The sequence below is a fragment of the Chiloscyllium punctatum genome, chromosome 50 (genome assembly GCF_047496795.1).
Source record: "Chiloscyllium punctatum isolate Juve2018m chromosome 50, sChiPun1.3, whole genome shotgun sequence".
Lineage (NCBI taxonomy): Eukaryota > Metazoa > Chordata > Chondrichthyes > Orectolobiformes > Hemiscylliidae > Chiloscyllium > Chiloscyllium punctatum.
In genome coordinates, this window is record NC_092788.1 from 48,479,691 (window position 1) to 48,551,779 (window position 72,089).

Below are 72,089 nucleotides of genomic sequence, written 5' to 3' on the forward strand. Positions count from 1 at the left end.
CCCACACTCTGTCAATGTAACACACCCAGGGAAGAGCAGACTGACCTCATGCTGTCAATGTAACGCACCCAGGCAAGAGCAGACTGACCTCACTCTGTCAATGTAACACACCCTGGGAGGAGCAGACTGACACCATTCTGTCAATGTAACACACACAGGGAAGAGGGGACGGACCCCACTCTGTCAATGAAACTCACCCAGGGAAGAGAAGATTGACCCCCCTCTGTGAATGTGCCGCACCCAGGGAAGAGCAGAATGACCCCACTCTGTCAATTTAAAACACCCAGGGAAGAGCAGACTGACCCCACTCTGTCAGTATAACACACCCAGGGAAGAGCAGACTGACCCCACTCTGTCAATGGAACACACCCAGGGAAGAGCAGACTGACCCCACTCTGTCAATGTAAGACACACAGGGAAGAGTAGACAGACCCCACTCTGTCAATGTAACACACCCAGGGAAGATCAGACTGACCCAACTCTGACAATATAACACATTTTGGGAAGAACAGACTGACCCCACTCTGTCAATGCAACACACCCAGGGAAGAGCAGACTGACCCCACTCTATCATTGTAACAGACCATGGGAAGAGCAGACTGACCTCACTCTTTCAATGTAACACACCCAGGGAAGAGCAGACTGACCCCATTCTGTCAATGTAACACACACAGGGAAGAGCAGACTGACCCCACTCTGTCAATGTAACTCACCCAGGGAAGAGAAGATTGCCCCCCCTTTGTCAATGTAACACACCCAGGGGAGACGAGAGTGACCCCTCTATCTAAATGTAACTCACCTAGGGAAGAGCAGACTGACCCCACTCTGTCAAAGTAACACACTCAGGGAAGAGCAGACTGTCCCCACTCTGTCAAAGTAACACACTCAGGGAAGAGCAGACTGACCTCACTCTGTCAATGTAACACACCCAGGGAAGAGCAGACTGTCCCCACTCTGTCAAAGTAACACACTCGGGGAAGTGCAGACTGACCCCACTCTGTCAATGTAACACACCCAGGGAAGAGCAGACTGACCCCACTCTGTCAATGTACACACCCAGGGAAGAGCAGACTGAACCCACCCTGTCAATGTAACACACCCAGGGAAGAGCAGACACACCCCACTCTGTCAATGTAACATACTCAGGGAATAGCAGTCTGACCCCACTCTGTCAATGTATCACACCCAGGGGAGAGCAGACTGAACCAACCCTGTCAATGTAACTCACCCAGGGAAGAGCAGACTGACCGCACTCTTTCAAAGTAACACACCGCCGGAAGAGCAGACTGACCCCACTCTGTCAATGTAACACACCCAAGGAAGAGCAGTCTGACCCCACTCTGTCAATGTTACGCACCCAGGGAAGAGCAGACTGACCCCACTCTGTCAATATCACAGACCCAGGGAAGACCAGACTGACCCCACTCTGTCAATGTAACACACCCAGGGAAGAGCAGACTGAACCCACTCTGACAAAGTAACACACTCAGCGAAGAACAGAATGACCCCACTCTACCAATGTAACGCACCGAGGGAAGAGCAGACTGACCCTACTCAGTCAATGTAACAAACCCAGGGAAGAGCAGACTGATCCCACACTGTCAATGATACACACCCAGGGAAGAGCAGACTGACCCCACTTGTCAATGTGACACTCTCAGTGAAGAGCAGACTGACCGCACTCTGTCAATGTAACACACCAAGGAAAAAGCAGACTGACCCCACTCAGTCAATGTAACAGACCCAGGGAAGAGACGACTGACCCCACTCTGTCAATGTAACACACCCAGGGAAGAGCAGACTGACCTCACTCTGTCAATGTAACATACCCAGGGAAGAGCAGACGGACCCACACTCTGTCAATGTAACACACCCAGTGAAGAGCAGACGGACCCACACTCTGTCAATGTAACACACCCAGGGAAGAGCAGACTGACCCCACTCTGTCAATGTTACCCACCTAGGGAAGAGCAGACTGACCGCACCCGGTCAATGTAACAAACCCAGGGAAGAGCAGACTGACCTCACTCTGTCAATGTAACACACCCTGGGAGGAGCAGACTGACCCCACTCTTTGAATGTAACACACCCAAGGAAGAGCAGACTGACCTCATGCTGTCAATGTAACGCACCCAGGGAAGAGCTGACTGACCTCACTCTGTCAATGTAACACACCCTGGGAGGAGCAGACTGACCCCACTCTTTGAATGTAACACACCCAGGGAAGAGCAGACTGACCTCACCCGGTCAATGTGACACACGCAGGGAAGGGCAGACTGACCCCACTCTGTCAATGTAACACACCCAGGGAAGAGCAGACTGACACCATTCTGTCAATGTAACACACCCAGGGAAGAGCAGACTGACCCCACTCTGTCAATGTAACTCACCCAGTGAAGAGAAGATTGACCCCCCTCAGTCAATGTACCGCACCCAGGGAAGAGCAGAATGACCCCACTCTGTCAATTTAAAACACGCAGGGAAGAGCAGACTGACCCCACTCTGTCAGTATAACACACCCAGGGAAGAGCAGAGTGACCCCACTCTGTCAATGTAACACACCCAGGGAAGAGCAGACTGACCCCACTCTGTCAATGTAACTCACCCAGGGAAGAGAACATAGCCCCCCCTTTGTCAATGTAACACACCCAGGGGAGACCAGAGTGACCCCTATATCTCAATGTAACTCACCTAGGGAAGAGCAGACTGACCCCACTCTGTCAAAGTAACACACTCAAGGAAGAGCAGACTGTCCCCACTCTGTCAATGTAAGACACACAGGGAAGAGTAGACTGACCCCACTCTGTCAATGTAATACACCCAGGGTAGAGCAGACTGACACCACTCTGTCAATGTAAAACACCCAGGGAAGAGCAGACTGACCACTTTCTGTCAACGTTACACACCCAGGGAAGTTCAGACTGACCCAACTCTGTCAATGTAACGCATTCTGGGAAGAGCAGACTGACCCCACTCTGTCAATGCAACACACCCAGGGAAGAGCAGACTGACCCCACTCTATCATTGCAACACACCCAGGGAAGAGCAGACTGACCTCACTCTGTCAATGTAACACACCCAGGGAAGCGCTGACTGACCCCATTCTGTCAATGTAACACACACAGGGAAGAGCAGACTGACCCCACTCTGTCAATGTAACTCACCCAGTGAAGAGAAGATAGCCCCCCCTTTGTCAATGTAACACACCCAGGGGAGACCTGAGTGACCCTTATATCTCAATGTAACTCACCAAGGGAAGAGCAGACTGACCCCACTCTGTCAAAGTAACACACTCAGGGAAGAGCAGACTGTCCCCACTCTGTCAAAGTAACACACTCATGGAAGAGCAGACTGACCTCACTCTGTCAATGTAACTCACCCAGAGAAGAGCAGACTGTCCCCACTCTGTCAAAGTAACACACTCGGGGAAGTGCAGACTGACCCCACTCTGTCAATGTAACACACCCAGGGAAGAGCAGACTGACCCCACCCTGTCAATGTAACACACCCAGGGAAGAGCAGACTGACCCCACTCTGTCAATGTAACACACCCAGGGAAGAGCAGACTGAACCCATCCTGTCAATGTACCACACCCAGGGAAGAGCAGACTGACCCCACCCTGTCAATGTAACACACCCAGGGGAGACCTGAGTGACCCTTATATCTCAATGTAACTCACCTAGGGAAGAGCAGACACACCCCACTCTGTCAATGAAACATACTCAGGGAATAGCAGTCTGACCCCACTCTGTCAATGTATCCCACCAAGGGGAGAGTAGACTGAACCAACCCTGTCAATGTAACTCACCCAGGGAAGAGCAGAATGACCTCACTCTGTCAATGTAACACACCGCGGGAAGAGCAGACTGACTCCACTCTGTCAATGTAACACACCCAAGGAAGAGCAGCCTGACCCCACTCTGTCATTGTAACACAGCCAGGGAAGAGCAGGCTGACCCCTCTCTGTCAATGTAACTCACCCAGGGAACAGAAGATTGACCTCACTCGGTCAATGTAACATACCCAGGGAAGAGCAGACTAACCCCACTCTGTCAAAGTAACACACCCAGGGAAGAGCAGACTGACCCCACTCTGTCAATGTAACACACCCAGGGAAGAGCAGACTGACCCCACTCTGTCAATGTCACGCACCCAGGGAAGAGCAGACTGACCCCACTCTGTCAATGTAACACACCCAGGCAAGAGCAGATTTACCCCACTCTGTCAATGTAACAGACCCAGGGAAGAGCAGACTGACCGCACTCGGTCAATGTAACACACCCAGGGAAGAGCAGACTGAACCCACTCTGTCAATGTAACCCACCCAGGGAAGAACAGACTGACCCCACTCTGTCAATGTAAGACACCCAGGGGAGAGCAGACTTACCCCACTCTGTCAATGTAACACACCCAGGGAAGAGCAGACTGAACCCACTCTGTCAATGTAACACACCCAGGGAAGAGCAGATAGACCCCGTTCTGTCAATGTAACCCACCCAGGGAAGAACAGACTGACCCCACTCTTTCAATGTAACACACCCAGGGAAGAGCAGACTGAACCCACTCTGTCAATGTAACCCACCCAGTGAAGAGCAGACTGACCCCTCTCCCTCCATGTAACTCACCCAGGGAAGCGCAGACTGACCCCATTCTGTCAATGTAACCCACCCAGGGAAGAGCAGACTGACCACACTCAGTCAATGTAACCCACCCAGGGAAGAGCAGACTGACCCCACTCTGTCAATGTAACACACCCAGGGGAGAGCAGACTGACCCCTCTCCCTCCGTGTAACTCACCCAGGGAATAGCAGACTGACCCCACTCTTTCAATGTAACACACCCAGGGAACAGCACACTGACCACACTCTGTCAATGTAAAACTCCCAGGGGAGAGCAGACTGACCCCTCTCTCTCCATGTAACTCACCCAGGGAAGATAGACTGACCCCACTCTGTCAATGTAACACACCCAGGGAAAAGCAGACTAACCCCACTCTGTCAATGTAACACACCCAGGGAAGAGCAGACTGACCCCACTCTGTCAATACCACAGACCCTGGGAAGAGCAGACTGACCCCACTCTGACAATGTAACCCACCCAGGGAAGAGCAGACTGACCCCACTCTGTCAATGTAACACACCCAGGGAAGAGCAGACTGACCCCACTCTGTCAGTGTAACACATCCAGGGAACAGCAGACTGACCCCACTCTGTCAATGTAACACACCCAGGGAAGAGCGGACTGACCCCACTCTGTCAATGTAACTCACCCAGGGAAGAGCAGACTGACCCCATTCTGTCAATGTAACCCACCCAGGGAAGAGCAGACTGACCCCACCCTGTCATTATCACAGACCCAGGGAAGAGCAGACTCACCCAACTCTGTCAATGTAACACACCCAGGGGAGACCAGAGTGACCCCTCTATCTCACTGTAACTCACCTAGGGAAGAACAGACTGACCCCACTCTGTCAAAGTAACACACTCAGGGAAGAGCAGACTATTCCCACTCTGTCAAAGTAACACACTCAGGGAAGAGCAGACTGACCTCACTCTGTCAATGTAACACACCCAGGGAAGAGCAGACTGACCGCACTCGGTCAATGTAACCCACCCAGGGAAGAACAGACTGACCCCACTCTGTCAATGTAAGACACCCAGGGGAGAGCAGACTTACCCCACTCTGTCAATGTAACACACCCAGGGAAGAGCAGACTGAACCCACTCTGTCAATGTAACACACCCAGGGACGATCAGACAGACCCCGTTCTGTCAATGTAACCCACCCAGGGAAGAACAGACTGACCCCACTCTTTCAATGTAACACACCCAGGGAAGAGCAGACTGAACCCACTCTGTCAATGTAACCCACCCAGTGAAGAGCAGACTGACCCCTCTCCCTCCATGTAACTCACCCAGGGAAGCGCAGACTGACCCCATTCTGTCAATGTAACCCACCCAGGGAAGAGCAGACTGACCACACTCAGTCAATGTAACCCACCCAGGTAAGAGCAGACTGACCCCACTCTGTCAATGTAACACACCCAGGGGAGACCAGAGTGACCCCTCTATCACAATGTAACTCACCAAGGGAAGAGCAGACTGACCCCACTCTGTCAAAGTAACACACTCAGGGAAGAGCAGACTCTTCCTACTCTGTCAAAGTAACACACTCAGGGAAGAGCAAACTGACCTCACTCTGTCAATGAAACACACCCAGGGAAGAGCAGACTGTCCCCAAACTGTCAATGTAACACACCCAGGGAAGAGCAGACTGACCCCACTCTGTCAATGTAACACACCCAGGGAAGAGCAGACTGACCCCTCTCCCTCCGTGTAACTCACCCAGGGAATAGCAGACTGACCCCACTCTTTCAATGTAACACACCCAGGGAAGAGCACACTGACCACACTCTGTCAATGTAAAACTCCCAGGGGAGAGCAGACTGACCCCTCTCTCTCCATGTAACTCACCCAGGGAAGATAGACTGACCCCACTCTGTCAATGTAACACACCCAGGGAAAAGCAGACTGACCCCACTCTGTCAATGTAACACACCCAGGGAAGAGCAGACTGACCCCACTCTGTCAATATCACAGACCCTGGGAAGAGCAGACTGACCCACCTCTGTCAATGTAACACACCCAGGGAAGAGCAGACTGACCCTACACTGTCAATGCAATACACCCAGGGAAGAGCAGACTGACCCCACTCTGACAATGTAACCCACCCAGGGAAGAGCAGACTGACCTCACTCTGTCAATGTAACACACCCAGGGAAGAACAGACTGACCCCACTCTGTCAGTGTAACACACCCAGGGAACAGCAGACTGACCCCACTCTGTCAATGTAACACACCCAGGGAAGAGCGGACTGACCCCACTCTGTCAATGTAACTCACCCAGGGAAGAGCAGACTGACCCCATTCTGTCAATGTAACCCACCCAGGGAAGAGCAGACTGACCGCACTCAGTCAATGTAACCCACCCAGGGAAGAGCAGACTGACCCCACTCTGTCATTATCACAGACCCAGGGAAGAGCAGACTCACCCAACTCTGTCAATGTAACACACCCAGGGGAGACCAGAGTGACCCCTCTATCTCAATGTAACTCACCTAGGGAAGAACAGACTGACCCCACTCTGTCAAAGTAACACACTCAGGGAAGAGCAGACTATTCCCACTCTGTCAAAGTAACACACTCAGGGAAGAGCAGACTGACCTCACTCTGTCAATGTAACACACCCAGGGAAGAGCAGACTGACCGCACTCGGTCAATGTAAACCACCCAGGGAAGAACAGACTGACCCCACTCTGTCAATGTAAGACACCCAGGGGAGAGCAGACTTACACCACTCTGTCAATGTAACACACCCAGGGAAGAGCAGACTGAACCCACTCTGTCAAAGTAACACACCCAGGGAAGATCAGACAGACCCCGTTCTGTCAATGTAACCCACCCAGGGAAGAACAGACTGACCCCACTCTTTCAATGTAACACACCCAGGGAAGAGCAGACTGAACCCACTCTGTCAATGTAACCCACCCAGTGAAGAGCAGACTGACCCCTCTCCCTCCATGTAACTCACCCAGGGAAGCGCAGACTGACCCCATTCTGTCAATGTAACCCACCCAGGGAAGAGCAGACTGACCACACTCAGTCAATGTAACCCACCCAGGTAAGAGCAGACTGACCCCACTCTGTCAATGTAACACACACAGGGGAGACCAGAGTGACCCCTCTATCACAATGTAACTCACCAAGGGAAGAGCAGACTGACCCCACTCTGTCAAAGTAACACACTCAGGGAAGAGCAGACTCTTCCCACTCTGTCAAAGTAACACACTCAGGGAAGAGCAAACTGACCTCACTCTGTCAATGAAACACACCCAGGGAAGGGCAGACTGTCCCCACTCTGTCAATGTAAAACACCCAGGGAAGAGCAGACTGACCCCACTCTGTCAATGTAACACACCCAGGGAAGAGCAGACTGACCCCTCTCCCTCCGTGTAACTCACCCAGGGAATAGCAGACTGACCCCACTCTTTCAATGTAACACACCCAGGGAAGAGCACACTGACCACACTCTGTCAATGTAAAACTCCCAGGGAAGAGCAGACTGTCCCCTCTCTGTCATTATCACAGACCCAGGGAAGAGCAGACTCACCCAACTCTGTCAATGTAACACACCCAGGGGAGACCAGAGTGACCCCTCTATCTCAATGTAACTCACCTAGGGAAGAACAGACTGACCCCACTCTGTCAAAGTAACACACTCAGGGAAGAGCAGACTATTCCCACTCTGTCAAAGTAACACACTCGGGGAAGAGCAGACTGACCTCACTCTGTCAATGTAACACCCCCAGGGAAGAGCAGACTGTCCCCACTCTGTCAATGTAACACCCAGGGAAGAGCAGACTGACCCCACTCTGTCAATGTAACACACCCAGGGAAGAGCAGACTGACCCCATTCTGTCAATGTAACCCACCCAGGGAAGAGCAGACTGACCCCACTCTGTCATTATCACACACCCAGGGAAGAGCAGACTCACCCAACTCTGTCAATGTAACACACCCAGGGGAGACCAGAGTGACCCCTCTATTTCAATGTAACTCACCTAGGGAAGAACAGACTGACCCCACTCTGTCAAAGTAACACACTCAGGGAAGAGCAGACTATTCCCACTCTGTCAAAGTAACACACTCAGGGAAGAGCAGACTGACCTCACTCTGTCAATGTAACACACCCAGGGAAGAGCAGACTGACCGCACTCCGTCAATGTAACCCACCCAGGGAAGAACAGACTGACCCCACTCTGTCAATGTAAGACACCCAGGGGAGAGCAGACTTACCCCACTCTGTCAATGTAACACACCCAGGGAAGAGCAGACTGAACCCACTCTGTCAATGTAACACACCTAGGGAAGAGCAGACAGACCCCGTTCTGTCAATGTAACCCACCCAGGGAAGAACAGACTGACCCCACTCTTTCAATGTAACACACCCAGGGAAGAGCAGACTGAACACACTCTGTCAATGTAACCCACCCAGTGAAGAGCAGACTGACCCCTCTCCCTCCATGTAACTCACCCAGGGAAGCGCAGACTGACCCCATTCTGTCAATGTAACCCACCCAGGGAAGAGCAGACTGACCACACTCAGTCAATGTAACCCACACAGGTAAGAGCAGACTGACCCCACTCTGTCAATGTAACACACCCAGGGGAGACCAGAGTGACCCCTCTATCACAATGTAACTCACCAAGGGAAGAGCAGACTGACCCCACTCTGTCAAAGTAACACACTCAGGGAAGAGCAGACCCTTCCCACTCTGTCAAAGTAACACACTCAGGGAAGAGCAAACTGACCTCACTCTGTCAATGTAACACTTCCAGGGAAGAGCAGACTGACCCCACTCTGTCAATGTAACACACCCAGGGAAGAGCAGACTGACCCCTCTCCCTCCGTGTAACTCACCCAGGGAATAGCAGACTGACCCCACTCTTTCAATGTAACACACCCAGGGAAGAGCACACTGACCACACTCTGTCAATGTAAAACTCCCAGGGGAGAGCAGACTGACCCCTCTCTCTTCATGTAACTCACCCAGGGAAGATAGACTGACCCCACTCTGTCAATGTAACACACCCAGGGAAAAGCAGACTGACACCACTCTGTCAATGTAACACACCCAGGGAAGAGCAGACTGACCCCACTCTGTCAATATCACAGACCCTGGGAAGAGCAGACTGACCCCCCCCCCCGTCAATGTAACACACCCAGGGAAGAGCAGACTGACCCTACACTGTCAATGCAATACACCCAGGGAAGAGCAGACTGACCCCTCTCTCTCCATGTAACTCACGCAGGGAAGATAGACTGACCCCACTCTGTCAATGTAACACACCCAGGGAAAAGCAGACTGACCCCACTCTGTCAATGTAACACACCCAGGGAAGAGCAGACTGACCCCACTCTGTCAATATCACAGACCCTGGGAAGAGCAGACTTACCCCCCTCTGTCAATGTAACTCACCCAGGGAAGAGCAGACTGACCCCATTCTGTCAATGTAACCCACCCAGGGAAGAGCAGACTGACCGCACTCAGTCAATGTAACCCACCCAGGGAAGAGCAGACTGACCCCACTCTGTCATTATCACAGACCCAGGGAAGAGCAGACTCACCCAACTCTGTCAATGTAACACACCCAGGGGAGACCAGAGTGACCCCTCTATCTCAATGTAACTCACCTAGGGAAGAACAGACTGACCCCACTCTGTCAAAGTAACACACTCCGGGAAGAGCAGCCTGACCCCACTCTGTCATTGTAACACAGCCAGGGAAGAGCAGGCTGACCCCTCTCTGTCAATGTAACTCACCCAGGGAACAGAAGATTGACCTCACTCGGTCAATGTAACATACCCAGGGAAGAGCAGACTAACCCCACACTGTCAATTTAACACACCCAGGGAAGAGCAGACTGACGCCACTCTTTCAATGTAACACACCCAGGGAAGAGCCGACTGACCCCACTCCATCAATGTAACACACCCGGGGAAGAGCAGACTGACCCCACCCTGTCAATGTAACGCACCCAGGGAAGAGCAGACAGACCCCACTCTGTCAATGTAACACACCCAGGGAAGAGCAGACTGACCCCACTCTGTCAATGTAACACAACCAGGGAAGGGCAGACTGAACCCACTCAGTCAATGTAACACACCCAGGGAAGAGCAGACAGACCCCGTTCTGTCAATGTAACCCACCCAGGGAAGAACAAACTGACCCCACTCTGTCAATGTAACACACCCAGGGAAGAGCAGACTGATCCCACTCTGTCAATGTCACACACCCAGGGAAGAGCAGACTGACCCCTCTCCCTCCGTGTAACTCACCCAGGGAATAGCAGACTGACCCCACTCTTTCAATGTAACACACAAAGGGAAGAGCAGACTGACCCCACTCTGTCAATGTAACACACCAAGGGGAGAGCAGACTGAACCCTCTCTCTCCATGTAACTCACCCAGGGAAGATGGACTGACCCCACTCTGTCAATGTAACACACCCAGGGAAAAGCAGACTGACCCCACTCTGTCAATGTAGCACACCCAGGGAAGAGCAGACTGACCCCACTCTGTCAATATCACAGACCCTGGGAAGAGCAGACTGACTCCCCTCTGTCAATGAAACACACCCAGGGAAGAGCAGACTGACCCTACACTGTCAATGCAACACACCCAGGGAAGAGCAGACTGACCCCACTCTGACAATGTAACCCACCCAGGGAAGAGCACACTGACCCCACTCTGTCAATGTAACACACCCAGGGAAGAGCAGACTGACCCCACTCTGTCAATGTAACACCCCCAGGGAAGAGCGGACTGACCCCACTCTGTCAATGTAACCCACCCAGTGAAGAGCAGACTGACCCCTCTCCCTCCATGTAACTCACCCAGGGAAGAGCAGACTGACCCCATTCTGTCAATGTAACCCACCCAGGGAAGAGCAGACTGACCGCACTCAGTCAATGTAACCCACCCAGGGAAGAGCAGACTGACCCCACTCTGTCATTATCACAGACCCAGGGAAGAGCAGACTCTCCCAACTCTGTCAAGGTAACACACCCAGGGAAGAGCAGACTGACCCCATTCTGTCAATGTAACCCACCCAGGGAAGAGCAGACTGACCACACTCAGTCAATGTAACCCACCCAGGGAAGAGCAGACTGACCCCACTCTGTCATTATCACAGACCCAGGGAAGAGCAGACTGAACCCACCCTGTCAATGTAACACACCCAGGGAAGAGCAGACTGACCCCACCCTGTCAATGTAACACACCCTGGAAGAGCAGACACACCCCACTCTGTCAATGTAACATACTCAGGGAATAGCAGTCTGACCCCACTCTGTCAATGTATCACACCCAGGGGAGAGCATACTGAACCAACCCCGTCAATGTAACTCACACAGGGAAGAGCAGACTGACCTCACTCTGTCAATGTAACACACCGCGGGAAGAGCAGACTGACCCCACTCTCTCAATGTAACACACCCAAGGAAATGCAGCCTGACCCCACACTGTCATTGTAACACAGCCAGGGAAGAGCACGCTGACCCCTCTCTGTCAATGTAACTCACCCAGGGAACAGAAGATTGACCTCACTCTGTCAATGTAACATACCCAGGGAAGAGCAGACTAACCCCACTCTGTCAATGTAACACACCCAGGGAAGAGCAGACTGACCCCACTATGTCAATGTAACACACCCAGGGAAGAGCAGACTGACCGCACTCGGTCAATGTAACCCACCCAGGGAAGAACAGACTGACCCCACTCTGTCAATGTAAGACACCCAGGGGAGAGCAGACTTACCCCACTCTGTCAATGTAACACACCCAGGGAAGAGCAGACTGACCCCACTCTGTCATTGTAACACAGCCAGGGAAGAGCAGGCTGACCCCTCTCTGTCAATGTAACTCACCCAGGGAAAAGAAGATTGACCTCACTCGGTCAATGTAACACACCCAGGGAAGAGCAGACAGACCCCGTTCTGTCAATGTAACCCACCCAGGGAAGAACAGACTGACCCCACTCTGTCAATGTAACACACCCAGGGAAGAGCAGACTGACCCCACTCTGTCATTATCACAGACCCAGGGAAGAGCAGACTCACCCAACTCTGTCAATGTCACACACCCAGGGGAGACCAGACTGACCCCTCTATCTCAATGTAACTCACCTTGGGAAGAGCAGACTGACCCCATTCTGTCAAAGTTACACACTCAGGGAAGTGCAGACTGACCTCACTCTGTCAATGTAACAGACCCAGGGAAGAGCAGACTGTCCCCACTCTGTCAATGTAAAACACCCAGGGGAGAGCAGACTGACCCCTCTCTCTCCATGTAACTCACGCAGGGAAGATAGACTGACCCCACTCTGTCAATGTAACACACCCAGGGAAAAGCAGACTGACCCCACTCTGTCAATGTAACACACCCAGGGAAGAGCAGACTGACCCCACTCTGTCAATATCACAGACCCTGGGAAGAGCAGACTTACCCCCCTCTGTCAATGTAACACACCCAGGGAAGAGCAGACTGACCCTACACTGTCAATGCTACACACCCAGGGAAGAGCAGACTGACCCCACTCTGACAATGTAACCCACCCACGGAAGAGCAGACTGACCCCACTCTGTCATTATCACAGACCCAGGGAAGAGCAGACTCACCCAACTCTGCCAATGTAACACAGCCAGGGGAGACCAGAGTGACCCATTATCTCAATGCAACTCACCTAGGGAAGAACAGACTGACCCCACTCTGTTAAAGTAACACACTCCGGGAAGATCAGACTCTTCCCACTCTGTCAAAGTAACACACTCAGGGAAGAGCAGACTGACCTCACTCTGTCAATGTAACACACCCAGGGAAGAGCAGACTGTCCCCACTCTGTCAATGTAACACACCCAGGGAAGAGCAGACTGACCCCACTCTGTTAATGAAACACACCCAGGGAAGAGCAGACTGACCCCTCTCCCTCCGTGTAACTCACCCAGGGAAGAGCAGACTGACCCCACTCTTTCAATGTAACACACCCAGGGAAGAGCCGACTGACCCCACTCCATCAATGTAACACACCCGGGGAAGAGCAGACTGACCCCACCCTGTCAATGTAACGCACCCAGGGAAGAGCAGACAGACCCCACTCTGTCAATGTAACACACCCAGGGAAGAGCAGACTGACCCCACTCTGTCAATGTAACACAACCAGGGAAGGGCAGACTGACCCCACTCTGTCAATGTAACATACTCAGGGAATAGCAGTCTGACCCCACTCTATCAATGGATCACTCCCAGGGGAGAGCAGACTGACCCCACCCTGTCAATGTAACTCACCCAGGGAAGAGCAGACTGACTTCACTCTGTCAATGTAACACACCGGGGGAAGAGCAGACTGACCCCACTCTGTCAATGTAACACACCCAAGGAAGAGCAGTCTGACCCCACTCTGTCATTGTAACACAGCCAGGGAAGAGCAGACTGTCCCCTCTCTGTCAATGTAACTCACCCAGGGAACAGAAGATTGACCTCACTCGGTCAATGTAACATACCCAGGGAAGAGCAGACTAAACCCACTCTGTCAATGTAACACACCCAGGGAAGAGCAGACTGACCCCACTCTGTCAATGTAAAACAACCAGTGAAGAGCAGACTGACCCCACACTTTCAGTGTAACACATCCAGAGAAGAGCAGACTGACCCCACTAGGTCAATGTAACCCACCCAGGGAAGAGCAGACTGACCCCTCTCTGTCAATGTAACACACCCAGGGAAGAGCAGACTGACCCCACTCTGTCAATGTAACACACCCAGGGAAGAGCAGACTGACCCCATTCTGTCAATGTAACACACCCAGGGAAGAGCAGACTGACCCCACTCTGTCAATGTAACACACCCAGGGAAGAGCAGACTGACCCCACTCTGTCAATGTAACAAAGCCAGTGAAGAGCAGACTGAACCCACTCTGTCAAAGTAACACACCCAGGGAAGAGCAGACTGACCCCACTCTGTCAATGTAACACTCCCAGGGAAGAGCAGACTGACCCCACTCTGTCAATTTAAAACACCCAGGGAAGTGCACGCTGACCCCACTCTGTCAATGTAACACACCCAGGGAAGAGCAGACTGACCCCACTCTGTCAATGGAACACATGAAGGGAAGAGCAGACTGACCCCACCCTGTCAATGTAACACACTCAGGGAAGAGCAGACTGACCCCCCTCTGTCAATGAAACACACCCAGGGAAGAGTAGACTGACCCCACTCTGCCAATATAACCCAGCCAGGGAAGAGCAGACTGACCCCACTCTGTCAATGTAACACACCCAGGGAAGTGCAGACTGGCCCCACTCTGCCAATGTAACACACCCAGGTATGAGCAGACTGACCACTCTCTGTCAATGTAACACTCCCAGGGAAGAACTAACTGACACCACTCTGGCAATGTAACACAGCCAGGGAAGAGCAGACTGACTTCACTCGGTCAATATAACAGACACAGGGAAGAGCAGACTGACCACACTCTGTCATTGCAACACACCCAGGGAAGAGCAGACTGACCCCTTTCTCTCAACGTTATACACCCAGGGAAGATCAGACTAACCCAACTCTGTCAATGTAACACACCCTGGGAAGAGCAGACTGACCCCACTCTGTCAATGTAACACACCCAAGGAAGAGCAGACTGAGCCCAATCTGTCATTGTAAAACGCCCAGGGAAGAGCAGACTGACCTCACTCTGTCAATGTAACACACCCAGGGAAGAGCAGACTAACCCCACTCTGTCAATGTAACACACTCAGGGAAAGGCAGACGGACCCTGTTCTGTCAATGTAACACACCCAGGGAAGAGCATACTGACCCCACTCTGTCTATGTAACGCACCCAGGGAAGAGCAGACTGACCCCACTCTGTCAATGTCACTGACCCAGGGAAAGCAGACTGACCCCACTCTGTCAATGTAACACACCCAGGGAAGAGCAGACTGAACCCACTCTGCCAACGTAACACACTCAGGGAAGAACAGACTGACCCCACTCTGTCAATGTAACGCACACAGGGAAGAGCAGACTGACCCCACTCTGTCAATGTAACAAACCAAGGAAACAGCAGACTGATCCCACACTGTCAATGATACACACCCAGGGAAGAGCAGACTGACCCCACTCTGTCAATGTGACACTCTCAGTGAAGAGCAGACTGACCGCACTCTGTCAATGTAACACACCCAGGGAAGAGCAGACTGACCACACTCTGTCAATGTAACACACCCAGGGAAGAGCAGACTGACCCCACTCTGTCAATGTAACACACCCAGGGAAGAGCAGACTGAACCCACACTGTCAATGTAACACACCCAGGGAAGAGCAGACTGACCTCACTCTGTCAATGTAACACAGCCAGGGAAGAGCAGACAGACCCCACACTGTCAATGTAACACACCCAGGGAAGAGCAGACTGACCCCCACTCTGTCAATGTAACACACCCAGGGAAGAGCAGGATGACCCCACTCTGTCAATGTAACACACCCAGGGAAGATCAGACTGACCGCACCCGGTCAATGTAACACACCCAGGGAAGAACAGACTGACCTCACTCTGTCAATATTACACACCCAGGGAAGAGCAGACAGACCTCATGCTGTCAATGTAACGCACCCAGGGAAGAGCAGACTTACCCCACTCTGGCAATGTAACACACCCAGGGAAGAGCAGACTGACCTCACTCGGTCAATATAACAGACACTGGGAAGAGCAGACTGACCACACTCTGTCATTGCAACACACCCAGGGAAGTGCAGACTGCGTTCACTCTGTCAATGTAACACACCCAGGGAAGAGCAGACTGACCCCTTTCTCTCAACGTTATGCACCCAGGGAAGATCAGACTGACCCCACACTGTCAATGTAACAAACCCAGGGAAGAGCAGACTGACCCCACTCTGTCAATGTGACACTCTCAGTGAAGAGCAGACTGACCGCACTCTGTCAATGTAAAACACACAGGAAAGAGCAGACTGACCCCACTCTGTCAATGTAACACACCCAGGGAAGAGCCGACTGACCCCACTCTGTCGATGTAACACACCCAGGGAAGAGCAGACTGACCCCACACTGTCAAAGTAACACACCCAGGGAAGAGCAGACTGACCTCACTCTGTCAATGTAACACACCCAGGGAAGAGCAGACAGACCCCACACTGTCAATGTAACACACCCAGGGAAGAGCAGACTGACCCACACTCTGTCAATGTAACACACCCAGGGAAGAGCAGACTGACCTCATGCTGTCAATGTAACGCACCCAGGCAAGAGCAGACTGACCTCACTCTGTCAATGTAACACACCCTGGGAGGAGCAGACTGACACCATTCTGTCAATGTAACACACACTGGGAAGAGGGGACGGACCCCACTCTGTCAATGAAACTCACCCAGGGAAGAGAAGATTGACCCCCCTCTGTGAATGTGCCGCACCCAGGGAAGAGCAGAATGACCCCACTCTGTCAATTTAAAACACCCAGGGAAGAGCAGACTGACCCCACTCTGTCAGTATTACACACCCAGGGAAGAGCAGACTGACCCCACTCTGTCAATGGAACACACCCAGGGAAGAGCAGACTGACCCCACGCTGTCAATGTAAGACACACAGGGAAGAGTAGACAGACCCCACTCTGTCAATGTAACACACCCAGGGAAGATCAGACTGACCCAACTCTGACAATATAACACATTTTGGGAAGAACAGACTGACCCCACTCTGTCAATGCAACACACCCAGGGAAGAGCAGACTGACCCCACTCTATCATTGTAACAGACCATGGGAAGAGCAGACTGACCTCACTCTTTCAATGTAACACACCCAGGGAAGAGCAGACTGACCCCATTCTGTCAATGTAACACACACAGGGAAGAGCAGACTGACCCCACTCTGTCAATGTAACTCACCCAGGGAAGAGAAGATTGCCCCCCCTTTGTCAATGTAACACACCCAGGGGAGACGAGAGTGACCCCTCTATCTAAATGTAACTCACCTAGGGAAGAGCAGACTGACCCCACTCTGTCAAAGTAACACACTCAGGGAAGAGCAGACTGTCCCCACTCTGTCAAAGTAACACACTCAGGGAAGAGCAGACTGACCTCACTCTGTCAATGTAACACACCCAGGGAAGAGCAGACTGTCCCCACTCTGTCAAAGTAACACACTCGGGGAAGTGCAGACTGACCCCACTCTGTCAATGTAAGACACCCAGGGAAGAGCAGACTGACCCCACTCTGTCAATGTACACACCCAGGGAAGAGCAGACTGAACCCACCCTGTCAATGTAACACACCCAGGGAAGAGCAGACACACCCCACTCTGTCAATGTAACATACTCAGGGAATAGCAGTCTGACCCCACTCTGTCAATGTATCACACCCAGGGGAGAGCAGACTGAACCAACCCTGTCAATGTAACTCACCCAGGGAAGAGCAGACTGACCGCACTCTTTCAAAGTAACACACCGCCGGAAGAGCAGACTGACCCCACTCTGTCAATGTAACACACCCAAGGAAGAGCAGTCTGACCCCACTCTGTCAATGTTACGCACCCAGGGAAGAGCAGACTGACCCCACTCTGTCAATATCACAGACCCAGGGAAGACCAGACTGACCCCACTCTGTCAATGTAACACACCCAGGGAAGAGCAGACTGAACCCACTCTGACAAAGTAACACACTCAGCGAAGAACAGAATGACCCCACTCTACCAATGTAACGCACCGAGGGAAGAGCAGACTGACCCTACTCAGTCAATGTAACAAACCCAGGGAAGAGCAGACTGATCCCACACTGTCAATGATACACACCCAGGGAAGAGCAGACTGACCCCACTTGTCAATGTGACACTCTCAGTGAAGAGCAGACTGACCGCACTCTGTCAATGTAACACACCAAGGAAAAAGCAGACTGACCCCACTCAGTCAATGTAACAGACCCAGGGAAGAGACGACTGACCCCACTCTGTCAATGTAACACACCCAGGGAAGAGCAGACTGACCTCACTCTGTCAATGTAACATACCCAGGGAAGAGCAGACGGACCCACACTCTGTCAATGTAACACACCCAGTGAAGAGCAGACGGACCCACACTCTGTCAATGTAACACACCCAGGGAAGAGCAGACTGACCCCACTCTGTCAATGTTACCCACCTAGGGAAGAGCAGACTGACCGCACCCGGTCAATGTAACAAACCCAGGGAAGAGCAGACTGACCTCACTCTGTCAATGTAACACACCCTGGGAGGAGCAGACTGACCCCACTCTTTGAATGTAACACACCCAAGGAAGAGCAGACTGACCTCATGCTGTCAATGTAACGCACCCAGGGAAGAGCTGACTGACCTCACTCTGTCAATGTAACACACCCTGGGAGGAGCAGACTGACCCCACTCTTTGAATGTAACACACCCAGGGAAGAGCAGACTGACCTCACCCGGTCAATGTGACACACGCAGGGAAGGGCAGACTGACCCCACTCTGTCAATGTAACACACCCAGGGAAGAGCAGACTGACACCATTCTGTCAATGTAACACACCCAGGGAAGAGCAGACTGACCCCACTCTGTCAATGTAACTCACCCAGGGAAGAGAAGATTGACCCCCCTCAGTCAATGTACCGCACCCAGGGAAGAGCAGAATGACCCCACTCTGTCAATTTAAAACACGCAGGGAAGAGCAGACTGACCCCACTCTGTCAGTATAACACACCCAGGGAAGAGCAGAGTGACCCCACTCTGTCAATGTAACACACCCAGGGTAGAGCAGACTGACCCCACTCTGTAAATGTAAGACACACAGGGAAGAGTAGACTGACCCCACTCTGTCAATGTAACACACCCAGGGAAGAGCAGACTGACCCCACTCTGTCAATGTAAAACGCCCAGGGAAGAGCAGACTGACCCCTTTCTGTCAACGTTACACACCCAGGGAAGTTCAGACTGACCCAACTCTGTCAATGTAACACATTCTGGGAAGAGCAGACTGACCCCACTCTGTCAATGCAACACACCCAGGGAAGAGCAGACTGACCCCACTCTATCATTGTAACACACCCAGGGAAGAGAACACTGACCTCACTCTGTCAATGTAACACACCCAGGGAAGAGCAGACTGACCCCATTCTGTCAATGTAACACACACAGGGAAGAGCAGACTGACCCCACTCTGTCAATGTAACTCACCCAGGGAAGAGAACATAGCCCCCCCTTTGTCAATGTAACACACCCAGGGGAGACCAGAGTGACCCCTATATCTCAATGTAACTCACCTAGGGAAGAGCAGACTGACCCCACTCTGTCAAAGTAACACACTCAAGGAAGAGCAGACTGTCCCCACTCTGTCAATGTAAGACACACAGGGAAGAGTAGACTGACCCCACTCTGTCAATGTAATACACCCAGGGTAGAGCAGACTGACACCACTCTGTCAATGTAAAACACCCAGGGAAGAGCAGACTGACCACTTTCTGTCAACGTTACACACCCAGGGAAGTTCAGACTGACCCAACTCTGTCAATGTAACGCATTCTGGGAAGAGCAGACTGACCCCACTCTGTCAATGCAACACACCCAGGGAAGAGCAGACTGACCCCACTCTATCATTGCAACACACCCAGGGAAGAGCAGACTGACCTCACTCTGTCAATGTAACACACCCAGGGAAGCGCTGACTGACCCCATTCTGTCAATGTAACACACACAGGGAAGAGCAGACTGACCCCACTCTGTCAATGTAACTCACCCAGTGAAGAGAAGATAGCCCCCCCTTTGTCAATGTAACACACCCAGGGGAGACCTGAGTGACCCTTATATCTCAATGTAACTCACCAAGGGAAGAGCAGACTGACCCCACTCTGTCAAAGTAACACACTCAGGGAAGAGCAGACTGTCCCCACTCTGTCAAAGTAACACACTCATGGAAGAGCAGACTGACCTCACTCTGTCAATGTAACTCACCCAGAGAAGAGCAGACTGTCCCCACTCTGTCAAAGTAACACACTCGGGGAAGTGCAGACTGACCCCACTCTGTCAATGTAACACACCCAGGGAAGAGCAGACTGACCCCACCCTGTCAATGTAACACACCCAGGGAAAAGTAGACTGACCCCACTCTGTCAATGTAACACACCCAGGGAAGAGCAGACTGAACCCATCCTGTCAATGTACCACACCCAGGGAAGAGCAGACTGACCCCACCCTGTCAATGTAACACACCCAGGGGAGACCTGAGTGACCCTTATATCTCAATGTAACTCACCTAGGGAAGAGCAGACACACCCCACTCTGTCAATGTAACATACTCAGGGAATAGCAGTCTGACCCCACTCTGTCAATGTATCCCACCAAGGGGAGAGTAGACTGAACCAACCCTGTCAATGTAACTCACCCAGGGAAGAGCAGAATGACCTCACTCTGTCAATGTAACACACCGCGGGAAGAGCAGACTGACTCCACTCTGTCAATGTAACACACCCAAGGAAGAGCAGCCTGACCCCACTCTGTCATTGTAACACAGCCAGGGAAGAGCAGGCTGACCCCTCTCTGTCAATGTAACTCACCCAGGGAACAGAAGATTGACCTCACTCGGTCAATGTAACATACCCAGGGAAGAGCAGACTAACCCCACTCTGTCAAAGTAACACACCCAGGGAAGAGCAGACTGACCCCACTCTGTCAATGTAACACACCCAGGGAAGAGCAGACTGACCCCACTCTGTCAATGTCACGCACCCAGGGAAGAGCAGACTGACCCCACTCTGTCAATGTAACACACCCAGGCAAGAGCAGATTTACCCCACTCTGTCAATGTAACAGACCCAGGGAAGAGCAGACTGACCGCACTCGGTCAATGTAACACACCCAGGGAAGAGCAGACTGAACCCACTCTGTCAATGTAACCCACCCAGGGAAGAACAGACTGACCCCACTCTGTCAATGTAAGACACCCAGGGGAGAGCAGACTTACCCCACTCTGTCAATGTAACACACCCAGGGAAGAGCAGACTGAACCCACTCTGTCAATGTAACACACCCAGGGAAGAGCAGATAGACCCCGTTCTGTCAATGTAACCCACCCAGGGAAGAACAGACTGACCCCACTCTTTCAATGTAACACACCCAGGGAAGAGCAGACTGAACCCACTCTGTCAATGTAACCCACCCAGTGAAGAGCAGACTGACCCCTCTCCCTCCATGTAACTCACCCAGGGAAGCGCAGACTGACCCCATTCTGTCAATGTAACCCACCCAGGGAAGAGCAGACTGACCACACTCAGTCAATGTAACCCACCCAGGGAAGAGCAGACTGACCCCACTCTGTCAATGTAACACACCCAGGGGAGAGCAGACTGACCCCTCTCCCTCCGTGTAACTCACCCAGGGAATAGCAGACTGACCCCACTCTTTCAATGTAACACACCCAGGGAACAGCACACTGACCACACTCTGTCAATGTAAAACTCCCAGGGGAGAGCAGACTGACCCCTCTCTCTCCATGTAACTCACCCAGGGAAGATAGACTGACCCCACTCTGTCAATGTAACACACCCAGGGAAAAGCAGACTAACCCCACTCTGTCAATGTAACACACCCAGGGAAGAGCAGACTGACCCCACTCTGTCAATACCACAGACCCTGGGAAGAGCAGACTGACCCCCCTCTGTCAATGTTACAGACCCAGGGAAGAGCAGACTGACCCTACACTGTCAATGCAATACAACCAGGGAAGAGCAGACTGACCCCACTCTGACAATGTAACCCACCCAGGGAAGAGCAGACTGACCCCACTCTGTCAATGTAACACACCCAGGGAAGAGCAGACTGACCCCACTCTGTCAGTGTAACACATCCAGGGAACAGCAGACTGACCCCACTCTGTCAATGTAACACACCCAGGGAAGAGCGGACTGACCCCACTCTGTCAATGTAACTCACCCAGGGAAGAGCAGACTGACCCCATTCTGTCAATGTAACCCACCCAGGGAAGAGCAGACTGACCCCACCCTGTCATTATCACAGACCCAGGGAAGAGCAGACTCACCCAACTCTGTCAATGTAACACACCCAGGGGAGACCAGAGTGACCCCTCTATCTCACTGTAACTCACCTAGGGAAGAACAGACTGACCCCACTCTGTCAAAGTAACACACTCAGGGAAGAGCAGACTATTCCCACTCTGTCAAAGTAACACACTCAGGGAAGAGCAGACTGACCTCACTCTGTCAATGTAACACACCCAGGGAAGAGCAGACTGACCGCACTCGGTCAATGTAACCCACCCAGGGAAGAACAGACTGACCCCACTCTGTCAATGTAAGACACCCAGGGGAGAGCAGACTTACCCCACTCTGTCAATGTAACACACCCAGGGAAGAGCAGACTGAACCCACTCTGTCAATGTAACACACCCAGGGAAGATCAGACAGACCCCGTTCTGTCAATGTAACCCACCCAGGGAAGAACAGACTGACCCCACTCTTTCAATGTAACACACCCAGGGAAGAGCAGACTGAACCCACTCTGTCAATGTAACCCACCCAGTGAAGAGCAGACTGACCCCTCTCCCTCCATGTAACTCACCCAGGGAAGCGCAGACTGACCCCATTCTGTCAATGTAACCCACCCAGGGAAGAGCAGACTGACCACACTCAGTCAATGTAACCCACCCAGGTAAGAGCAGACTGACCCCACTCTGTCAATGTAACACACCCAGGGGAGACCAGAGTGACCCCTCTATCACAATGTAACTCACCAAGGGAAGAGCAGACTGACCCCACTCTGTCAAAGTAACACACTCAGGGAAGAGCAGACTCTTCCTACTCTGTCAAAGTAACACACTCAGGGAAGAGCAAACTGACCTCACTCTGTCAATGAAACACACCCAGGGAAGAGCAGACTGTCCCCAAACTGTCAATGTAACACACCCAGGGAAGAGCAGACTGACCCCACTCTGTCAATGTAACACACCCAGGGAAGAGCAGACTGACCCCTCTCCCTCCGTGTAACTCACCCAGGGAATAGCAGACTGACCCCACTCTTTCAATGTAACACACCCAGGGAAGAGCACACTGACCACACTCTGTCAATGTAAAACTCCCAGGGGAGAGCAGACTGACCCCTCTCTCTCCATGTAACTCACCCAGGGAAGATAGACTGACCCCACTCTGTCAATGTAACACACCCAGGGAAAAGCAGACTGACCCCACTCTGTCAATGTAACACACCCAGGGAAGAGCAGACTGACCCCACTCTGTCAATATCACAGACCCTGGGAAGAGCAGACTGACCCACCTCTGTCAATGTAACACACCCAGGGAAGAGCAGACTGACCCTACACTGTCAATGCAATACACCCAGGGAAGAGCAGACTGACCCCACTCTGACAATGTAACCCACCCAGGGAAGAGCAGACTGACCCCACTCTGTCAATGTAACACACCCAGGGAAGAACAGACTGACCCCACTCTGTCAGTGTAACACACCCAGGGAACAGCAGACTGACCCCACTCTGTCAATGTAACACACCCAGGGAAGAGCGGACTGACCCCACTCTGTCAATGTAACTCACCCAGGGAAGAGCAGACTGACCCCATTCTGTCAATGTAACCCACCCAGGGAAGAGCAGACTGACCGCACTCAGTCAATGTAACCCACCCAGGGAAGAGCAGACTGACCCCACTCTGTCATTATCACAGACCCAGGGAAGAGCAGACTCACCCAACTCTGTCAATGTAACACACCCAGGGGAGACCAGAGTGACCCCTCTATCTCAATGTAACTCACCTAGGGAAGAACAGACTGACCCCACTCTGTCAAAGTAACACACTCAGGGAAGAGCAGACTATTCCCACTCTGTCAAAGTAACACACTCAGGGAAGAGCAGACTGACCTCACTCTGTCAATGTAACACACCCAGGGAAGAGCAGACTGACCGCACTCGGTCAATGTAAACCACCCAGGGAAGAACAGACTGACCCCACTCTGTCAATGTAAGACACCCAGGGGAGAGCAGACTTACACCACTCTGTCAATGTAACACACCCAGGGAAGAGCAGACTGAACCCACTCTGTCAAAGTAACACACCCAGGGAAGATCAGACAGACCCCGTTCTGTCAATGTAACCCACCCAGGGAAGAACAGACTGACCCCACTCTTTCAATGTAACACACCCAGGGAAGAGCAGACTGAACCCACTCTGTCAATGTAACCCACCCAGTGAAGAGCAGACTGACCCCTCTCCCTCCATGTAACTCACCCAGGGAAGCGCAGACTGACCCCATTCTGTCAATGTAACCCACCCAGGGAAGAGCAGACTGACCACACTCAGTCAATGTAACCCACCCAGGTAAGAGCAGACTGACCCCACTCTGTCAATGTAACACACCCAGGGGAGACCAGAGTGACCCCTCTATCACAATGTAACTCACCAAGGGAAGAGCAGACTGACCCCACTCTGTCAAAGTAACACACTCAGGGAAGAGCAGACTCTTCCCACTCTGTCAAAGTAACACACTCAGGGAAGAGCAAACTGACCTCACTCTGTCAATGAAACACACCCAGGGAAGGGCAGACTGTCCCCACTCTGTCAATGTAACACACCCAGGGAAGAGCAGACTGACCCCACTCTGTCAATGTAACACACCCAGGGAAGAGCAGACTGACCCCTCTCCCTCCGTGTAACTCACCCAGGGAATAGCAGACTGACCCCACTCTTTCAATGTAACACACCCAGGGAAGAGCACACTGACCACACTCTGTCAATGTAAAACTCCCAGGGAAGAGCAGACTGTCCCCTCTCTGTCATTATCACAGACCCAGGGAAGAGCAGACTCACCCAACTCTGTCAATGTAACACACCCAGGGGAGACCAGAGTGACCCCTCTATGTCAATGTAACTCACCTAGGGAAGAACAGACTGACCCTACTCTGTCAAAGTAACACACTCAGGGAAGAGCAGACTATTCCCACTCTGTCAAAGTAACACACTCGGGGAAGAGCAGACTGACCTCACTCTGTCAATGTAACACCCCCAGGGAAGAGCAGACTGTCCCCACTCTGTCAATGTAACACCCAGGGAAGAGCAGACTGACCCCACTCTGTCAATGTAACACACCCAGGGAAGAGCAGACTGACCCCTCTCCCTCCGTGTAACTCACCCAGGGAAGAGCAGACTGACCCCACTCTTTCAATGTAACACACCCAGGGAAGAGCAGAGTGACCCCACTCTGTCAATGTATCACACCCAGGGGAGAGCAGACCGAACCAACCCTGTCAATGTAACTCACCCAGGGAAGAGCAGACTGACCTCACTCTGTCAAAGTAACACACCGCGGGAAGAGCAGACTGACCCCACTCTGTCAATGTAACACACCCAAGGAAGAGCAGTCTGACCCCACTCTGTCAATGTTACGCACCCAGGGAAGAGCAGACTGACCCCACTCTGTCAATATCACAGACGCAGGGAAGAGCAGACTGACCCCACTCTGTCAATGTAACATACCCAGGGAAGAGCAGACTGAACGCACTCTGTCAAAGTAACACACTCAGGGAAGAACAGACTGACCCCACTCTGTCAATGTAACGCACCCAGGGAAGAGCAGACTGACCCCACTCTGTCAATGTAACAAACCCAGGGAAGAGCAGACTGATCCCACACTGTCAATGATACACACCCAGGGAAGAGCAGACTGACCCCACTTGTCAATGTGACACTCTCAGTGAAGAGCAGACTGACCGCACTCTATCAATGTAAATCACCCAGGGAAGAGAAGATAGCCCCCCCTTTGTCAATGTAACACACCCAGTGAAGAGCAGACTGACCCCTCTCCCTCCGTGTAACTCACCCAGGGAAGAGCAGACTGACCCCACTCTGTCAAAGTAACACACTCAGGGAAGAGCAGACTGTCCCCACTCTGTCAAATTAACAAACCCAGGGAAGAGCAGACTGACCTCACTCTGTCAATGTAACACACCCAGGGAAGAGCAGACTACCCCACTCTGTCAATGTGACAAACCCAGGGAAGAGCAGACTGATCCCACACTGTCAATGATACACACCCAGGGAAGAGCAGACTGACCCCATTCTGTCAATGTAACACACACAGGGAAGAGCAGACTGACCCCACTCTGTCAATGTAACTCACCCAGGGAAGAGAAGAGAGCCCCCCCTTTGTCAATGTAACACACCCAGGGGAGACCAGAGTGACCCCTATATCTCAATGTAACTCACCTAGGGAAGAGCAGACTGACCCCACTCTGTCAAAGTAACACACTCAGGGAAGAGCAGACTGTCCCCACTCTGTCAAAGTAACACACTCAGGGAAGAGCAGACTGACCTCACTCTGTAAATGTGACACACCCAGGGAAGAGCAGACTGTCCCCACTCTGTCAAAGTAACACACTCGGGAAAGTGCAGACTGACCCCACTCTGTCAATGTAACACATCCAGGGAAGAGCAGACTGACCCCACCCTGTCAATGTAACACACCCAGGGAAGAGCAGGTTGACCCCACTCTGTCAATGTAACACACCCATGGAAGAGCAGACTGAACCCACCCTGTCAATGTAACACACCCAGGGAAGAGCAGACTGACCCCACCCTGTCAATATAACACACCCAGGGAAGAGCAGACACAACTCACTCTGTCAATGTAACATACTCAGGGAATAGCAGTCTGACCCCACCCTGTCAATGTAACACACCCAGGGAAGAGCAGACTGACCCCACTCTGTCAATGTAACACACCCATGGAAGAGCAGACTGAACCCACCCTGTCAATGTAACACACCCAGGGAAGAGCAGACTGACCCCACTCTGTAAATGTAACACACCCAGGGAAAAGCAGACTGACCCCACTCTGTCAATGTAGCACACCCAGGGAAGAGCAGACTGACCCCAATCTGTCAATATCACAGACCCTGGGAAGAGCAGACTGACCCCCCTCTGTCAATGAAACACACCCAGGGAAGAGCAGACTGACCCTACACTGTCAATGCAACACACCCAGGGAAGAGCAGACTGACCCCCTCTGACAATGTAACCCACCCAGGGAAGAGCACACTGACCCCACTCTGTCAATGTAACACACCCAGGGAAGAGCAGACTGACCACACTCTGTCAATGTAACACACCCAGGGAAGAGCAGACTGACCCCACTCTGTCAATGTAACACACCCAGGGAAGAGCGGACTGACCCCACTCTGTCAATGTAACCCACCCAGTGAAGAGCAGACTTAACCCTCTCCCTCCATGTAACTCACCAAGGGAAGAGCAGACTGACCCCATTCTGTCAATGTAACCCACCCAGGGAAGAGCAGACTGACCGCACTCTGTCAATGTAACACACCCAGGGAAGAGCAGATTGACCCCAATCTGTGAATGTGACACTCTCAGTGAAGAGCAGACTGACCGCACTCTGTCAATGTGAGATTCTCAGGGAAGAGCAGACTGACCCCACTCTGTCAAAGTAACACACCCAGGGAAGAACAGACTGACCCCACTCTGTCAATGTAACCCACCCAGGGAAGAGCAGACTGACCCCACTCTGTCAATGCAACATACCCAGGGAAGATCAGACTGACCCCACTCTGTCAATGCAACACACCCAGGGAAGATCAGACTGACCCCACTCTGTCAATGAAACACACCCAGGGAAGAGCACACTGACCCCACCCTGTCAATGTAACCCACCCAGGGAAGAGCAGACTGACCCCACTCTGTCAATGTAACATACTCAGGGAATAGCAGTCTGACCCCACTCTGTCAATGTATCACACACAGGGGAGAGCAGACTGAACAAACCCTGTCAATGTAACTCACCCAGGGAAGAGCAGACTGACCTCACTCTGTCAATGTAACACACCGCGGGAAGAGCAGACTGACACCACTCTGTCAATGTAACACACCCAAGGAAGAGCAGCCTGACCCCACTCTGTCATTGTAACACAGCCAGGGAAGAGCAGGCTGACCCCTCTCTGTCAATGTAACTCACCCAGGGAACAGAAGATTGACCTCACTCGGTCAATGTAACATACCCAGGGAAGAGCAGACTGACCCCACTCTGTCAATGGAACACACCCAGGGAAGAGCAGATTTACCCCACTCTGCCAATGTAACAGACCCAGGGAAGAACAGACTGACCCCACTCTGTCAATGTAACACACCCAGGGAAGAGCAGACTGACCGCACTCGGTCAATGTAACCCACCCAGGGAAGAACAGACTGACCCCACTCTGTCAATGTAAGACACCCAGGGGAGAGCAGACTTACCCCACTCTGTCAATGTAACACAACCAGGGAAGAGCAGACTGACCCCACTCTGTCAATGTAACACACCCAGGGAAGAGCAGACAGACCCCGTTCTGTCAATGTAACCCACCCAGGGAAGAACAGACTGACCCCACTCTGTCAATGTAACACACCCAGGGAAGAGCAGACTGACCCCACTCTGTCAATGTAACCCACCCAGTGAAGAGCAGACTGTCCCCTCTCCCTCCATGTAACTCACCCAGGGAAGAGCAGACTGACCCCATTCTGTCAATGTAACCCACCCAGGGAAGAGCAGACTGACCACACTCAGTCTATGTAACCCACCCAGGGAAGAGCAGACTGACCCCACTCTGTCATTATCACAGACCCAGGGAAGAGCAGACTCACCCAACTCTGTCAAAGTAACACACCCAGGGGAGATCAGAGTGACCCCTCTATCTCAATGTAACTCACCTACGGAAGAGCAGATTGACCCCACTCTGTCAAAGTAACACACTCAGGGAAGAGCAGACACTTCCCACTCTGTCAAAGTAACACACTCAGGGAAGAGCAGACTGACATCACTCTGTCAATGTAACACACCCAGGGAAGAGCAGACTGTCCACACTCTGTCAATGTAACACACCCAGGGAAGAGCAGACTGACTCCACTCTGCCAATGTAACACACCCAGGGAAGAGCAGACACACCCCGTTCTGTCAATGTAACCCACCCAGGGAAAAACAGACTGACCCCACTCTGTCAATGTAACACACCCAGGGAAGAGCAGACTGACCCCACTCTGTCAATGTAACACACCCAGGGAAAAGCAGACTGACACCACTCTGTCAATGTCACGCACCCAGGGAAGAGCAGACTGACCCCACTCTGTCAATGGAACACACCCAGGGAAGAGCAGATTTACCCCACTCTGTCAATGTAACAGACCCAGGGAAGAGCAGACTGACCCCACTCTGTCAATGTAACACACCCATGGAAGAGCTGACTGACAGCACTCGGTCAATGTAACCCACCCAGGGAAGAACAGACTGACCCCACTCTGTCAATGTAAGACACCCAGGGGAGAGCAGACTTACCCCACTCTGTCAATGTAACACACCCAAGAAGAGCAGACTGACACCACTCTGTCAATGTAACACACCCAGGGAAGAGCAGACAGACCCCGTTCTGTCAATGTTACCCACCCAGGGAAGAACAGACTGACCCCACTCTGTCAATGTAACACACCCAGGGAAGTGCAGACTGACCCCACTCTGTCAATGTAATCCACCCAGTGAAGAGCAGACTGACCCCTCTCCCTCCATGTAACTCACCCAGGGAAGAGCCGACTGACCCCATTCTGTCAATGTAACCCACCCAGGGAAGAGCAGACTGACCCCACTCTGTCAGTGTAACACACCCAGGGAAGAGCAGACTGACCCCACTCTGTCAAAGTAACACACCCAGAGAAGAGCGGACTGACCCCACTCTGTCAATGTAACCCACCCAGTGAAGAGCAGACTGCCCCCTCTCCCTCCATGTAACTCACCAAGAGAAGAGCAGACTGACCGCACTCTGTCAATGTAACACACCCAGGGAAGAGCAGACTGATCCCAATCTGTGAATGTGACACTCTCAGTGAAGATCAGACTGACCCCACTCGGTCAATGTAACCCACCCAGGGAAGAGCAGACTGACCCCTCTCTGTCAATGTAACACACCCAGGGAAGAGCAGACTGACCCCACTCTGTCAATGTAACACAGCCAGGGAAGAGCAGGCTGACCCCTCTCTGTCAATGTAACTCACCCAGGGAACAGAAGATTGACCTCACTCGGTCAATGTAACACACGCAGGGAAGAGCAGACTGACCCCACTCTGTCAATGTAACACAGCCAGGGAAGAGCAGGCTGACCCCTCTCTGTCAATGTAACTCACCCAGGGAACAGAAGATTGACCTCACTCGGTCAATGTAACACACCCAGGGAAGAGCAGACAGACCCCGTTCTGTCAATGTAACCCACCCAGGGAAGAGCAGACTGACCCCATTCTGTCAATGTAAACCACCCAGGGAAGAGCAGACTGACCACACTCAGTCAATGTAACCCACCCAGGGAAGAGCAGACTGACCCCACTCTGTCATTATCACAGACCCAGGGAAGAGCAGACTCACCCAACTCTGTCAATGTCACACACCCAGGGGAGACCAGACTGACCCCTCTATCTCAATGTAACTCACCTTGGGAAGAGCAGACTGACCCCACTCTGTCAAAGTAACACACTCAGGGAAGTGCAGACTCTTCCCACTCTGTCAAAGTAACACACTCAGGGAAGAGCAGACTGACCTCACTCTGTCAATGTAACAGACCCAGGGAAGAGCAGACTGTCCCCACTCTGTCAATGTAACACACCCAGGGAAGAGCAGACTGACCCCACTCTGTCAATGTAACACACCCAGGGAAGAGCAGACTGACCCCTCTCCCTCCGTGTAACTCACACAGTGAATAGCAGACTGACCCCACTCTTTCAATGTAACACACCCAGGGAAGAGCAGACTGACCCCACTCTGTCAATGTAAAACACCCAGGGGAGAGCAGACTGACCCCTCTCTCTCCATGTAACTCACGCAGGGAAGATAGACTGACCCTACTCTGTCAATGTAACACACCCAGGGAAAAGCAGACTGACCCCACTCTGTCAATGTAACACACCCAGGGAAGAGCAGACTGACCCCACTCTGTCAATGTAACACACCCAGGGAAGAGCAGACTGACCCTACACTGTCAATGCAACACACCCAGGGAAGAGCAGACTGACCCCACTCTGAAAATGTAACCCACCCAGGGAAGAGCAGACTGACCCCACTCTGTCATTATCACAGACCGAGGGAAGAGCAGACTCACCCAACTCTGCCAAAGTAACACAGCCAGGGGAGACCAGAGTGACCCATCTATCTCAATTCAACTCACCTAGGGAAGAACAGACTGACCCCACTCTGTCAATGTAACACACCCAGGGAAGAGCAGACAGACCCCGTTCTGTCAATGTAACCCACCCAGGGAAGAACAGACTGACCCCACTCTGTCAATGTAACACACCCAGGGAAGAGCAGACTGACCCCACTCTGTCAATGTAACCCACCCAGTGAAGAGCAGACTGTCCCCTCTCCCTCCATGTAACTCACCCAGGGAAGAGCAGACTGACCCCATTCTGTCAATGTAACCCACCCAGGGAAGAGCAGACTGACCACACTCAGTCTATGTAACCCACCCAGGGAAGAGCAGACTGACCCCACTCTGTCATTATCACAGACCCAGGGAAGAGCAGACTCACCCAACTCTGTCAAAGTAACACACCCAGGGGAGATCAGAGTGACCCCTCTATCTCAATGTAACTCACCTAGGGAAGAGCAGACTGACCCTACTCTGTCAAAGTAACACACTCAGGGAAGAGCAGACACTTCCCACTCTGTCAAAGTAACACACTCAGGGAAGAGCAGACTGACATCACTCTGTCAATGTAACACACCCAGGGAAGAGCAGACTGTCCACACTCTGTCAATGTAACACACCCAGGGAAGAGCAGACTGACTCCACTCTGCCAATGTAACACACCCAGGGAAGAGCAGACACACCCCGTTCTGTCAATTTAACCCACCCAGGGAAAAACAGACTGACCCCACTCTGTCAATGTAACACACCCAGGGAAGAGCAGACTGACCCCACTCTGTCAATGTAACACACCCAGGGAAAAGCAGACTGACCCCACTCTGTCAATGTCACGCACCCAGGGAAGAGCAGACTGACCCCACTCTGTCAATGGAACACACCCAGGGAAGAGCAGATTTCCCCCACTCTGTCAATGTAACAGACCCAGGGAAGAGCAGACTGACCCCACTCTGTCAATGTAACACACCCATGGAAGAGCAGACTGACAGCACTCGGTCAATGTAACCCACCCAGGGAAGAACAGACTGACCCCACTCTGTCAATGTAAGACACCCAGGGGAGAGCAGACTTACCCCACTCTGTCAATGTAACACACCCAAGAAGAGCAGACTGACACCACTCTGTCAATGTAACACACCCAGGGAAGAGCAGACAGACCCCGTTCTGTCAATGTTACCCACCCAGGGAAGAACAGACTGACCCCACTCTGTCAATGTAACACACCCAGGGAAGTGCAGACTGACCCCACTCTGTCAATGTAATCCACCCAGTGAAGAGCAGACTGACCCCTCTCCCTCCATGTAACTCACCCAGGGAAGAGCCGACTGACCCCATTCTGTCAATGTAACCCACCCAGGGAAGAGCAGACTGACCCCACTCTGTCAGTGTAACACACCCAGGGAAGAGCAGACTGACCCCACTCTGTCAAAGTAACACACCCAGAGAAGAGCGGACTGACCCCACTCTGTCAATGTAACCCACCCAGTGAAGAGCAGACTGCCCCCTCTCCCTCCATGTAACTCACCAAGGGAAGAGCAGACTGACCGCACTCTGTCAATGTAACACACCCAGGGAAGAGCAGACTGATCCCAATCTGTGAATGTGACACTCTCAGTGAAGATCAGACTGACCCCACTCGGTCAATGTAACCCACCCAGGGAAGAGCAGACTGACCCCTCTCTGTCAATGTAACACACCCAGGGAAGAGCAGACTGACCCCACACTGTCAATGTAACACAGCCAGGGAAGAGCAGGCTGACCCCTCTCTGTCAATGTAACTCACCCAGGGAACAGAAGATTGACCTCACTCGGTCAATGTAACACACCCAGGGAAGAGCAGACTGACTCCACTCTGTCAATGTAACACAGCCAGGGAAGAGCAGGCTGACCCCTCTCTGTCAATGTAACTCACCCAGGGAACAGAAGATTGACCTCACTCGGTCAATGTAACACACCCAGGGAAGAGCAGACAGACCCCGTTCTGTCAATGTAACCCACCCAGGGAAGAACAGACTGACCCCACTCTGTCAATGTAACACACCCAGGGAAGAGCAGACTGAACCCACTCTGTCAATGTAACCCACCCAGTGAAGAGCAGACGGACACTTCTCCCTCCATGTAACTCACCCAGGGAAGAGCAGACTGACCCCATTCTGTCAATGTAACCCACCCAGGGAAGAGCAGACTGACCACACTCAGTCAATGTAACCCACCCAGGGAAGAGCAGACTGACCCCACTCTGTCATTATCACATACCCAGGGAAGAGCAGACTCACCCAACTCTGTCAATGTCACACACCCAGGGGAGACCAGACTGACCCCTCTATCTCAATGTAACTCACCTTGGGAAGAGCAGACTGACCCCACTCTGTCAAAGTAACACACTCAGGGAAGTGCAGACTCTTCCCACTCTGTCAAAGTAACACACTCAGGGAAGAGCAGACTGACCTCACTCTGTCAATGTAACAGACCCAGGGAAGAGCAGACTGTCCCCACTCTGTCAATGTAACACACCCAGGGAAGAGCAGACTGACCCCACTCTGTCAATGTAACACACCCAGGGAAGAGCAGACTGACCCCTCTCCCTCCGTGTAACTCACACAGTGAATAGCAGACTGACCCGACTCTTTCAATGTAACACACCCAGGGAAGAGCAGACTGACCCCACTCTGTCAATGTAAAACACCCAGGGGAGAGCAGACTGAACCCTCTCTCTCCATGTAACTCACGCAGGGAAGATAGACTGACCCCACTCTGTCAATGTAACACACCCAGGGAAAAGCAGACTGACCCCACTCTGTCAATGTAACACACCCAGGGAAGAGCAGACTGACCCCACTCTGTCAATGTAACACACCCAGGGAAGAGCAGACTGACCCTACACTGTCAATGCAACACACCCAGGGAAGAGCAGACTGACCCCACTCTGAAAATGTAACCCACCCACGGAAGAGCAGACTGACCCCACTCTGTCATTATCACAGACCCAGGGAAGAGCAGACTCACCCAACTCTGCCAATGTAACACAGCCAGGGGAGACCAGAGTGACCCATCTATCTCAATTCAACTCACCTAGGGAAGAACAGACTGACCCCACTCTGTCAAAGTAACACACTCCGGGAAGATCAGACTCTTCCCACTCTGTCAAAGTAACACACTCAGGGAAGAGCAGACTGACCTCACTCTGTCAATGTAACACACCCAGAAAAGAGCAGACTGTCCCCACTCTGTCAATATAACACACCCAGGGAAGAGCAGACTGACCCCACTCTGTTAATGAAACACACCCAGGGAAGAGCAGACTGACCCCTCTCCCTCCGTGTAACTCACCCAGGGAAGAGCAGACTGACCCCACTCTTTCAATGTAACACACCCAGGGAAGAGCCGACTGACCCCACTCCATCAATGTAACACGCCCGGGGAAGAGCAGACTGACCCCACCCTGTCAATGTAACGCACACAGGGAAGAGCAGACAGACCCCACTCTGTCAATGTAACACACCCAGGGAAGAGCAGACTGACCCCACTCTGTCAATGTAACACAACCAGGGAAGGGCAGACTGACCCCACTCTGTCAATGTAACATACTCAGGGAATAGCAGTCTGACCCCACTCTGTCAATGTATCACACCCAGGGGAGAGCAGACTGACCCCACCCTGTCAATGTAACTCACCCAGGGAAGAGCAGACTGACTTCACTCTGTCAATGTAACACACCGCGGGAAGAGCAGACTGACCCCACTCTGTCAATGTAACACACCCAAGGAAGAGCAGTCTAACCCCACTCTGTCATTGTAACACAGCCAGGGAAGAGCAGACTGTCCCCTCTCTGTCAATGTAACTCACCCAGGGAACAGAAGATTGACCTCACTCGGTCAATGTAACATACCCAGGGAAGAGCAGACTAACCCCACTCTGTCAATGTAACACACCCAGGGAAGAGCAGACTGACCCCACTCTGTCAATGTAACACAACCAGGGAAGAGCAGACTGACCCCACACTTTCAATGTAACACATCCAGAGAAGAGCAGACTGACCGCACTCGGTCAATGTAACCCACCCAGGGAAGAGCAGACTGACCCCTCTCTGTCAATGTAACACACCCAGGGAAGAGCAGATTTACCCCACTCTGTCAATGTAACACACCCAGGGAAGAGCAGACTGACCCCACTCTGTCAATGTAACACACCCAGGGAAGAACAGACTGACCCCACTCTGTCAATGTAACACACCCAGGGAAGTGCAGACTGACCCCACTCTGTCAATGTAAGACACCCAGGGGAGAGCAGACTTACCCCACTCTGTCAATGTAACACACCCAGGGAAGAGCAGACTGACCCCACTCTGTCAAAGTAACACACCCAGAGAAGAGAGGACTGACCCCACTCTGTCAATGTAACCCACCCAGTGAAGAGCAGACTGACCCCTCTCCCTCCATGTAACTCACCAAGGGAAGAGCAGACTGACCGCACTCTGTCAATGTAACACACCCAGGGAAGAGCAGACTGACCGCACTCTGTCAATGTAACACACCCAGGGAAGAGCAGATTGACCCCAATCTGTGAATGTGACACTCTCAGTGAAGAGCAGACTGACCGCACTCTGTCAATGTGAGATTCTCAGGGAAGAGCAGACTGACCCCACTCTGTCAAAGTAACACACCCAGCGAAGAACAGACTGACCCCACTCTGTCAATGTAACCCACCCAGGGAAGAGCAGACTGACCCCACTCTGTCAATGCAACATACCCAGGGAAGATCAGACTGACCCCACTCTGTCAATGCAACACACCCAGGGAAGATCAGACTGACCCCACTCTGTCAATGAAACACACCCAGGGAAGAGCACACTGACCCCACCCTGTCCATGTAACCCACCCAGGGAAGAGCAGACTGACCCCACTCTGTCAATGTAACATACTCAGGGAATAGCAGTCTGACCCCACTCTGTCAATGTATCACACCCAGGGGAGAGCAGACTGAACAAACCCTGTCAATGTAACTCACCCAGGGAAGAGCAGACTGACCTCACTCTGTCAATGTAACACACCGCGGGAAGAGCAGACTGACACCACTCTGTCAATGTAACACACCCAAGGAAGAGTAGCCTGACCCCACTCTGTCATTGTAACACAGCCAGGGAAGAGCAGGCTGACCCCTCTCTGTCAATGTAACTCACCCAGGGAACAGAAGATTGACCTCACTCGGTCAATGTAACATACCCAGGGAAGAGCAGACTGACCCCACTCTGTCAATGGAACACACCCAGGGAAGTGCAGATTTACCCCACTCTGTCAATGTAACAGACCCAGGGAAGAACAGACTGACCCCACTCTGTCAATGTAACACACCCAGGGAAGAGCAGACTGACCGCACTCGGTCAATGCAAACCACCCAGGGAAGAACAGACTGACCCCACTCTGTCAATGTAAGACACCCAGGGGAGAGCAGACTTACCCCACTCTGTCAATGTAACACACCCAGGGAAGAGCAGACTGACCCCACTCTGTCAATGTAACACACCCAGGGAAGAGCAGACAGACCCCGTTCTGTCAATGTAACCCACCCAGGGAAGAACAGACTGACCCCACTCCGTCAATGTAACACACCCAGGGAAGAGCAGACTGACCCCACTCTGTCAATGTAACCCACCCAGTGAAGAGCAGACTGTCCCCTCTCCCTCCATGTAACTCACCCAGGGAAGAGCAGACTGACCCCATTCTGTCAATGTAACCCACCCAGGGAAGAGCAGACTGACCCCACTCTGTCATTATCACAGACCCAGGGAAGAGCAGACTCACCCAACTCTGTCAAAGTAACACACCCAGGGGAGATCAGAGTGACCCCTCTATCTCAATGTAACTCACCTAGGGAAGAGCAGACTGACCCCACTCTGTCAAAGTAACACACTCAGGGAAGAGCAGACACTTCCCACTCTGTCAAAGTCACACACTCAGGGAAGAGCAGACTGACCTCACTCTGTCAATGTAACACACCCAGGGAAGAGCAGACTGTCCCCACTCTGTCAATGTAACACACCCAGGGAAGAGCAGACTGACTCCACTCTGCCAATGTAACACACCCAGGGAAGAGCAGACACACCCCGTTCTGTCAATGTAACCCACCCAGGGAAAAACAGACTGACCCCACTCTGTCAATGTAACACACCCAGGGAAGAGCAGACTGACCCCACTCTGTCAATGTAACACACCCAGGGAAAAGCAGACTGTCCCCACTCTGTCAATGTCACGCACCCAGGGAAGAGCAGACTGACCCCACTCTGTCAATGGAACACACCCAGGGAAGAGCAGATTTACCCCACTCTGTCAATGTAACAGACCCAGGGAAGAGCAGACTGACCCCACTCTGTCAATGTAACACACTCAGGGAAGAGCAGACTGACCGCACTCGGTCAATGTAACCCACCCAGGGAAGAACAGACTGACCCCACTCTGTCAATGTAAGACACCCAGGGGAGAGCAGACTTACCCCACTCTGTCAATGTAACACACCCAGGGAAGAGCAGACTGACACCACTCTGTCAATGTAACACACCCAGGGAAGAGCAGACAGACCCCGTTCTGTCAATGTCACACACCCAGGGAAGTGCAGACTGACCCCACTCTGACAATGTAATCCACCCAGTGAAGAGCAGACTGACCCCTCTCCCTCCATGTAACTCACCCAGGGAAGAGCAGACTGACCCCATTCTGTCAATGTAACCCACCCAGGGAAGAGCAGACTGACCCCACTCTGTCAGTGTAACACACCCAGGGAAGAGCAGACTGAACCCACTCTGTCAAAGTAACACACCCAGAGAAGAGCGGACTGACCTCACTCTGTCAATGTAACCCACCCAGTGAAGAGCAGACTGACCCCTCTCCCTCCATGTAACTCACCAAGGGAAGAGCAGACTGACCGCACTCTGTCAATGTAACACACCCAGGGAAGAGCAGACTGATCCCAATCTGTGAATGTGACACTCTCAGTGAAGAGCAGACTGACCCCACTCGGTCAATGTAACCCACCCAGGGAAGAGCAGACTGACCCCTCTCTGTCAATGTAACACACCCAGGGAAGAGCAGACTGACCCCACTCTGTCAATGTAACACAGCCAGGGAAGAGCAGGCTGACCCCTCTCTGTCAATGTAACTCACCCAGGGAACAGAAGATTGACCTCACTCGGTCAATGTAACACACCCAGGGAAGAGCAGACAGACCCCGTTCTGTCAATGTAACCCACCCAGGGAAGAACAGACTGACCCCACTCTGTCAATGTAACACACCCAGGGAAGAGCAGACTGAACCCACTCTGTCAATGTAACCCACCCAGTGAAGAGCAGACGGACAGCTCTCCCTCCATGTAACTCACCCAGGGAAGAGCAGACTGACCCCATTCTGTCAATGTAACCCACCCAGGGAAGAGCAGACTGACCACACTCAGTCAATGTAACCCACCCAGGGAAGAGCAGACTGACCCCACTCTGTCATTATCACAGACCCAGGGAAGAGCAGACTCACCCAACTCTGTCAATGTCACACACCCAGGGGAGACCAGACTGACCCCTCTATCTCAATGTAACTCACCTTGGGAAGAGCAGACTGACCCCACTCTGTCAAAGTAACACACTCAGGGAAGTGCAGACTCTTCCCACTCTGTCAAAGTAACACACTCAGGGAAGAGCAGACTGACCTCACTCTGTCAATGTAACAGACCCAGGGAAGAGCAGACTGTCCCCACTCTGTCAATGTAACACACCCAGGGAAGAGCAGACTGACCCCACTCTGTCAATGTAACACACCCAGGGAAGAGCAGACTGACCCCTCTCCCTCCGAGTAACTCACACAGTGAATAGCAGACTGACCCCACTCTTTCAATGTAACACTCCCAGGGAAGAGCAGACTGACTCCACTCTGTCAATGTAAAACACCCAGGGGAGAGCAGACTGACCCCTCTCTCTCCATGTAACTCACGCAGGGAAGATAGACTGACCCCACTCTGTCAATGTAACACACCCAGGGAAAAGCAGACTGACCCCACTCTGTCAATGTAATACACCCAGGGAAGAGCAGACTGACCCCACTCTGTCAATGTAACACACCCAGGGAAGAGCAGACTGACCCTACTCTGTCAATGCAACACACCCAGGGAAGAGCAGACTGACCCCACTCTGAAAATGTAACCCACCCACGGAAGAGCAGACTGACCCCACTCTGTCATTATCACAGACCCAGGGAAGAGCAGACTCACCCAACTCTGCCAATGTAACACAACCAGGGGAGACCAGAGTGACCCATCTATCTCAATTCAACTCACCTAGGGAAGAACAGACTGACCCCACTCTGTCAAAGTAACACACTCAGGGAAGAGCAGACACTTCCCACTCTGTCAAAGTAACACACTCAGGGAAGAGCAGACTGACCTCACTCTGTCAATGTAACACACCCAGGGAAGAGCAGACTGTCCCCACTCTGTCAATGTAACACACCCAGGGATGTCAGACTGACTCCACTCTGCCAATGTAACACACCCAGGGAAGAGCAGACACACCCCGTTCTGTCAATGTAACCCACCCAGGGAAAAACAGACTGACCCCACTCTGTCAATGTAACACACCCAGGGAAGAGCAGACTGACCCCACTCTGTCAATGTAACCCACCCAGGGAAAAGCAGACTGACCCCACTCTGTCAATGTCACGCACCCAGGGAAGAGCAGACTGACCCCACTCTGTCAATGGAATACACCCAGGGAAGAGCAGATTTACCCCTCTCTGTCAATGTAACAGACCCAGGGAAGAGCAGACTGACCCCACTCTGTCAATGTAACACACCCAGGGAAGAGCAGACTGACCGCACTCGGTCAATGTAACCCACCCAGGGAAGAACAGACTGACCCCACTCTGTCAATGTAAGACACCCAGGGGAGAGTAGACTTACCCCACTCTGTCAATGTAACACACCCAGGGAAGAGCAGACTGACACCACTCTGTCAATGTAACACACCCAGGGAAGAGCAGACAGACCCCGTTCTGTCAATGTTACCCACCCAGGGAAGAACAGACTGACCCCACTCTGTCAATGTAACACACCCAGGGAAGTGCAGACTGACCCCACTCTGTCAATGTAATCTACCCAGTGAAGAGCAGACTGACCCCTCTCCCTCCATGTAACTCACCCAGGGAAGTGCAGACTGACCCCATTCTGTCAATGTAACCCACCCAGGGAACAGAAGATTGACCTCACTCGGTCAATGTAACTCACCCAGGGAAGAGCAGACTGACCTCACTCTGTCAATGTAACACACCGCGGGAAGAGCAGACTGACCCCACTCTGTCAATGTAACACACCCAAGGAAGAGCAGTCTGACCCCACTCTGTCATTGTAACACAGCCAGGGAAGAGCAGACTGACCCCTCTCTGTCAATGTAACTCACCCAGGGAACAGAAGAATGACCTCACTCGGTCAATGTAACATACCCAGGGAATAGCAGACTAACCCCACTCTGTCAAAGTAACACACCCAGAGAAGAGCGGACTGACCCCACTCTGTCAATGTAACCCACCCAGTGAAGAGCAGACTGACCCCTCTCCCTCCATGTAACTCACCAAGGGAAGAGCAGACTGACCGCACTCTGTCAATGTAACACACCCAGGGAAGAGCAGACTGACTCCAATCTGTGAATGTGAGACTCTCAGGGAAGAGCAGACTGACCGCACTCTGTCAATGTGAGACTTTCAGGGAAGAACAGACTGACCCCACTCTGTCAAAGTAACACACCCAGGGAAGAACAGACTGACCCCACTCTGTCAATGTAACCCACCCAGGGAAGAGCAGACTGACCCCACTCTGTCAATGCAACATACCCAGGGAAGATCAGACTGACCCCACTCTGTCAATGCAACACACCCAGGGAAGATCAGACTGACCCCACTCTGTCAATGTAACCCACCCAGGGAAGATCAGACTGACCCCACTCTGTCAATGTAAGACACCCAGGGGAGAGCAGACTTACCCCACTCTGTCAATGTAACACACCCAGGGAAGAGCAGACTGACCCCACCCTGTCAATGTAACACACCCAGGGAAGAGCAGCCTGACCCCACTCTGTCATTGTAACACAGCCAGGGAAGAGCAGATTGACCCCTCTCTGTCAATGTAACTCACCCAGGGAACAGAAGATTGACCTCACTCGGTCAATGTAACACACCCAGGGAAGAGCAGACAGACACCGTTCTGTCAATGTAACCCACCCAGGGAAGAACAGACTGACCCCACTCTGTCAATGTAACACACCCAGGGAAGAGCGGACTGAACCCACTCTGTCAATGTAACCCACCCAGTGAAGAGCAGACTGACCCCTCTCCCTCCATGTAACTCACCCAGGGAAGAGCAGACTGACCCCATTCTGTCAATGTAACCCACCCAGGGAAGAGCAGACTGACCACACTAGGTCAATGTAACCCACCCAGGGAAGAGGAGACTGACCCCACTCTGTCATTATCACAGACCCAGGGAAGAGCAGACTCACCCAACTCTGTCAATGTCACACACCCAGGGGAGACCAGAGTGACCCCCATATCTCAATGTAACTCACCTAGGGAAGAGCAGACTGACCCCACTCTGTTAAAGTCACACACTCTGGGAAGAGCAGACTCTTCCCACTCTGTCAAAGTAACACACTCAGGGAAGAGCAGACTGACCTCACTCTGTCAATGTAACACACCCAGGGAAGAGCAGACTGTCCCCACTCTGTCAATGTAACACACCCAGGGAAGAGCAGACTGACCCCACTCTGTCAATGTAACACACCCAGGTAAGAGCAGACTGACCCCACTCTGTCAATGTAACACACCCAAGGAAGAGCAGCCTGACCCCACTCTGTCATTGTAACACAGCCAGGGAAGAGCAGGCTGACCCCTCTCTGTCAATGTAACTCACCCAGGGAACAGAAGATTGACCTCACTCGGTCAATGTAACATACCCAGGGAAGAGCAGACTGACCCCACTCTGTCAATGGATCACACCCAGGGAAGTGCAGATTTACCCCACTCTGTCAATGTAACAGACCCAGGGAAGAACAGACTGACCCCACTCTGTCAATGTAACACACCCAGGGAAGAGCAGACTGACCGCACTCGGTCAATGCAAACCACCCAGGGAAGAACAGACTGACCCCACTCTGTCAATGTAAGACACCCAGGGGAGAGCAGACTTACCCCACTCTGTCAATGTAACACACCCAGGGAAGAGCAGACTGACCCCACTCTGTCAATGTAACACACCCAGGGAAGAGCAGACAGACCCCGTTCTGTCAATGTAACCCACCCAGGGAAGAACAGACTGACCCCACTCCGTCAATGTAACACACCCAGGGAAGAGCAGACTGACCCCACTCTGTCAATGTAACCCACCCAGTGAAGAGCAGACTGTCCCCTCTCCCTCCATGTAACTCACCCAGGGAAGAGCAGACTGAACCCATTCTGTCAATGTAACCCACCCAGGGAAGAGCAGACTGACCACACTCAGTCTATGTAACCCACCCAGGGAAGAGCAGACTGACCCCACTCTGTCATTATCACAGACCCAGGGAAGAGCAGACTCACCCAACTCTGTCAAAGTAACACACCCAGGGGAGATCAGAGTGACCCCTCTATCTCAATGTAACTCACCTAGGGAAGAGCAGACTGACCCCACTCTGTCAAAGTAACACACTCAGGGAAGAGCAGACACTTCCCACTCTGTCAAAGTAACACACTCAGGGAAGAGCAGACTGACCTCACTCTGTCAATGTAACACACCCAGGGAAGAGCAGACTGTCCCCACTCTGTCAATGTAACACACCCAGGGAAGAGCAGACTGACTCCACTCTGCCAATGTAACACACCCAGGGAAGAGCAGACACACCCCGTTCTGTCAATGTAACCCACCCAGGGAAAAACAGACTGACCCCACTCTGTCAATGTAACACACCCAGGGAAGAGCAGACTGACCCCACTCTGTCAATGTAACACACCCAGGGAAAAGCAGACTGTCCCCACTCTGTCAATGTCACGCACCCAGGGAAGAGCAGACTGACCCCACTCTGTCAATGGAACACACCCAGGGAAGAGCAGATTTACCCCACTCTGTCAATGTAACAGACCCAGGGAAGAGCAGACTGACCCCACTCTGTCAATGTAACACACCCAGGGAAGAGCAGACTGACCGCACTCGGTCAATGTAACCCACCCAGGGAAGAACAGACTGACCCCACTCTGTCAATGTAAGACACCCAGGGGAGAGCAGACTTACCCCACTCTGTCAATGTAACACACCCAGGGAAGAGCAGACTGACACCACTCTGTCATGTAACACACCCAGGGAAGAGCAGACAGACCCCGTTCTGTCAATGTTACCCACCCAGGGAAGAACAGACTGACCCCACTCTGTCAATGTAACACACCCAGGGAAGTGCAGACTGACCCCACTCTGTCAATGTAATCCACCCAGTGAAGAGCAGACTGACCCCTCTCCCTCCATGTAACTCACCCAGGGAAGAGCAGACTGACCCCATTCTGTCAATGTAACCCACCCAGGGAAGAGCAGACTGACCCCACTCTGTCAGTGTAACACACCCAGGGAAGAGCAGACTGAACCCACTCTGTCAAAGTAACACACCCAGAGAAGAGCGGACTGACCCCACTCTGTCAATGTAACCCACCCAGTGAAGAGCAGACTGACCCCTCTCCCTCCATGTAACTCACCAAGGGAAGAGCAGACTGACCGCACTCTGTCAATGTAACACACCCAGGGAAGAGCAGACTGATCCCAATCTGTGAATGTGACACTCTCAGTGAAGAGCAGACTGACCCCACTCGGTCAATGTAACCCACCCAGGGAAGAGCAGACTGACCCCTCTCTGTCAATGTAACACACCCAGGGAAGAGCAGACTGACCCCACTCTGTCAATGTAACACAGCCAGGGAAGAGCAGGCTGAACCCTCTCTGTCAATGTAACTCACCCAGGCAACAGAAGATTGACCTCACTCGGTCAATGTAACACACCCAGGGAAGAGCAGACAGACCCCGTTCTGTCAATGTAACCCACCCAGGGAAGAACAGACTGACCCCACTCTGTCAATGTAACACACCCAGGGAAGAGCAGACTGAACCCACTCTGTCAATGTAACCCACCCAGTGAAGAGCAGACGGACAGCTCTCCCTCCATGTAACTCACCCAGGGAAGAGCAGACTGACCCCATTCTGTCAATGTAACCCACCCAGGGAAGAGCAGACTGACCACACTCAGTCAATGTAACCCACCCAGGGAAGAGCAGACTGACCCCACTCTGTCATTATCACAGACCCAGGGAAGAGCAGACTCACCCAACTCTGTCAATGTCACACACCCAGGGGAGACCAGACTGACCCCTCTATCTCAATGTAACTCACCTTGGGAAGAGCAGACTGACCCCACTCTGTCAAAGTAACACACTCAGGGAAGTGCAGACTCTTCCCACTCTGTCAAAGTAACACACTCAGGGAAGAGCAGACTGACCTCACTCTGTCAATGTAACAGACCCAGGGAAGAGCAGACTGTCCCCACTCTGTCAATGTAACACACCCAGGGAAGAGCAGACTGACCCCACTCTGTCAATGTAACACACCCAGGGAAGAGCAGACTGACCCCTCTCCCTCCGAGTAACTCACACAGTGAATAGCAGACTGACCCCACTCTTTCAATGTAACACACCCAGGGAAGAGCAGACTGACCCCACTCTGTCAATGTAAAACACCCAGGGGAGAGCAGACTGACCCCTCTCTCTCCATGTAACTCACGCAGGGAAGATAGACTGACCCCACTCTGTCAATGTAACACACCCAGGGAAAAGCAGACTGACCCCACTCTGTCAATGTAATACACCCAGGGAAGAGCAGACTGACCCCACTCTGTCAATGTAACACACCCAGGGAAGAGCAGACTGACCCTACTCTGTCAATGCAACACACCCAGGGAAGAGCAGACTGACCCCACTCTGAAAATGTAACCCACCCACGGAAGAGCAGACTGACCCCAATCTGTCATTATCACAGACCCAGGGAAGAGCAGACTCACCCAACTCTGCCAATGTAACACAACCAGGGGAGACCAGAGTGACCCATCTATCTCAATTCAACTCACCTAGGGAAGAACAGACTGACCCCACTCTGTCAAAGTAACACACTCAGGGAAGAGCAGACACTTCCCACTCTGTCAAAGTAACACACTCAGGGAAGAGCAGACTGACCTCACTCTGTCAATGTAACACACCCAGGGAAGAGCAGACTGTCCCCACTCTGTCAATGTAACACACCCAGGGATGTCAGACTGACTCCACTCTGCCAATGTAACACACCCAGGGAAGAGCAGACACACCCCGTTCTGTCAATGTAACCCACCCAGGGAAAAACAGACTGACCCCACTCTGTCAATGTAACACACCCAGGGAAGAGCAGACTGACCCCACTCTGTCAATGTAACACACCCAGGGAAAAGCAGACTGACCCCACTCTGTCAATGTCACGCACCCAGGGAAGAGCAGACTGACCCCACTCTGTCAATGGAATACACCCAGGGAAGAGCAGATTTACCCCTCTCTGTCAATGTAACACACCCAGGGAAGAGCAGACTGACACCACTCTGTCAATGTAACACACCCAGGGAAGAGCAGACAGACCCCGTTCTGTCAATGTTACCCACCCAGGGAAGAACAGACTGACCCCACTCTGTCAATGTAACACACCCAGGGAAGTGCAGACTGACCCCACTCTGTCAATGTAATCTACCCAGTGAAGAGCAGACTGACCCCTCTCCCTCCATGTAACTCACCCAGGGAAGTGCAGACTGACCCCATTCTGTCAATGTAACCCACCCAGGGAACAGAAGATTGACCTCACTCGGTCAATGGAACTCACCCAGGGAAGAGCAGACTGACCTCACTCTGTCAATGTAACACACCGCGGGAAGAGCAGACTGACCCCACTCTGTCAATGTAACACACCCAAGGAAGAGCAGTCTGACCCCACTCTGTCATTGTAACACAGCCAGGGAAGAGCAGACTGACCCCTCTCTGTCAATGTAACTCACCCAGGGAACAGAAGAATGACCTCACTCGGTCAATGTAACATACCCAGGGAATAGCAGACTAACCCCACTCTGTCAAAGTAACACACCCAGAGAAGAGCGGACTGACCCCACTCTGTCAATGTAACCCACCCAGTGAAGAGCAGACTGACCCCTCTCCCTCCATGTAACTCACCAAGGGAAGTGCAGACTGACCGCACTCTGTCAATGTAACACACCCAGGGAAGAGCAGACTGACTCCAATCTGTGAATGTGAGACTCTCAGGGAAGAGCAGACTGACCGCACTCTGTCAATGTGAGACTTTCAGGGAAGAACAGACTGACCCCACTCTGTCAAAGTAACACACCCAGGGAAGAACAGACTGACCCCACTCTGTCAATGTAACCCACCCAGGGAAGAGCAGACTGACCCCACTCTGTCAATGCAACATACCCAGGGAAGATCAGACTGACCCCACTCTGTCAATGCAACACACACAGGGAAGATCAGACTGACCCCACTCTGTCAATGTAACCCACCCAGGGAAGATCAGACTGACCCCACACTGTCAATGTAAGACACCCAGGGGAGAGCAGACTTACCCCACTCTGTCAATGTAACACACCCAGGGAAGAGCAGACTGACCCCACCCTGTCAATGTAACACACCCAGGGAAGAGCAGCCTGACCCCACTCTGTCATTGTAACACAGCCAGGGAAGAGCAGGCTGACCCCTCTCTGTCAATGTAACTCACCCAGGGAACAGAAGATTGACCTCACTCGGTCAACGTAACACACCCAGGGAAGAGCAGACTGACCCCTCTCCCTCCATGTAACTCACCCAGGGAAGAGCAGACTGACCCCATTCTGTCAATGTAACCCACCCAGGGAAGAGCAGACTGACCGCACTCAGTCAATGTAACCCACCCAGGAAAGAGCAGACTGACCCCACTCTGTCATTATCACAGACCCAGGGAAGAGAAGACTCACCCAACTCTGACAATGTAACACACCCAGGGGAGACCAGAGTGACCCCTCTATCTCAATGTAACTCACCTAGGGAAGAACAGACTGACCTCACTCTGTCAAAGTAACACACTCAGGGAAGAGCAGACACTTCCCACTCTGTCAAAGTAACACACTTAGGGAAGAGCAGACTGACCTCACTCTGTCAATGTAACACACCCAGGGAAGAGCAGACTGTCCCCACTCTGTCAATGTAACACACCCAGGGAAGAGCAGACTGACCCCACTCTGTCAATGTTACACACCCAGGGAAGAGCAGACTGACCCCTCTCCCTCCGTGTAACTCACCCAGGGAAGAGCAGACTGACCCCACTCTTTCAATGAAACACACCCAGGGAAGAGCAGACTGACCCCACTCCATCAATGTAACATACCCGGGGAAGAGCAGACTGACCCCACCCTGTCAATGTAACGCACCCAGGGAAGAGCAGACAGACCCCACTCTGTCCATGTAACACACCCAGGGAAGAGCAGACTGACCCCACTCTGTGAATGTAACACAACCAGGGAAGTGCAGACTGACCCCACACTGTCAATGTCACATACTCAGGGAATAGCAGTCTGACCCCACTCTGTCAATGTATCACACACAGGGGAGAGCAGACTGACCCCACCCTGTCAATGTAACTCACCCAGGGAAGAGCAGACTTACCTCACTCTGACAATGTAACACACCGCGGGAAGAGCTGACTGACCCCACTCTGTCAATGTAACACATCCAAGGAAGAGCAGTCTGACCCCACTCTGTCATTGTAACACAGCCAGGGAAGAGCAGACTGATCCCTCTCTGTCAATGTAACTCACCCAGGGAACAGAAGATTAATCTAACTCGGTCAATGTAACATACCCAGGGAAGAGCAGAGTAACCCCACTCTGTCAATGTAACACACCCAGGGAAGAGCAGACTGACCCCACTCTGTCAATGTCACGCACCCAGGGAAGAGCAGACTGACCGCACTCTGTCAATGTAACACACCCAGGGAAGAGAAGATTGATCCCACTGTGTCAATGTAACACACCCAGGGAAGAGCAGACTGACCCCACACTTTCAATGTAACACATCCAGAGAATAGCAGACTGACCGCACTCGGTCAATGTAAACCACCCAGGGAAGAGCAGACTGACCCCTCTCTGTCAATGTAACACACCCAGGGAAGAGCAGATTGACGCCACTCTGTCAATGTAACAGACCCAGGGAAGTGCAGACTGACCCCACTCTGTCAATGTAACAAACCCAGGGAAGAGCAGACTGACCCCATTCTGTCAATGTAACACACACAGGGAAGAACAGACTGACCCCACTCTGTCAATGTCAGACACCCAGGGGAGTGCAGACTGACCCCACTCTGTCAATGTAACACACCCAGGGAAGAGCAGATTGACCCCAATCTGTCAATGTAACACACCCAGGGAAGAGCAGACTGACCCCATTCTGTCAATGTAACACACACAGGGAAGAACAGACTGACCCCACTCTGTCAATGTCAGACACCCAGGGGAGTGCAGACTGACCCCACTCTGTCAATGTAACGCACCCAGGGAAGAGCAGACTGACACCACTCTGTCAATGTAAAACACCCAGGAAGAGCAGATTGACCCCACTCTGTCAATGTAACACACCCAGGGAAGAGCAGACTGACCCCACTCTGTCAGGGTAACACACCCAGGGAAGAGCAGACTGACCCCACTCTGTCAAAGTAACACACCCAGAGAAGAGCAGACTGACCCCACTCTGTCAATGTCACACACCCAGAGAAGAGCGGACTGACCCCACTCTGTCAAAGTAACCCACCCAGTGAAGAGCAGACTGACCCCTCTCCCTCCATGTAACTCACCAAGGGAAGAGCAGACTGACAGCACTCTGTCAATGTAACACACCCAGGGAAGAGCAGACTGACCCCAATCTGTCAATGTGACACTCTCAGTGAAGAGCAGACTGACCCCTCTCCCTCCATGTAACTCACCAAGGGAAGAGCAGACTGACCGCACTCTGTCAATGTAACTCACCCAGGGAAGAGCAGACTGACCCCATTCTGTCAATGTAACCCACCCAGGGAAGAGCAGACTGACCGCACTCAGTCAATGTAACCCACCCAGGGAAGAGCAGACTGACCCCACTCTGTCATTATCACAGACCCAGGGAAGAGCAGACTCACCCAACTCTGACAATGTAACACACCCAGGGGAGACCAGAGTGACCCCTCTATCTCAATGTAACTCACCTAGGGAAGAACAGACTGACCCCACTCTGTCAAAGTAACACACTCAGGGAAGAGCAGACACTTCCCACTCTGTCAAAGTAACACACTCAGGGAAGAGCAGACTGACCTCACTCTGTCAATGTAACTCACCCAGGGAAGAGCAGACTGTCCCCACTCTGTCAATGTAACACACCCAGGGAAGTGCAGACTGACCCCACTCTGTCAATGTAACACACCCAGGGAAGAGCAGACTGACCCCTCTCCCTCCGTGTAACTCACCCAGGGAAGAGCAGACTGACCCCACTCTTTCAATGTAACACACCCAGGGAAGAGCAGACTGACCCCACACCATCAATGTAACACACCCGGGGAAGAGCAGACTGACCCCACCCTGTCAATGTAACACACCCAGGGAAGAGCAGACTGACCCCACTCTGTGAATGTAACACAACCAGGGAAGGGCAGACTGACCCCACTCTGTCAATGTAAAATACTCAGGGAATAGCAGTCTGAACCCACTCTGTGAATGTAACACAACCAGGGAAGGGCAGACTGACCCCACTCTGTCAATGTAACACACCCAGGGAAGAGCAGACTGACTCCACTCTGTCAATGTAACACACCCAGGGAAGAGCAGATTGACTCCACTCTGTCAATGTAACACACCCAGGGAAGAGCAGACTGACCCCACTCTGTCAGTGTAACACACCCAGGGAAGAGCAGACTGACCCCACTCTGTCAAAGTAACACACCCAGAGAAGAGCAGACTGACCCCACTCTGTCAATGTAACACACCCAGAGAAGAGCGGACTGACCCCACTCTGTCAAAGTAGCCCACCCAGTGAAGAGCAGACTGACCCCTCTCCCTCCATGTAACTCACCAAGGGAAGAGCAGACGGACCGCACTCTGTCAATGTAACACACGCAGGGAAGAGCAGACTGACCCCAATCTGTCAATGTGACACTCTCAGTGAAGAGCAGACTGACCCCACTCTGTCAATGTAACACTCTCAGGGAAGAGCAGACTGACCGCACTCTGTCAATGTGAGACCTTCAGGGAAGAGCAGACTGACCCCACTCTGTCAAAGTAACACACCCAGGGAAGAGCAGACTGACCCCACTCTGTCAATGCAACATACCCAGGGAAGATCAGACTGACCCAACTCTGTCAATGCAACACACCCAGGGAAGAGCAGACTGACCCTACACTGTCAATGCAACACACGCAGGGAAGAGCAGACTGACCCCACTCTGTCAGTGTAACACACCCAGGGAAGAGCAGACTGACCCCACTCTGTCAATGCAACACACCCAGGGAAGAGCGGACTGACCCCACTCTGTCAATTTAACCCACCCAGTGAAGAGCAGACTGACCCCTCTCCCTCCATGAAACTCACCCAGGGAAGAGCAGACTGACCCCATTCTGTCAATGTATACCCACCCAGGGAAGAGCAGACTGAACGCACTCAGTCAATGTAACCCACCCAGGGAAGAGCAGACTGACCCCACTCTGTCATTATCACAGACCCAGGGAAGAGCAGACTCACCCAACTCTGACAATGTAACACACCCAGGGGAGACCAGAGTGACCCCTCTATCTCAATGTAACTCACCTAGGGAAGAACAGACTGACCCCACTCTGTCAAAGTAACACACTCAGGGAAGAGCAGACTCTTCCCACTCTGTCAAAGTAACACACTCAGGGAAGAGCAGACTGACCTCACTCTGTCAATGTAACACACCCAGGGAAGAGCAGACTGTCCCCACTCTGTCAATGTAACACACCCAGGGAAGAGCAGACTGACCCCACTCTGTCAATGTAACACACCCAGGGAAGAGCAGACTGACCCCTCTCCCTCCGTGTAACTCACCCAGGGAAGAGCACACTGACCCCACTCTTTCAATGTAACACACCCAGGGAAGAGCAGACTGACCCCACACCATCAATGTAACACACCCGGGGAAGAGCAGACTGACCCCACCCTGTCAATGTAACACACCCAGGGAAGAGCAGACGGACCCCACTCTGTGAATGTAACACAACCAGGGAAGGGCAGACTGACCCCACTCTGTCAATGTAACACACCCAGAGAAGAGCGGACTGACCCCACTCTGTCAATTTAACCCACCCAGTGAAGAGCAGACTGACCACTCTCCCTACATGTATCTCACCCAGGGAAGAGCAGACTGACCGCACTCTGTCAATGTCACACACCCAGGGAAGAGCAGACTGACCGCAATCTGTCAATGTGACACTCTCAGTGAAGAGCAGACTGACCCCACTCTGTCAATGTGACACTCTCAGGGAAGAGCAGACTGACCACACTCTGTCAATGTGAGACTCTCAGGGAAGAGCAGACTGACCCCACTCTGTCAAAGTAACACACCCAGGGAAGAACAGACTGACCCCACTCTGTCAATGTAACCAACCCAGGGAAGAGCAGACTGACCCCACTCTGTCAATGCAACATACCCAGGGAAGATCAGACTGACCCCACTCTGTCAATGTAACACACCCAGGGAAGAGCAGACTCTTCCCACTCTGTCAAAGTACCACACTCAGGGAAGAGCAGACTGACCTCACTCTGTCAATGTAACACACCCAGGGAAGAGCAGACTGTCCCCACTCTGTCAATGTAACACACCCAGGGAAGAGCAGACTGACCCCACTCTGTCAATGTAACACACCCAGGGAAGAGCAGACTGACTCCTCTCCATCCGTGTAACATACCCAGGGAAGAGAAGACTGACCCCACTCTTTCAATGTAACACACCCAGGGAAGAGCAGACTGACCCCACTCCATCAATGTAACACACCCGGGGAAGAGCAGACTGAACCCACCCTGTCAATATAACGCACCCAGGGAAGAGCAGACAGACCCCACTCTGTCAATGTAACACACCCAGGGAAGAGCAGACTGACCCCACTCTGTGAATGTAACACAACCAGGGAATGGCAGGCTGACCCCACTCTGTCAATGTAACATACCCAGGGAATAGCAGACTGACCACACCCTGTCAATGTAACGCACCCAGGGAAGAGCAGACAGACCCCACTCTGTCAATGTAATACACCCAGGGAAGAGCAGACTGACCCCACTCTGTCAATGTAACACACCCAGGGAAGAGCAGACTGACCCCACTCTGTCAATGCAACACACCCAGGGAAGAGCAGACTGACCCCACTCTGTCAGTGTAACACACCCAGGGAAGAGCAGACTGACCCCACTCTGTCAATGTAACACACCCAGGGAAGAGCGGACTGACCCCACTCTGTCAATGTAACCCACCCAGTGAAGTGCAGACGGACCCCTCTCCCTCCATGTAACTCACCCAGGGAAAAGCAGACTGACCCCATTCTGTCAATGTAACCCACCCAGGGAAGAGCAGACTGACCGCACTCAGTCAATGTAACCCACCCAGGGAAGAGCAGACTGACCCCACTCTGTCATTATCACAGACCCAGGGAAGAGCAGACTGACCCCTCTCCCTTCGTGTAACTCACCCAGGGAAGAGCAGACTGACCGCACTCTTTCAATGTAACACACCCAGGGAAGAGCAGACTGACCCCACTCCATCAATGTAACACACCCGGGGAAGAGCAGACTGACCACACCCTGTCAATGTAACGCACCCAGGGAAGAGCAGACAGACCCCACTCTGACAATGTAACACACCCAGGGGAGACCAGAGTGACCCCTCTATCTCAATGTAACTCACCTAGGGAAGAACAGACTGACCCCACTCTGTCAATGTAACACACGCAGGGAAGAGCAGACTCTTCCCACTCTGTCAAAGTAACACACTCAGGGAAGAGCAGACTGACCTCACTCTGTCAATGTAACACACCCAGGGAAGAGCAGACTGTCCCCACTCTGTCAATGTAACACACCCAGGGAGAGCAGACAGACCCCGTTCTGTCAATGTAACACACCCATGGAAGAACAGACTGACCCTACTCTGTCAATGTAACACACCCAGGGAAGAGCAGACTGACCCCACTCTGTCAATGCAACACACCCAGAGAAGAGCAGACTGACCCCACTCTGTCAATGTAACACACCCAGGGAAGAGCAGATTGACCCCACTCTGTCAATGTAACACACCCAGGGAAGAGCAGACTGACCCCACTCTGTCAGTGTAACACACCCAGGGAAGAGCAGACTGACCCCACTCTGTCAGTGTAACACACCCAGGGAAGAGCAGACTGTCCCCACACTGTCAAAGTAACACACCCAGAGAAGAGCGGACTGACCCCACTCTGTCAATGTAACCCACCCAGTGAAGAGCAGACTGACCCCTCTCCCTCCATGTAACTCACCCAGGGAAGAGCAGACTGACCGCACTCTGTCAATGTAACACACCCAGGGAAGAGCAGACTGACCCCAATCTGTCAATGTGACACTCTCAGGGAAGAGCAGACTGACCGCACTCTGTCAATGTGAGACTCTCAGGGAAGAGCAGACTGACCCCACTCTGTCAAAGTAACACACCCAGGGAAGAACAGACGGACCCCACTCTGTCAATGTAACCCACCCAGGGAAGAGCAGACTGACCCCACTCTGTCAATGTATCACACCCAGGGGAGAGCAGACTGAACCAACCCTGTCAATGTAACACACCCAGGGAAGGGCAGACTGACCTCACTCTGTCAATGTTACACACCCAAGGAAGAGCAGTCTGACCCCACTCTGTCATTGTAACACAGCCAGGGAAGAGCAGATTGACTCCTCTCTGTCAATGTAACTCACCCAGGGAACAGAAGATTGACCTCACTCGGTCAATGTAACAGACCCAGGGAAGAGCAGACTAACCCCATTCTTTCAATGTAACACACCCAGGGAAGAGAACACTGACCCCACTCTGTCAATGTCACGCACCCAGGGAAGAGCAGACTGACCTCACTCTGTCAATGTAACACACCCAGGGAAGAGCAGACTGACCCCTCTCTGTCAATGTAACACACCCAGGGAAGAGCAGACTGACCCCTCTCCCTCCGTGTAACTCACCCAGGGAAGAGCAGACTGAGCCCTCTCTTTCAATGTAACACACCCAGGGAAGAGCAGACTGACCCCACTCCATCAATGTAACACACCCGGGGAAGAGCAGACTGACCACACCCTGTCAATGTAACGCACCCAGGGAAGAGCAGACTGACCGCACTCTTTCAACGTAACACACCCAGGGAGGAGCAGACTGACCCCACTCCATCAATGTAACACACCCGGGGAAGAGCAGACTGACCACACCCTGTCAATGTAACGCACCCAGGGAAGAGCAGACAGACCCCACTCTGTCAATGTAACACACCCAGGGAAGAGCAGACTGACCCCACTCTGTCAATGTAACACAACCAGGGAAGATCAGACTGAACCCACTCTGTCAATGTAACACACCCAGGGAAGAGCAGACTGACCCCACTCTGTCAATGCAACACATCCAGGGAAGAGCAGACTGACCCCACTCTGTCAATGTAACACACTCAGGGAAGAGCGGACTGACCCCACTCTGTCAATGTAACCCACCCAGTGAAGAGCAGACGGACCCCTCTCCCTCCATGTAACTCACCCAGGGAAAAGCAGACTGACCCCATTCTGTCAATGTAACCCACCCAGGGAAGAGCAGACTGACCGCACTCAGTCAATGTAACCCACCCAGGGAAGAGCAGACTGACCCCACTCTGTCATTATCACAGACCCAGGGAAGAGCAGACTCACCCAACTCTGACAATGTAACACACCCAGGGGAGACCAGAGTGACCCCTCTATCTCAATGTAACTCACCTAGGGAAGAACAGACTGACCCCACTCTGTCAATGTAACACACGCAGGGAAGAGCAGACTCTTCCCACTCTGTCAAAGTAACACACTCAGGGAAGAGCAGACTGACCTCACTCTGTCAATGTAACACACCCAGGGAAGAGCAGACTGTCCCCACTCTGTCAATGTAACACACCCAGGGAGAGCAGACAGACCCCGTTCTGTCAATGTAACACACCCAGGGAAGAACAGACTGACCCCACTCTGTCAATGTAACACACCCAGGGAAGAGCAGACTGACCCCACTCTGTCAATGCAACACACCCAGAGAAGAGCAGACTGACCCCACTCTGTCAATGTAACACACCCAGGGAAGAGCAGATTGACCCCACTCTGTCAATGTAACACACCCAGGGAAGAGCAGACTGACCCCACTCTGTCAGTGTAACACACCCAGGGAAGAGCAGACTGACCCCACTCTGTCAGTGTAACACACCCAGGGAAGAGCAGACTGTCCCCACACTGTCAAAGTAACACACCCAGAGAAGAGCGGACTGACCCCACTCTGTCAATGTAACCCAACCAGTGAAGAGCAGACTGACCCCTCTCCCTCCATGTAACTCACCCAGGGAAGAGCAGACTGACCGCACTCTGTCAATGTAACACACCCAGGGAAGAGCAGACTGACCCCAATCTGTCAATGTGACACTCTCAGTGAAGAGCAGACTGACCCCACTCTGTCAATGTGACACTCTCAGGGAAGAGCAGACTGACCGCACTCTGTCAATGTGAGACTCTCAGGGAAGAGCAGACTGACCCCACTCTGTCAAAGTAACACACCCAGGGAAGAACAGACGGACCCCACTCTGTCAATGTAACCCACCCAGGGAAGAGCAGACTGACCCCACTCTGTCAATGTATCACACCCAGGGGAGAGCAGACTGAACCAACCCTGTCAATGTAACTCACCCAGGGAAGAGCAGACTGACCTCACTCTGTCAATGTTACACACCCAAGGAAGAGCAGTCTGACCCCACTCTGTCATTGTAACACAGCCAGGGAAGAGCAGATTGACCCCTCTCTGTCAATGTAACTCACCCAGGGAACAGAAGATTAACCTCACTCGGTCAATGTAACAGACCCAGGGAAGAGCAGACTAACCCCATTCTTTAAATGTAACACACCCAGGGAAGAGAAGACTGACCCCACTCTGTCAATGTCACACACCCAGGGAAGAGCAGACTGACCTCACTCTGTCAATGTAACACACCCAGGGAAGAGCAGACTGTCCCCACTCTGTCAATGTAACACACCCAGGTAAGAGCAGACTGACCCCTCTCCCTCCGTGTAACTCACCCAGGGAAGAGCAGACTGACCCCACTCTTTCAATGTAACACACCCAGGGAAGAGCAGACTGACCCCACTCCATCAATGTAACACACCCGGGGAAGAGCAGACTGACCACACCCTGTCAATGTAACGCACCCAGGGAAGAGCAGACTGACCGCACTCTTTCAAGTAACACACCCAGGGAAGAGCAGACTGACCCCACTCCATCAATGTAACACACCCGGGGAAGAGCAGACTGACCACACCCATTCAATGTAACGCACCCAGGGAAGAGCAGACAGACCCCACTCTGTCAATGTAACACACCCAGGGAAGAGCAGACTGACCCCACTCTGTCAATGTAACACATCCAGGGAAGATCAGACTGAACCCACTCTGTCAATGTAACACACCCAGGGAAGAGCAGACTGACCCCACTCTGTCAATGTAACACACCCAGGGAAGAGCAGACTGACCCCACTCTGTCAGTGTAACACACCCAGGGAAGAGCAGACTGACCCCACTCTGTCAATGTAACACACCCAGGGAAGAGCGGACTGACCCCACTCTGTCAATGTAACCCACCCAGTGAAGAGCAGACGGACCCCTCTCCCTCCATGTAACTCACCCAGGGAAAAGCAGACTGACCCCATTCTGTCAATGTAACCCACCCAGGGAAGAGCAGACTGACCGCACTCAGTCAATGTAACCCACCCAGGGAAGAGCAGACTAACCCCACTCTGTCATTATCACAGACCCAGGGAAGAGCAGACTCACCCAACTCTGACAATGTAACACACCCAGCGAAGAGCAGACTGACCCCTCTCCCTCAATGTAACTCACCCAGGGAAGAGCAGACTGACCGCACTCTGTCAATGTAACACACCCAGGGAAGAGCAGACTGACCCCAATCTGTCAATGTGACACTCTCAGTGAAGTGCAGACTGACCCCACTCTGTCAATGTGACACTGTCAGGGAAGAGCAGACTGACCGCACTCTGTCAATGTGAGACTCTCAGGGAAGAGCAGACTGACCCCACTCTGTCAAAGTAACACACCCAGGGAAGAACAGACGGACCCCACTCTGTCAATGTAACCCACCCAGGGAAGAGCAGACTGACCCCACTCTGTGAATGAAAAACAACCAGGGAAGTGCAGACTGACCCGACTCTGTCAATGTAACACACCCAGGGAAGAGCAGATTGACCCCACTCTGTCAATGTAACACACCCAGGGAAGAGCAGACTGACCCCACTCTGTCAGTGTAACACACCCAGGGGAGACCAGAGTGACCCCTCTATCTCAATGTAACTCACCTAGGGAAGAACAGACTGACCCCACTCTGTCAATGTAACACACGCAGGGAAGAGCAGACTCTTCCCACTCTGTCAAAGTAACACACTCAGGGAAGAGCAGACTGACCTCACTCTGTCAATGTAACACACCCAGGGAAGAGCAGACTGTCCCCACTCTGTCAATGTAACACACCCAGGGAGAGCAGACAGACCCCGTTCTGTCAATGTAACACACCCAGGGAAGAACAGACTGACCCCACTCTGTCAATGTAACACACCCAGGGAAGAGCAGACTGACCCCACTCTGTCAATGCAACACACCCAGAGAAGAGCAGACTGACCCCACTCTGTCAATGTAACACACCCAGGGAAGAGCAGATTGACCCCACTCTGTCAATGTAACACACCCAGGGAAGAGCAGACTGACCCCACTCTGTCAGTGTAACACACCCAGGGAAGAGCAGACTGACCCCACTCTGTCAGTGTAACACACCCAGGGAAGAGCAGACTGTCCCCACACTGTCAAAGTAACACACCCAGAGAAGAGCGGACTGACCCCACTCTGTCAATGTAACCCAACCAGTGAAGAGCAGACTGACCCCTCTCCCTCCATGTAACTCACCCAGGGAAGAGCAGACTGACCGCACTCTGTCAATGTAACACACCCAGGGAAGAGCAGACTGACCCCAATCTGTCAATGTGACACTCTCAGTGAAGAGCAGACTGACCCCACTCTGTCAATGTGACACTCTCAGGGAAGAGCAGACTGACCGCACTCTGTCAATGTGAGACTCTCAGGGAAGAGCAGACTGACCCCACTCTGTCAAAGTAACACACCCAGGGAAGAACAGACGGACCCCACTCTGTCAATGTAACCCACCCAGGGAAGAGCAGACTGACCCCACTCTGTCAATGTATCACACCCAGGGGAGAGCAGACTGAACCAACCCTGTCAATGTAACTCACCCAGGGAAGAGCAGACTGACCTCACTCTGTCAATGTTACACACCCAAGGAAGAGCAGTCTGACCCCACTCTGTCATTGTAACACAGCCAGGGAAGAGCAGATTGACCCCTCTCTGTCAATGTAACTCACCCAGGGAACAGAAGATTGACCTCACTCGGTCAATGTAACAGACCCAGGGAAGAGCAGACTAACCCCATTCTTTAAATGTAACACACCCAGGGAAGAGAAGACTGACCCCACTCTGTCAATGTAACACAACCAGGGAATGGCAGACTGACCCCACTCTGTCAATGTAACATACCCAGGGAATAGCAGACTGACCACACCCTGTCAATGTAACGCACCCAGGGAAGAGCAGACAGACCCCACTCTGTCAATGTAATACACCCAGGGAAGAGCAGACTGACCCCACTCTGTCAATGTAACACACCCAGGGAAGAGCAGACTGACCCCACTCTGTCAATGCAACACACCCAGGGAAGAGCAGACTGACCCCACTCTGTCAGTGTAACACACCCAGGGAAGAGCAGACTGACCCCACTCTGTCAATGTAACACACCCAGGGAAGAGCGGACTGACCCCACTCTGTCAATGTAACCCACCCAGTGAAGTGCAGACGGACCCCTCTCCCTCCATGTAACTCACCCAGGGAAAAGCAGACTGACCCCATTCTGTCAATGTAACCCACCCAGGGAAGAGCAGACTGACCGCACTCAGTCAATGTAACCCACCCAGGGAAGAGCAGACTGACCCCACTCTGTCATTATCACAGACCCAGGGAAGAGCAGACTGACCCCTCTCCCTTCGTGTAACTCACCCAGGGAAGAGCAGACTGACCGCACTCTTTCAATGTAACACACCCAGGGAAGAGCAGACTGACCCCACTCCATCAATGTAACACACCCGGGGAAGAGCAGACTGACCACACCCTGTCAATGTAACGCACCCAGGGAAGAGCAGACAGACCCCACTCTGACAATGTAACACACCCAGGGGAGACCAGAGTGACCCCTCTATCTCAATGTAACTCACCTAGGGAAGAACAGACTGACCCCACTCTGTCAATGTAACACACGCAGGGAAGAGCAGACTCTTCCCACTCTGTCAAAGTAACACACTCAGGGAAGAGCAGACTGACCTCACTCTGTCAATGTAACACACCCAGGGAAGAGCAGACTGTCCCCACTCTGTCAATGTAACACACCCAGGGAGAGCAGACAGACCCCGTTCTGTCAATGTAACACACCCATGGAAGAACAGACTGACCCTACTCTGTCAATGTAACACACCCAGGGAAGAGCAGACTGACCCCACTCTGTCAATGCAACACACCCAGAGAAGAGCAGACTGACCCCACTCTGTCAATGTAACACACCCAGGGAAGAGCAGATTGACCCCACTCTGTCAATGTAACACACCCAGGGAAGAGCAGACTGACCCCACTCTGTCAGTGTAACACACCCAGGGAAGAGCAGACTGACCCCACTCTGTCAGTGTAACACACCCAGGGAAGAGCAGACTGTCCCCACACTGTCAAAGTAACACACCCAGAGAAGAGCGGACTGACCCCACTCTGTCAATGTAACCCACCCAGTGAAGAGCAGACTGACCCCTCTCCCTCCATGTAACTCACCCAGGGAAGAGCAGACTGACCGCACTCTGTCAATGTAACACACCCAGGGAAGAGCAGACTGACCCCAATCTGTCAATGTGACACTCTCAGGGAAGAGCAGACTGACCGCACTCTGTCAATGTGAGACTCTCAGGGAAGAGCAGACTGACCCCACTCTGTCAAAGTAACACACCCAGGGAAGAACAGACGGACCCCACTCTGTCAATGTAACCCACCCAGGGAAGAGCAGACTGACCCCACTCTGTCAATGTATCACACCCAGGGGAGAGCAGACTGAACCAACCCTGTCAATGTAACACACCCAGGGAAGGGCAGACTGACCTCACTCTGTCAATGTTACACACCCAAGGAAGAGCAGTCTGACCCCACTCTGTCATTGTAACACAGCCAGGGAAGAGCAGATTGACTCCTCTCTGTCAATGTAACTCACCCAGGGAACAGAAGATTGACCTCACTCGGTCAATGTAACAGACCCAGGGAAGAGCAGACTAACCCCATTCTTTCAATGTAACACACCCAGGGAAGAGAACACTGACCCCACTCTGTCAATGTCACGCACCCAGGGAAGAGCAGACTGACCTCACTCTGTCAATGTAACACACCCAGGGAAGAGCAGACTGACCCCTCTCTGTCAATGTAACACACCCAGGGAAGAGCAGACTGACCCCTCTCCCTCCGTGTAACTCACCCAGGGAAGAGCAGACTGAGCCCTCTCTTTCAATGTAACACACCCAGGGAAGAGCAGACTGACCCCACTCCATCAATGTAACACACCCGGGGAAGAGCAGACTGACCACACCCTGTCAATGTAACGCACCCAGGGAAGAGCAGACTGACCGCACTCTTTCAACGTAACACACCCAGGGAGGAGCAGACTGACCCCACTCCATCAATGTAACACACCCGGGGAAGAGCAGACTGACCACACCCTGTCAATGTAACGCACCCAGGGAAGAGCAGACAGACCCCACTCTGTCAATGTAACACACCCAGGGAAGAGCAGACTGACCCCACTCTGTCAATGTAACACAACCAGGGAAGATCAGACTGAACCCACTCTGTCAATGTAACACACCCAGGGAAGAGCAGACTGACCCCACTCTGTCAATGCAACACATCCAGGGAAGAGCAGACTGACCCCACTCTGTCAATGTAACACACTCAGGGAAGAGCGGACTGACCCCACTCTGTCAATGTAACCCACCCAGTGAAGAGCAGACGGACCCCTCTCCCTCCATGTAACTCACCCAGGGAAAAGCAGACTGACCCCATTCTGTCAATGTAACCCACCCAGGGAAGAGCAGACTGACCGCACTCAGTCAATGTAACCCACCCAGGGAAGAGCAGACTGACCCCACTCTGTCATTATCACAGACCCAGGGAAGAGCAGACTCACCCAACTCTGACAATGTAACACACCCAGGGGAGACCAGAGTGACCCCTCTATCTCAATGTAACTCACCTAGGGAAGAACAGACTGACCCCACTCTGTCAATGTAACACACGCAGGGAAGAGCAGACTCTTCCCACTCTGTCAAAGTAACACACTCAGGGAAGAGCAGACTGACCTCACTCTGTCAATGTAACACACCCAGGGAAGAGCAGACTGTCCCCACTCTGTCAATGTAACACACCCAGGGAGAGCAGACAGACCCCGTTCTGTCAATGTAACACACCCAGGGAAGAACAGACTGACCCCACTCTGTCAATGTAACACACCCAGGGAAGAGCAGACTGACCCCACTCTGTCAATGCAACACACCCAGAGAAGAGCAGACTGACCCCACTCTGTCAATGTAACACACCCAGGGAAGAGCAGATTGACCCCACTCTGTCAATGTAACACACCCAGGGAAGAGCAGACTGACCCCACTCTGTCAGTGTAACACACCCAGGGAAGAGCAGACTGACCCCACTCTGTCAGTGTAACACACCCAGGGAAGAGCAGACTGTCCCCACACTGTCAAAGTAACACACCCAGAGAAGAGCGGACTGACCCCACTCTGTCAATGTAACCCAACCAGTGAAGAGCAGACTGACCCCTCTCCCTCCATGTAACTCACCCAGGGAAGAGCAGACTGACCGCACTCTGTCAATGTAACACACCCAGGGAAGAGCAGACTGACCCCAATCTGTCAATGTGACACTCTCAGTGAAGAGCAGACTGACCCCACTCTGTCAATGTGACACTCTCAGGGAAGAGCAGACTGACCGCACTCTGTCAATGTGAGACTCTCAGGGAAGAGCAGACTGACCCCACTCTGTCAAAGTAACACACCCAGGGAAGAACAGACGGACCCCACTCTGTCAATGTAACCCACCCAGGGAAGAGCAGACTGACCCCACTCTGTCAATGTATCACACCCAGGGGAGAGCAGACTGAACCAACCCTGTCAATGTAACTCACCCAGGGAAGAGCAGACTGACCTCACTCTGTCAATGTTACACACCCAAGGAAGAGCAGTCTGACCCCACTCTGTCATTGTAACACAGCCAGGGAAGAGCAGATTGACCCCTCTCTGTCAATGTAACTCACCCAGGGAACAGAAGATTAACCTCACTCGGACAATGTAACAGACCCAGGGAAGAGCAGACTAACCCCATTCTTTAAATGTAACACACCCAGGGAAGAGAAGACTGACCCCACTCTGTCAATGTCACACACCCAGGGAAGAGCAGACTGACCTCACTCTGTCAATGTAACACACCCAGGGAAGAGCAGACTGTCCCCACTCTGTCAATGTAACACACCCAGGTAAGAGCAGACTGACCCCTCTCCCTCCGTGTAACTCACCCAGGGAAGAGCAGACTGACCCCACTCTTTCAATGTAACACACCCAGGGAAGAGCAGACTGACCCCACTCCATCAATGTAACACACCCGGGGAAGAGCAGACTGACCACACCCTGTCAATGTAACGCACCCAGGGAAGAGCAGACTGACCGCACTCTTTCAAGTAACACACCCAGGGAAGAGCAGACTGACCCCACTCCATCAATGTAACACACCCGGGGAAGAGCAGACTGACCACACCCATTCAATGTAACGCACCCAGGGAAGAGCAGACAGACCCCACTCTGTCAATGTAACACACCCAGGGAAGAGCAGACTGACCCCACTCTGTCAATGTAACACATCCAGGGAAGATCAGACTGAACCCACTCTGTCAATGTAACACACCCAGGGAAGAGCAGACTGACCCCACTCTGTCAATGTAACACACCCAGGGAAGAGCAGACTGACCCCACTCTGTCAGTGTAACACACCCAGGGAAGAGCAGACTGACCCCACTCTGTCAATGTAACACACCCAGGGAAGAGCGGACTGACCCCACTCTGTCAATGTAACCCACCCAGTGAAGAGCAGACGGACCCCTCTCCCTCCATGTAACTCACCCAGGGAAAAGCAGACTGACCCCATTCTGTCAATGTAACCCACCCAGGGAAGAGCAGACTGACCGCACTCAGTCAATGTAACCCACCCAGGGAAGAGCAGACTAACCCCACTCTGTCATTATCACAGACCCAGGGAAGAGCAGACTCACCCAACTCTGACAATGTAACACACCCAGCGAAGAGCAGACTGACCCCTCTCCCTCAATGTAACTCACCCAGGGAAGAGCAGACTGACCGCACTCTGTCAATGTAACACACCCAGGGAAGAGCAGACTGACCCCAATCTGTCAATGTGACACTCTCAGTGAAGTGCAGACTGACCCCACTCTGTCAATGTGACACTGTCAGGGAAGAGCAGACTGACCGCACTCTGTCAATGTGAGACTCTCAGGGAAGAGCAGACTGACCCCACTCTGTCAAAGTAACACACCCAGGGAAGAACAGACGGACCCCACTCTGTCAATGTAACCCACCCAGGGAAGAGCAGACTGACCCCACTCTGTGAATGAAAAACAACCAGGGAAGTGCAGACTGACCCGACTCTGTCAATGTCACATACTCAGGGAATAGCAGTCTGACCCCACTCTGTCAATGTATCACACACAGGGGAGAGCAGACTGACCCCACCCTGTCAATGTAACTCACCCAGGGAAGAGCAGACTTACCTCACTCTGTCAATGTAACACACCGCGGGAAGAGCAGACTGACCCCACTCTGTCAATGTAACACATCCAAGGAAGAGCAGTCTGACCCCACTCTGTCATTGTAACACAGCCAGGGAAGAGCAGACTGATCCCTCTCTGTCAATGTAACTCACCCAGGGAACAGAAGATTAACCTAACTCGGTCAATGTAACATACCCAGGGAAGAGCAGAGTAACCCCACTCTGTCAATGTAACACACCCAGGGAAGAGCAGACTGACCCCACTCTGTCAATGTAACACACCCAGGGAAGAGCAGACTGACCCCACTCTGTCAATGTCACGCACCCAGGGAAGAGCAGACTGACCGCACTCTGTCAATGTAACACACCCAGGGAAGAGAAGATTGATCCCACTGTGTCAATGTAACACACCCAGGGAAGAGCAGACTGACCCCAAACTTTCAATGTAACACATCCAGAGAAGAGCAGACTGACCGCACTCGGTCAATGTAAACCACCCAGGGAAGAGCAGACTGACCCCTCTCTGTCAATGTAACACACCCAGGGAAGAGCAGACTAACCCCACTCTGTCATTATCACAGACCCAGGGAAGAGCAGACTCACCCAACTCTGACAATGTAACACACCCAGGGGAGACCAGAGTGACCCCTCTATCTCAATGTAACTCACCTAGGGAAGAACAGACTGACCCTACTCTGTCAATGTAACACACGCAGGGAAGAGCAGACTCTTCCCACTCTGGCAAAGTAACAAACTCAGGGAAGAGCAGACTGACCTCACTCTGTCAATGTAACACACCCTGGGAAGAGCAGACTGTCCCCACTCTGTCAATGTAACGCACCCAGGGAGAGCAGACAGACCCCGTTCTGTCAATGTAACACACCCAGGGAAGAACAGACTGACCCCACTCTGTCAATGTAACACACCCAGGGAAGAGCAGACTGACCCCAATCTGTCAATGTGACACTCTCAGTGAAGAGCAGACTGACCGCACTCAGTCAATGTAACACACCCAGGGAAGAACAGACTGACCCCACTCTGTCAATGTAACACACCCAGGGAAGAGCAGACTGACCCCACTCTGTCAATGCAACACACCCAGAGAAGAGCAGACTGACCCCACTCTGTCAATGTAACACACCCAGGGAAGAGCAGATTGACCCCACTCTGTCAATGTAACACACCCAGGGAAGAGCAGACTGACCCCACTCTGTCAGTGTAACACACCCAGGGAAGAGCAGACTGACCCCACTCTGTCAGTGTAACACACCCAGGGAAGAGCAGACTGTCCCCACACTGTCAAAGTAACACACCCAGAGAAGAGCGGACTGACCCCACTCTGTCAATGTAACCCACCCAGTGAAGAGCAGACTGACCCCTCTCCCTCCATGTAACTCACCCAGGGAAGAGCAGACTGACCGCACTCTGTCAATGTAACACACCCAGGGAAGAGCAGACTGACCCCACTCTGTCAATGTGACACTCTCAGGGAAGAGCAGACTGACCGCACTCTGTCAATGTGAGACTCTCAGGGAAGAGCAGACTGACCCCACTCTGTCAAAGTAACACACCCAGGGAAGAACAGACGGACCCCACTCTGTCAATGTAACCTACCCAGGGAAGAGCAGACTGACCCCACTCTGTCAATGTATCACACCCAGGGGAGAGCAGACTGAACCAACCCTGTCAATGTAACTCACCCAGGGAAGAGCAGACTGACCTCACTCTGTCAATGTTACACACCCAAGGAAGAGCAGTCTGACCCCACTCTGTCATTGTAACACAGCCAGGGAAGAGCAGATTGACCCCTCTCTGTCAATGTAACTCACCCAGGGAACAGAAGATTGATCTCACTCGGTCAATGTAACAGACCCAGGGAAGAGCAGACTAACCCCATTCTTTCAATGTAACACACCCAGGGAAGAGAAGACTGACCCCACTCTGTCAATGTCACGCACCCAGGGAAGAGCAGACTGACCTCACTCTGTCAATGTAACACACCCAGGGAAGAGCAGACTGTGCCCGCTCTGTCAATGTAACACACCCAGGGAAGAGCAGACTGACCCCTCTCCCTCCGTGTAACTCATCCAGGGAAGAGCAGACTGACCCCACTCTTTCAATGTAACACACCCAGGGAAGAGCAGACTGACCCCACTCCATCAATGTAACAAACCCGGGGAAGAGCAGACTGACCACACCCTGTCAATGTAACGCACCCAGGGAAGAGCAGACAGACCCCACTCTGTCAATGTAACACACCCAGGGAAGAGCAGACTGACACCACTCTGTCAATGTAACACAACCAGGGAAGGGCAGACTGAACCCACTCTGTCAATGTAACACACCCAGGGAAGAGCAGACTGACCCCACTCTGTCAATGCAACACACCCAGCGAAGAGCAGACTGACCCCACTCTGTCAGTGTAACACACCCAGGGAAGAGCAGACTGACCCCACTCTGTCAATGTAACACACCCAGGGAAGAGCGGACTGACCCCACTCTGTCAATGTAACCCACCCAGTGAAGAGCAGACTGACCCCTCTCCCTCCATGTAACTCACCCAGGGAAAAGCAGACTGACCCCATTCTGTCAATGTAACCCACCCAGGGAAGAGCAGACTTACCGCACTCAGTCAATGTAACCCACCCAGGGAAGAGCAGACTGACCCCACGCTGTCATTATCACAGACCCAGGGAAGAGCAGACTCACCCAACTCTGACAATGTAACACACCCAGGGGAGACCAGAGTGACCCCTCTATCTCAATGTAACTCACCTAGGGAAGAACAGACTGACCCCACTCTGTAAAAGTAACACACTCAGGGAAGAGCAGACGCTTCCCACTCTGTCAAAGTAACACACTCAGGGAAGAGCAGACTGACCTCACTCTGTCAATGTAACACACCCAGTGAAGAGCAGATTGTCCCCACTCTGTCAATGTAACACACCCAGGGAGAGCAGACAGACCCCGTTCTGTCAATGTAACACACCCAGGGAAGAACAGACTGACTCCACTCTGTCAATGTAACACACCCAGGGAAGAGCAGACTGACCCCACTCTGTCAATGCAACACACCCAGGGAAGAGCAGACTGACCCCACTCTGTCAATGTAACACACCCAGGGAAGAGCAGATTGACCCCACTCTGTCAATGTAACACACCCAGGGAAGAGCAGACTGACCCCACTCTGTCAGTGTAACACACCCAGGGAAGAGCAGACTGACCCCACTCTGTCAAAGTAACACACCCAGAGAAGCGCAGACTGACCCCACTCTGTCAATGTAACATACCCAGAGAAGAGCGCACTGACCCCACTCTGTCAATGTAACCCACACAGTGAAGAGCAGACTGACCCCTCTCCCTCCATGTAACTCACCCAGGGAAGAGCAGACTGACCGCACTCTGTCAATGTAACATACTCAGGGAATAGCAGTCTGACCCCACTCTGTCAATGTATCACACCCAGTGGAGAGCAGACTGAAACAACCCTGTCAATGTAACTCACCCAGGGAAGAGCAGACTGACCTCACTCTGTCAATGTTACACACCGCGGGAAGAGCAGACTGACCCCACTCTGTCAATGTAACACACCCAAGGAAGAGCAGTCTGACCCCACTCTGTCATTGTAACACAACCAGGGAAGAGCAGACTGACCCCACTCTGTCAATGTAACCCACCCAGTGAAGAGCAGACTGACCCCTCTCCCTCCATGTAACTCACCCAGGGAAAAGCAGACTGACCCCATTCTGTCAATGTAACCCACCCAGGGAAGAGCAGACTGACCCCACTCTGTCATTATCACAGATCCAGGGAAGAGCAGACTCACCCAACTCTGTCAATGTAACACACCCAGGGGTGACCAGAGTGACCCCTCTATATCAATGTAACTCACCTAGGGAAGAACAGACTGACCCCACTCTGTCAAAGTAACACACTCAGGGAAGAGCAGACTCTTCCCACTCTGTCAAAGTAACACACTCAGGGAAGAGCAGACTGACCTCACTCTGTCAATGTAACACACCCAGGGAAGAGCAGACTGTCCCCACTCTGTCAATGTAACACACCCAGGGAAGAGCAGACTGACCTCACTCTGTCAATGTAACACACCCAGGGAAGAGCAGACTGTCCCCACTCTGTCAATGTAACACACCCAGGGAAGAGCAGACTGACCCCTCTCCCTCCGTGTAACTGACCCAGGGAATAGCAGACTGACCCCACTCTATCAATGTAACTCACCCAGGGAACAGAAGATTGACCTCACTCTGTCAATGTTACACACCGCGTGAAGAGCAGACTGACCCCACTCTGTCAATGTAACACACACAAGGAAGAGCAGTCTGACCCCACTCTGTCATTGTAACACAACCAGGGAAGAGCAGACTGACCCCTCTCTGTCAATGTAACACACTCAGGGAAGAGCAGACTGACCTCACCCTGTCAATGTAACACACCCAGGGAAGAGCAGACTGTCCCCACTCTGTCAATGTAACACACCCAGGGAAGAGCAGACTGACCCCACTCTGTCAATGCAACACACCCAGGGGAGAGCAGACTGACCCCTCTCTCTCCATGTAAACCACCCAGGGAAGATAGACTGACCCCACCCTGTCAATGTAACACACCCAGGGAAAAGCAGACTGACCCCACTCTGTCAATGTAACACACCCAGGGAAGAGCAGACTGACCCCACTCTGTCAATGTAACACACCCTGGGAAGAGCAGACTGACCCCCCTCTGTCAATGTAACACACCCAGGGAAGAGCAGACTGACCCTACACTGTCAATGCAACACACCCAGGGAAGAGCAGACTGACCCCACTCTGACAATGTAACCCACCCAGGGAAGAGCAGACTGACCGCACTCAGTCAATGTAACACACCCAGGGAAGAGCAGACTGACCCCACTCTGTCAGTGTAACACACCCAGGGAAGAGCAGACTGACCCCACTCTGTCAATGTAACACACCCAGGGAAGAGCGGACTGACCCCACTCTGTCAATGTAACCCACCCAGTGAAGAGCAGACTGACCCCTCTCCCTCCATGTAACTCACCCAGGGAAAAGCAGACTGACCCCATTCTGTCAATGTAACCCACCCAGGGAAGAGCAGACTGACTGCACTCAGTCAATGTAACCCACCCAGGGAAGAGCAGACTCACCCAACTCTGTCAATGTAACACACCCAGGGGAGACCAGAGAGACCCCTCTATATCAATGTAACTCACCTAGGGAAGAACAGACTGACCCCACTCTGTCAAAGTAACACACTCAGGGAAGAGCAGACTCTTCCCACTCTGTCAAAGTAACACACTCAGGGAAGAGCAGACTGACCTCACTCTGTCAATGTAACACACCCAGGGAAGAGCAGACTGTCCCCACTCTGTCAATGTAACACACCCAGGGAAGAGCAGACTGACCCCACTCTGTCAATGTAACACACCCAGGGAAGAGCAGACTGACCCCTCTCCCTCCGTGTAACTGACCCAGGGAAGAGCAGACTGACCCCACTCTTTCAATGTAACACACTCAGGGAAGAGCAGACTGACCCCACTCCATCAATGTAACACACCCGGGAAAGAGCAGACTGACCCCACCCTGTCAATATAACGCACCCAGGGAAGAGCAGACAGACCCCACTCTGTCAATGTAACACACCCAGGGAAGAGCAGACTGACCCCACTCTGTGAATGTAACACTTCCAGGGAAGGGCAGACTGACCCCACTCTGTCAATGTAACATACTCAGGGAATAGCAGTCTGACCCCACTCTGTCAATGTATCACACCCAGGGGAGAGCAGACTGACCCCACCCTGTCAATGTAACTCGCCCAGGGAAGAGCAGACTGACCTCACTCTGTCAATGTAACACACCGCGGGAAGAGCAGACTGACCCCACTCTGTCAATGTAACACACCCAAGGAAGAGCAGTCTGACCCCACTCTGTCATTGTAACACAGCCAGGGAAGAGCAGACTGACCCCTCTCTGTCAATGTAACTCACCCAGGGAAGAGCAGACTGACCCCACTCTGTCAATGTAACACACCCAGGGAAGAGCAGACTGACCCCACTCTGTCAATGTCACGCACCCAGGGAAGAGCAGACTGACCCCACACTTTCAATGTAACACATCCAGAGAAGAGCAGACTGACCGCACTCGGTCAATGAAAACCACCCAGGGAAGAGCAGACTGACCCCTCTCTGTCAATGTAACACACCCAGGGAAGAGCAGACTGACATCACTCTGTCAATGTAACACACCCAGGGAAGAGCAGACTGTCCCCACTCTGTCAATGTAACACACCCAGGGAGAGCAGACAGACCCCGTTCTGTCAATGTAACACACCCAGGGAAGAACAGACGGACCCCACTCTGTCAATGTAACACACCCAGAGAAGAGCGCACTGACCCCACTCTGTCAATGTAACCCACACAGTGAAGAGCAGACTGACCCCTCTCCCTCCATGTAACTCACCCAGGGAAGAGCAGACTGACCGCACTCTGTCAATGTAACATACTCAGGGAATAGCAGTCTGACCCCACTCTGTCAATGTATCACACCCAGTGGAGAGCAGACTGAACCAACCCTGTCAATGTAACTCACCCAGGGAAGAGCTGACTGACCTCACTCTGTCAATGTTACACACCGCGGGAAGAGCAGACTGACCCCACTCTGTCAATGTAACACACCCAAGGAAGAGCAGTCTGACCCCACTCTGTCATTGTAACACAACCAGGGAAGAGCAGACTGACCCCTCTCTGTCAATGTAACCCACCCAGGGAAGAGCAGACTGTTCGCACTCAGTCAATGTAACACACCCAGGGAAGAGCAGACTGACCCCACTCTGTCAGTGTAACACACCCAGGGAAGAGCAGACTGACCACACTCTGTCAATGTAACACACCCAGGGAAGAGCGGACTGACCCCACTCTGT